This window comes from Geotrypetes seraphini, chromosome 8 (assembly GCF_902459505.1).
Source record: "Geotrypetes seraphini chromosome 8, aGeoSer1.1, whole genome shotgun sequence".
NCBI lineage: Eukaryota > Metazoa > Chordata > Amphibia > Gymnophiona > Dermophiidae > Geotrypetes > Geotrypetes seraphini.
In genome coordinates, this window is record NC_047091.1 from 33758270 (window position 1) to 33830358 (window position 72089).

Sequence of the window (72089 nt, forward strand, 5' to 3'; positions counted from 1 at the left end):
TTAAAATTGGAGACTGAAGTTTTAGGGATAGTCAGATAAGAGCATAAAAGTTGCCATACTGGGACAGACCAAACGTCCATTAAATCCAGTATCCTGTTTCCAACAGTGGCCAGCCCAGGTCACAAATACTTGCCAAGATCCCAAAAGAGTCAAAACAGATTTTATGCTACTTCTCCTAGAGATAAGCAGTGGATTTCCCCATCCTTCTTAATAATGGCTTATGGACTTTTCCTTTAGGAAATTATCCAAACCTTTTTTTAAATCTTACTAAGCTAACCACTTTCACCATATTTTCCAGCAATGAATTTCAGAGTTTAACACTGAGTGAAGAAATATTGTCTCTGGTTTGTTTTAAATCTACTACATCAAATGCTCCCTAGTCCTAATATTTTTGGAAAGAGTAAACAAGCGATTCACATCTATCCATTCCACTCCACTCAGTATTTTAAAGACCTCTATCATATCTCCCCTGAGCCATCTCTTCTCCACGCTGAAGAGACTGCGCTGCTTTAGCCTTTCCTCATAGGGATGTCATCCCATCTCTTTTGCCATTATCATCATCCTTCTCTGTACCTTTTCTAATTCCGTTATATCTTTTTTCCAGATACAGCAACCACAATTGTACACAGAACTCAAGGTGCGGCCGCACCATGGAGAGACATTCCTTTCCTGAAAACTCCTAACATCATATTTGTTTTCTTAATCGTTGCTGCACACCAAAATGAGGGTTTTAGGGTTTAAATGTATCCTCAATGATGATACCTAGATCTTTTTCCTGGGCAGTGACTCCTAACGTGGAGCCCTGCATCACTTAGCTATACAGTAGTTCAGGTTCCTTTCCCACATGCATCACTTTGCACTTACTCATATTAAACATCATCTGCTATTTTAATGCCAAGTCTCCTAGTCTCACAAGGTCCTCTTGAGATTTTTCACAATTCTCTTGATTTAATAACTTAAGATACCTTTGTGTCATTAGCAAAAGTAATTATCTCACTAGTTATTCCCATTCTAGATCATTGATAAATGTTAAAAAAGCAAAAGACCCATCACAGACACAGGGGAACCTCAAGATCTAGAGCCAAATGTATTAAAGGATTCTTTTTTCCCTATGGTAAAAATGCTAAGTACATATTCCTCTTAATATATAACAGATTAAACCACAAAAATGCTTTATGACCTGGTTAATCAGACCTACCGAAACCTGGGAACAAGCCCAAGCATGCTCCAGGCACAAGGAACACACATTCTCTTATGCATCTTAAAACAAGTCAGCTGACTCCAAATATAGGGGTATCCACGTCAGCACCTAATACTAATCTAACCACATGCCAATGTTTTAAGATAATATTTCTTATGTCCCAAGCCAGGGGAGAAAATTGCTGGACACAATATATAATATAATCAGGAATCTAGGGATAACAATGCATTGGTTTGTGTCCAGCAATTTTCTCCCCTGGCTTGGGACATAAGAAATATTATTTTGAAACATTGGCATGTGGTTAGATTAGTATTAGGTGCTGACGTGGGTACCCCTATATTTGCATATAAGCGAGCAAAAAACAGGGGAACTCATAAAACCTGGTAGGAATTTTACGGAGTGTACCCAAAAAGGCCATTTTAGTTGTGATCAATGTCAATGGTGTGAGTTTGCTTTAACTGGGAAAAGTTGGGTTCATCCCGTCTGGTAAAACTTTTCTCGCTAAAACGAGAACTGATTGCAAATCATCCCACGTCATATACATGATTCAGTGCCCATGCCCTAAATTATACATTGGCCGTACAATGAGGTCTATGAATATAAGATTAAACGAACATAAATCCCGTGTCAACACAGGGTTAGAATCAGCTCCTTTAGTTCGTCATTGGGCCCTTTTTAAACATAAGATCTCTGATTTGAAATGGCGTATTATTGATATAGTACAAGTCGGGTGGGAAGGTGGCAATATTGAACACATTTTAAACATTAAGGAACTTTGTTGGATGTTCGAGTTAAATACCATGATTCCTCATGGATTAAACTTGACTAGTGACTGGATGACTGTGGCTTTATGATTGGTATTGGATGATCTGTCTCCGGTGGGCTGTGCGCTGTGAGTGGGTGTTTTTCATTGGTGCGTGTCGGTCTATGACATAGGGGGTTCTTGTATTTAGTACCGCCCATAACGCCGCGGCCATGTTACTGCCTCAGTTTGATTAGAATGGATTTAGTATTCCTAAATTTCTATGAACTGTTCTAGTAAGCTGATTATTTATATCTTGCTCCTTGCTTAGACTTTGTGAAAGATCTAACGGTGATTATTATTGTTTGTTTCTAGTATTATTTGTCCCCGACCCTGAGGAAGATGTTTGAAACACGTTGGTGGCATGTTTTAAGATTTTCACTAATTTAAGAAGATATATTTATTATTCAGCACTGGCACTTTAAAATTCATGAAGTAAATGAATAAATACTATACCGTATAAGTCTTAAAAAGAAAAATATGAAAAAAACCATCACCATTTATATGTTCCTATGAGGATGGCTACCACACTGAAAACCTAATCTACTCAATTGGTTTAGTGTGGCTCTCTGAGGAGCATGGTGTTGTTGTTCATTGGATTATACGTAGGTGGTGGAACTAGAGAATGACACGGTGACAAAATTCATCACCATTCCGTCTCTGCGGATAACCGCGGGAAATAATCCCATGTCATTTTCTAGTGTCTATTTCAATCTCAATCCTTCTACACCAGCATTCTTCAAAGCAAAGCTTGTGGGTCAGTGTTTGTGGCCATTCATACTCTGATTCTTATGTGAGCCAAGGATAATGAAGCCATTGTGACATCTTCAAAGCAAAGCTTGCGGGTCAGTGGCTGTGCTTATGTGAGCCAAGGATAATGAAGCCATTGTGACATCACTGATGTGATTGGCTCTTAGGCACTGGTGGAATGAGGCATTATGACATCACAATATCTGCTCTGGATACCAGAGACTGTCATTCTGTAGTGTCTGTTTCAACCTCGGTCCTTCTACATCAGCATTCTTCAAAGCAAAGCTTGTGGGTCAGTGTTTGTGGCCATTCATACTCTGATTCTTCCCTCTCTCTTTAAAGAATGACATGAAGATGGTTTCCCGCGGTTATCCGCGGGGACGGGAACGGTGATGAATTTTGTCACCGTGTTATTCTCTAGGTGGAAACAGAGTTATATAAAATCCAGGTGACTTCAAATTCAACTCTTGCATTGTATTAAGTCAGTGCATTCACAAATTAAGATACAGGATGTGCAACCGGATTGTATATAACTCTGTTCGTCTTTATCAAATTGTAAAGGAGCAGCTTCCCAATAGTACAAGCGCTTGAATCTTAATATGTGCACACAGATTTGTCCCCGTGTCATTCTCAGATAGTTTTTAAACTGAGAACAATTTCAATTCTGAAAAATGTCCAAATGTATCACCTGTCCTAACTTCTGGACATTCATGTAAAATTCTGCTGATTTCTGAACAGTGAAAACAGCTGGCAATCCTAACCTCCTGGATCCTGAACACATCTGATACAAAATACAGGCATAGTTTGCCAATGGCTCATGGTGCACACTAAGCCACAACCCCCCTAGCAGTGTTTCCCAAACTGAATGCAGCGCCACAAGCTCCCAGTCCAGCACCCCATCTCCCTTCTCCCAGCAAGGAACCTCTCTCCCTTCGCCATGCTGCAGCTTACAATCTTCAGGCTGCCAGCAGCTTAAATTAGCTGCCTTTGATGACCCAGAAGCTCTTCATCTGCTGAAGCATCCTGCCTCTGTGGGGACAGGAAGTTGAAGCAGAGGGGAGTTTCCGGGGCCACTGACAGCAGTGTGTTTAAGCTGCTGGTAGAAAAAGAGGTACCGGATCCTGTAGAGAAATGCCACACCTGATTAGAAGGGTGGGGGAAAACTGCCAAATCAGTGCGGGAGAGGGGAGGGAGGAGACACATGCCAGACCAGATAAGGGAAGGTAGAGGAGAAGAGAGGAAACCAGATTGGGGAGGAAAAGAAGGGAAGGAGATGCCAGACCATGGGGGAAGGGAACTCTTAGGTATTTCTTTTGACTTAGGGGCACTGTGAAAAAATTACTGACATAATAAGGGTACCTTGAACCGAAAAGGTGTGGGAACCACTGCCCTAGCAAATAGACTATAAATGATGAATTATGTATCTTACTATAACATACTTCTGACAAAAGAATCCAAATCTATGAGCAAAATGCACACTTAGAAATGCATACATACATCTAACTGCAAAAATGCTGCTCAAGAGTTTGAGTGTGTTGGTAATACAGAATGTATTTATTTAATTTACTCTTCACTCTATCTAAAATTGTAGACAGACTATAAAATATACATACGCAATTATTTCAACATCAGTAAAATTTAACAGAAACAAAATAGGTTATCAGATACCAAATCTAATTTAAAATACCAGGTCATATTACCAGGTGTGTTTAAAATAATAAGTGTCCCAAGAAGAGTGCAAGATTTCATTTTTTAATAAAAGGCATAATTTATTCAAAAAGTGCAGATATTTTTATTTTAGTATAAAGTACGCAATATTTATTGCAATTGTGGAACACAATATCTGACAAATGCCCCCCCACGACTCTGCTGGGGGCATTTTGAATGAAATTTTCCATTACATTTTCAAATAACTGCGGCTCAGTTCTCACAATGACACGTCAAATCTCCTTCACGGTGCATGTGCTGGCTTTTCAAGAATCACTCGAGGATTGTTTTTACACGTACCCATTAAGGTAAAAGTGCACCTCATCGCTAAAGATAATTTTCTCCTAAGAATTGCCGTCCACTTCTTGGTTTTCCAACATCCAATTGACAAATGCATGGCGCTGCGGGTGGTCCACTGGCTGCAGTTTTTTGCGTCAGTTGAGCTCTTTTGTGAGAATTTGCTGTTTGGAGATTCTTGAAATGTCCAATTGCTGTGAACGATGGCAAATCAAGATTCCTGGACTCTCGGTAACACTTTCACTCACTGCGGCAATGTTTTTATAGACCGGTCAGTGTGAGGGAACCTTGCTGTTTTCATCTCCACAACCAAACTAGTTTGCTCAAATTTGTTGATCAATCTTTTAACTGTAGACTAATTTCGTGCATTCTGTTAACCAAAAATTGAACACAATTTGCAAACTGTTCCAGTAAAACTTTCCCCATATTTGTAATACATTTTCACAGAGAGGGAAATTCAAAGCACCCGATTAGATTTTTGGCCATTACTTAAGTCAATTTAATTATTTTGTAAACCGCTTCAAATCCTTTGGGAGATTTAGCAGTATATAAGACACCACATTAAATTAAATAATAACACCTTGTCCATTCATGTAGCAATCCATGACTACTAATCACAATGTGTCTACATGACAGCTGTGAAATTTGCAGCCCTGTTTAAACAAAACAGCAATGGTGCCCAATTCAAATCTTGCACTCTTACTGGACAGGCCTATATAAATTGAGCCTAGATATTAACAAATACTTTTTTAAAAAATGTGCTTTTCAGTTGTTTCCAGAAAGTTAGAATATAATCCAATTGACGTTATTTGGAAGTGGATGCCATAGTTAAGAAAGAGTTCTTTTCAAATTATGGGACCACAGCTTGAGTAAGTTATCTTTAGGAGAGATGCAGGCATATTTGCTGGTAATATCTTCTGGATGCATCCTGTGTGGGTACCCTCCGCCAGCTAAGTAAACCATTTAACTTACAAGGCATGTGGGGGAGGGGGTTCTACACTAGGTGCAGTTCCCCCCATCTGTCCAGTTTTTTCTTCTCCCATTCTTGTACAGTTGTGAGTCTCTCGGATTTCCACGCCCCTCACACACAAAAACAAACAAACAGCATTAGTTTTCTCCAGCAACAGATCTAGCTCTTATATATGATGACATATTCAATAGATTTTTGTACATTGAGCGTAAGATTCTAAAGCAGCAATTCTTAACCACTGTGAACATCTAGGAGCTCTGTCACAGTGCTGGCATATAGAACACTTTTTAAAGGTTGCAACATGTCTCTCTCATCCCTTCCCTCCCACTGTAGATTCAGCACCTCTCCACTGTCCTACCAGCTATCCCACCCACCCCGGTTGTCAAACCTTCATTTCTTTATGGGCAGCAGCCTGACCTAGAGCGTTTCCATTGCCATATCCCACTCTTGCATAAACAGAATGTTATATCAGAGGGATGAGATGTGGCAAGAAAAGGCTCTGGGTTGGTCCGGACCATGTGTTCTGGCTGCCACTGCCCACAAAAAAAATTAAGTTTCAATTGGAGAAGGAAAGCCAATACAAAACAACAGGTGCTGAACTTGCAGAGAAGGGGCTGAAGGAAAAAGAGAGGTGCTAGACTTGTAGGGAGGGGGCTGAAGGAGGAAGGCCTCGAGGAGGGGCAAGGAGAAGAAGTTTCAAAGTTTTATTATATTTTATTTCAAATTTTTTATACCACCAAAACTGCACAAACATAAATAAGCGGTTTACAGTCTAAAAATAAAAGTGAGGAAAGAAATTCTATTACAGAAAGGAAAGATACATACTAGAGAATGACATGGGGAGCGATCCCCGCAGGGAGCCGCGGCGTGGCTGCGGTTTGGCTGCGGGTTATGGTGACTCCAAAGCCAAATCGCCACAGACACGGGGACAAAAGTTTTCACCGCCCGCAAAAACGATGAAAAGATTTGTCCCCGCAGGCCAATGTACCCCCTTCTAGGAACCGCTATTTACCTGTGTTTCACCGTGTTCGTGACCGGGTGTTTGATGTCTCCGCCATGTTGTCTGTCTCCTCCAACTCTCGATCCAACTTGCACGTTGCCGCATTGACTCCGCCCCCCAATATACTGGCTCCTCATTTGTCAGATCAAAGTAGGGGACCAATCGCTACTGCCGCACATGATATTTAATGGCTTGTAGTGCAGCAGTAGCGATTGTGATTTCGGAGCCGAGCAGAGGATTTGGATTTCGCAGCTTCTTGAAAACCTGAAAACTTCATAGGTTACAAGCTGAGGTAAGGAAAGGAATGTTTGTGTAAAAAAAAAAAAACCAGCTCCGTGCTGAGGTCTGGCTGAGCTACTCTTTCCAATAGCATACACATTCTCATGCTGAAATTTTCATTTGCTCTGATGCAGGTGAGATTATTTGCTTTTAGGGTCTCTATTACTAAGCCACATTAGAGGTTTCTAGTAGGACCAGCTCCGTGCTGAAGTCTGGCTGGGCTACTCTTATTTAACTAAGTTTTAAACTTTTAAAGTTTTAAAGAATGTTTCCTTTATACGTAAATAAAGAAAAGTATATAAAATCGTACCCGTTTGAGGCTTTTATGTATGCAGCGGTGACGGGGCGGTGAATGGGGTTGCAGTGGCAGTGACGGGGCGGTGAATGGGGTGGCAGTGGCGGTGACGGGGCGGTGAAGGGAATGGCGGTGACGGGGCGGTGCAGAGGATGGTGAGACGGGGACGGGGCGGTGACCAATTTTTTCACCGTGTCATTCTCTAATACATACTGCGTGCATTTAACACAGAACAGAAATAAGTAAAAGGACAGAGGTCTCCACAGGAGTCACCCAAACTGCTCTATGAAATTCTGCAAAGAGCAATCTAGAAGATGTGCACAAAAAGCCAAGTCTTTATAGCCACCTTGAAATCTTTAATCAACGTGCTGCTGCATATTGAGATTAGCAAGTTATTCCAAAAACAAAGGAGCCATGAAGTAAAATGTTCTGCGAGTGGAATTACCTTACCATCAACAGAATCTTCTGGTTGGGTATGACTTGGTTAATAAGGAATAAATGTTAAAATAATGGAAAACCCATATTATATATTAAAATTAAATTTTTAAGTGGAAGTCTATCTGATACTGGAAGCTAATGTTCTTGTTTAAATAGAAATGTAGTACTGTCTCATCGTTTTGCAACAGATCTATTTTACCACAGTATTTTGTACAACTTGTAATCTACTATCAACTAGATCAGTAGTCTTCGTTAAATTTTTAAGCTATGGCCGCTTTGGTTTCTAATGAGCTGAAGGAGAGCTGCCAAATGTGTGTCAATGACATTATCCTCACTGGCCTACTTTCAAATTTCACTGGGAGATAACTTCTGTCTATTGAGAAATGCCTTTTCGTTCAAGCACGTGGCTCATCCCCTCCCCCCCTCTTTCTGTCCAGAAACTGGGTAGAGACAATGGGAGTCACCTTAGAGATCTGCCATTGGCTCCTTGGCCATGAAGGACACTGAACTAGAAGGCTGCCTTGAAAAGGGGCACTGCAATAATCCAAATGTGCAAGCACGAATGAATAAGAAAACAAAATGATTAAAAAAAAAATCAAAGTAAAACTTAACTGAACTTGAAAAAGAGGTGCTAGACCAGAGGTGGGCAACTTCAGTCCTCAAGGGCCAGAATCCAGTCGGGTTATCAGGATTTCCTCAATGAATATGCATTGAAAGCAGTGCATGCAAATAGATCTCATGCATATTCCGGGGAAGATGGCCAAATCATTGATCAAGGAAAGTATCAATTAGCATTTAGAAAAAAATAATCCGATGAGAACAAGCCAGCATGGTTTCTGTAAAGGAAGATCATGCCAAACGAACTTACTTCATTTCTTTGAGGGGATAAGCGAACAATTAGACAAGGGTGACCCCATAGACATCGTATACCTGGATTTCCAAAAAGCCTTCGATAAGATACCTCATGATCGCCTATTAAGAAAACTGTGGAGTCACGGGGTGGTAGGGGACATGCACAGATGGATCAGGAATTGGCTGGCGGACAGGAAACAAGAGGGTAGGAATAAAGGGACACTACTCTGACTGGAAAGGGGTCACAAGTGGTGTCCCACAGGGGTCAATGTTGGGACCGCTTCTGTTCAATATATTCATAAATGACCTGGAAACAGGGACGAAGTGCGAAGTTATAAAATTCGCAGACGACACAAAACTCTTCAGTAGGGTCAGAACTGTTGAGGAAAGCAAAGATCTACAAAGAGACCTGAACAAACTGAGCGAGTGGGCAGAAAGATGGCAGATGAGCTTCAATGTAGATAAATGTAAAGTCTTGCATATAGGGAAAGGGAACCCGATGTACAGCGATACGATGGGAGGGAGGGTACTGGGGGAAGGCAACCTAGAAAAAGACTTGGGGGTACTGGTGGATAAAAAAATGAAGCCGGCGGCGCAATGTGCAGCGGCCTCAAAGAAAGCGAACAGAATGTTGGGCATTATCAAAAAGGGTATCACTACCAGAACGAAGGAAGTTATCCTACCACTGTATCGAGCGATGGTGCGCCCGCATCTGGAGTACTGTGTCCAATACTGGTCGCCGTACCTTAAGAAGGATATGGTGATACTCGAGAGGGTCCAGAGAAGAGCGACTAGGATGATAAAGGGCATGGAAAACCTTTCGTATGCTGAAAGGCTGGAGAAGCTGGGGCTCTTTATCCTGGAAAAGCGGAGACTTAGAGGGGACATGATAGAGACTTATAAAATCATGAAAGACATAGAGAAGATGGAGGAACAGATTCTTCAGACTAGCGGGGACAACAAAAACAAGAGGGCATTCAGAAAAATTGAAAGGAGACAGATTTAAAACGAATGCTAGGAAGTTCTTCTTCATTCAGAGGGTGGTGGACACCTGGAATGCGCTCCCAGAAGAGGTGATAGGACAGAGTACAATATTGGGTTTCAAAAAGGGATTGGATGACTTCCTGAAGGTGAAGGGGATTGAAGGATACAGATAGAGGGTAACTATACAGGACACTAAATGAATAGGGAGTACACAATTTAGGTAAAGGATCACTTACAGGTCATGGACCTGAGAAAAATGTAACCCCATGCTGGACTGGGAGAGAAAAGGGGGCGGGATTTCCAAGGACGACTCCCACGCCCCGCCCCCATGCCATCCAAACTCAACGCAAAGACGTCCACGAGCTCGAAACCGCCTTCAACGTCGCCAAGGCGGAAAGAAGCAGACGCTCCCCCCTCCCCGTGTCTCCCTCAAATGTAAAGCTCCCCTCCCCATTCCCATTCTAACCTCCTTCTCCACCGCCATCCTCCCGCGCGCTCCAGCCTGCCGGAAATAGGAAGTCGCGTCAGAGGGAGGAGCGGGGCGCCGGCAGGACGTTGCGTCAAAATCGGCGGGACGCCAGAACACAGGAACGCCGCGGGGCGGGTCACGGGCGACCCGAGAGAAAAGTCGGAAGGTAAGAGATGGGGGCGGGGAGAGTGGAAGGGAGCGCGCGGGGGGGGGGAGGAGGGAGGAGGGAGGGAGAGAGAGAGAGAGGGGGGGGGTCGTCCATTCCCCTCAAAGGCGCGCGACGCGGCGTCTCTGGCCAGGGGCTCATTTGTTTTCTGCCTCAGCCCCAAAGACAGATTGTAAGCCCTTCGGGGACAGGGGAACCCCTCCTCCCCCCCCCACACACACACACACTCTCTCCATCGGAACAGAGCGGCCAATTTACCCAGTTCCAGGCTGCACATTTTGGGGCCGGGCCGGGTTTTGTCCCAGAGCACTGTGGGATTTGTAGTTTTTGCCTTGCTCCTGGAACTCGGACATCCCGGACTGTCCCAGAAGCTCTAGCCTGGAGTTGGGTAACTTGGCACCTCTGCCAAATCCCAAATCTTTACTCCCTGTGGCTTATTGGTCGTTGCCTGCTTTAAAAATCCAACACTTTGGGTTTAAGTAATATTGTTTCTATTTCTGGTTTATAGTAGAGAATTTAAAATTATTAGAAGTACAGATTAGACAATACCGGTACTTCTGTATTAATGATTATTGTAGTTTACCAGCTTTTTTTTATTTTGATTCAACAAAATGTAGAGAAAAATCACTAACAAGCACATTTGCATAATTGCACATATTTATTTATTTATTTCACATTGGCAAAGAAAAAACATAAAAACAAGACTGCGGAGCCATAGTTCTGTTCATCTGAACTGATCAAGATAAATGCCATTTTTTATTGTATTTATTTATCTCTTTCATCGAGTAATGTAGGCATAAAGAGAGAGAAAATATGAGCACAGGTTGGATGACTGAATGACTTTAAGATCAATTATAAACTATAAAGAGGACCCATAAGTGCAATAATGGTCCTGGAATAACCTCGCTGTGGCTCCAATGCAGGAAAGACAAGACTGACCACTTATTAATAACTAATAGGAATATTAAAATTTGGATTTTTATAGTAAATAGTTTGGATAACAAAATAATAACATTTTGTTGAATCAAAAGAAATAAAAAAGCTGGTAAGCTACAATAATCAGTTTTCTAGGTTCTCAGCATATTGGATTACTGTAATATCATTTACCTGAGCTCCACGAAGAAAACCACCAGAAGACTAAAACTGATTCAAAACACAGCCGTCCGCCTCATTTTCAGCCTGAACAAATGGGAACACATCACCCCTTTCTACCGCCAACTACATTGGCTACCTTTCAAATCCAGAGTCCTTTTCAAGTTCGCCTGCATCTGCTACAAAATACCTCTCTTCCCACTTCACTATGTATTGCACCAATAAGAAATCCCGCAGAATTCAGCTGTTCGCCTTCCCCTCCATAAAACTATGCCAGCTCAAAAGATTCCTCGACAAAACCTTTGCCTTCCAGGCGGCCAAGTTGAACCCTTGGCTAGCCCAAATGATGCTCGAGGCCCCGACCTACCTCGACTTCAGAAAACTTCTCCAAACATCCGCGAACAGGACCCTTGACCCTCCTTCCCCCCGCAATAAACCAACACCCCTGCAATATACCAACACCCTCCCCAGCCCCCCTTTCTCTCCCCCTCCCCGCCTTTGGTTCTCTTCTCCCTCTCCCTTTTCCTCCCAATCCAACTTTGATAAATTCCTGCTATAACTCAAACATTTCCTTCCTCGTTGCTTCTAATCCCAATAGAATGTTGTAAATCCGTGTTCAGATCGGATCCTAATTTAATTGATATGAACCGCCTAGAACTCTTTGGGTATGGCGGTATACAAGAACATAATAATAATAATAATAATAGTAGAGAATGACAAGGGGGGAGGCAAATTTTTCCCCATCCCCGCGAGTTTTGTCCCTGCCCCATTCCTGTAAGCTCTGCCTTAACCGCACAAGCCTCGAACACACATGATTTTAAAGTGTTTGAGACTTGTGCAGATAAGGACAGAGATTGCAGGAATGGGGCAGGGACAAAACTCGTGGGGACGGGGAAATTAAGTTCCTGCGGGGACGGGGAAAAATTTGTCCTTGTGTCATTCTTTAGTTTATAGTCCAGCAGATAAGCAGGATGCTTCTACTGTCAACATTTAGGGCCTTAGGCCAAAAAGGGGACTTCAATGTATTTTTTAATATGCCCCTCTATGGCTCTAACTACCCTAATAAAGGTATGCTTAATTAAAAATAAGGTTACATCAAAACTAATCCACACCAAAAAACTATATAAATACCAGCTTGTAAATTGCACAAGTTGTATCTACTTGCATCTTCTTAAAACAGCTCAGAGTGGCAAATGAAAAAAATGGCACTTTTCATATTAAGCAACACAAGCAGATCAACTTCTAAGTTATCCAACCCACAAATAAGTATCAACAATCAAAGAAAAGGGGGTATATTGGATAATTTATACAGTATTTGCTTTGACAATTTTTTTGCACATCGGTGTGCAAAAAAATTTTCAAAGCAAGGACTGTATAAATCAGGGCTGCCCAAGTCCGGTCCTCAAGATCTACTGGCAGATCAGGTTTTCAGGATATCCACAATGAATATGCATGAGAGAGATTTGCATACCAAGAAGGCAGTGCAGGAAAATCTCATTCATTGTGGATATCCTGAAAACCTGGCCTGCCAGTAGATCTCGAGGACCGGACTTGGGCAGCCCTGGTATAAATTATCCATTATACCCCCTTTTCTTTGATTGTCAACTTTTCATATTAAGAGCATCTGTGATATGATGACATCATCGTCAATAAACTTGGTTCAACAAAATCCAATGTAAAAGTCTGTCTTTCTTTTTGAAGCAATAAGGCATTTTCTCTGTTGGATTTTTGGACTTTTTCCCAAAAATGTCCAAAATAAGACTTAGACATCATATTGAAAATGCCCCTTACTTACCCCCTCTTCTATTAAACTGCACTAACAGATTTTAGCGCGGTGAGCTGTGCTGAATGGCCCTCGCTGCTCCCGATGCTCATAGAGCTCCTATGAGCATCGGGAGCAATGCGGGCCATTCAGTGCGGCTCTCTGCGCTAAAATCTGCTAGCGCAGTTTCGTAGAAGAGGAGGTTCATGTAGTAAATGCTTCTTGGAGAATACTGTTATTAACAATAAAATATTTCAGCATTTTACAGGCCAGTTACAGAACGATCAATACATAAGCAGAATTCAAACGTTCTGTCTGCTTCATTAAGACCATCCTGACAAGGTTGAAACCTGGCAGTGCAGAATCGCTTGGGCTTAAAATAATTATAATCCCCAGCTACTTTTAATGGGTTATTCTTGTTTGCATGGCTTCAGCTGCAGGTTTTGTTGATTATGTATCAGCCAGTCTCCATTTTCAATTAATATTTATTCTGGTGTAAAATGAACACAGATTGAAGATAAGAACTGCCATACTGAGACAGACCGAAGGTCCATCAAGCCCAGAATGCTGTCCAACAGTGGCCAACTCAGGTCCCAAGCACCTAGCTAGATCCCAAGTAGTAAAACAGATTTTATACTGCTTATCCTAGGAATAAGTGGATTTCCCCAAACCACTTCAATAATGGCCTATGGACCTCTCTTTTAGGAAATTAACCAAACCTTTTTTAAAACCTGCTAAGCTAACTTATTCCACCCCATTATCTGGCAATGCATTCCAGAGTTTAATTACGCATTGTGTGAAGAAATATTTCCTCCAGTTTGTTTTAAATCTACTACTTAGTAGCTTCATTGCATGCCCTCTAGTCTTAGTATTTTTGGAAAGTGAACAAGCGATTCACATCTACCCTTTCAACTCCACACAGTATTTTATAGAACGAAGCAGCAGAAAAATAAAACTATCAGAACAAGAGAAGGGTGTGATTGAGGATCCTTCAGTCAATAAAGACTGCTTTCTCCTTCAAATCTTCATTCTTTCCTCTACGACAAATTTCTTGAACCCCCCCCCCCCCCAATCACCAAATAATCAAATACTTCCATCCTGTAATTGATACTGGTTGTTTTCTTGACATTCACCACCCTGCATTGGTTTTGTACACTGCTTTGTTCTTTATAAGCCTCTCGCACTGCCTCTCCACTATATAAATATCTCTGCTGTATATGTACAGTCTCCTGCATGGTAAATCTACATTGTTCTTCACTGTATAAACACCTTTACTGAATATGTACAGTCCTCATTGTATCTTCGCTGTAAATGTACAGTCTCTTACACTGTAAACCGCTCTGAACTGTTTGTGGTACTGCGGTATATAAAATAAAGTTATTATTATTATTTAATTACCACTACTACTAATCACTTATATAGTGCTGAAAGGAGTATGTGGCGCTGTACATTTTGACATTTATAGACGGTCCCTGCTTGGAAGAGCTTATAATCTAACTTGGACAGACAGACATGACATATGGGGTTAGGGATGCAGAACCCAAGGTGAGAGAAGTTAGGAGTCAAAAGCACTCAAAGAGGTGGGCTGACATTTATAGATGGTCACTGCTCAGAAGAGATTACAATTAACTTGGACATGGCATATAGGGTTGGGAATGCAGAACCCAAGGTGAGAGGAGTTAGAAGTCCAAAGCACTCTTGAAGAGGTGGGCATTAACTGGGCCTTGAACACTGCCAGAGACAGAGCCTGCCATAGAGATTCAGGTAGCTTGTACCAAGCATACAGCACAGCATGGCCGAAAGGATGGAGTCTGGAGTTGGCAGGTGACAAGAAGGGCACAGCTGATCAGAGCTCATGGGAGGGGGGGTGGAGATCATAGGGGGAGATAAGTGAAGAGAGATAGTGAGGGGTAGCTGAGTGAGTGCATTTGTAAGAGGAGTTTGAATTGTATTTGGAAATGGATGGGAAGTCAGTGAAGTAACTCTCCCGGAATATGAGTTGTGCAGCTGAATTCTGGAGAGATTGGAGGGGAGTGAGACCTTTTCCTCCAACCCCCTCTAGTCCTTTGATTGGTTCTTCAAGTTATCACACATTGATGCATTGAAAACAAATATGGTATACAGATACTATGAAAAGCCACATTACAATTTAAAAGCCTTATAACTTTCTGAATCTGGCCGTACTTGAAATGTGGTTCTTCCCCTGCAAATTAAGCAATGACAGGAAAGTGGGAATATGATAAATACGTTGAGAAATATATATCCTTTTTATTTTTAAGCTATCGTCATTTCCTGTGTGAAAATTTGGAAGAGAGAGAGGACACCGCAGCTTTGGGCAGACAATGCTAAGAGAAAATATGAAGTCTTGGAGTGACAGCCAGTCAGATTTCTACAACAGTGACCAGGAGGATGAGGAAGAGGAGATGATATTTGGTGAAAATGATGACATTCTGGAAGAGATGATGGATTTAAGCGATCTTCCCACTTCCTTGTTTGCTTGCAGTGTGCATGAGTCTGTATTTGAGGTAGAAGAGCAAAGGGTAAGTGTGTGGAAATGTGTATTTTGCCCCTGGCATAATTGCATTGTCCTCTTTGATTTTCCAGATATTCAGAATGCTAAACAATATCCAAAAACTCTGATTTACAGTTCATTACTTACATGTGTAGGGGTACCATATTTGCTAAGTCAAAAGAACAGGACACTTAACCCACCCACAGTGCCCTGCCTCCTGCTAGTCTCACCCCTAAACTGCCCCAGCCCCCCAACACAGCCTCTCTGTCTTTAGCCCCCCATCCCGGAGTCGGGTATGGTGCTGCAATTTAAAAAGTTTGGGCAGCTTCTAGTGAATCCATTTTGCCTCAGGTCCTTTAATCTACTGGATTCCAGAATCATCACTATTCTTTGTTTTAAAGGTGTTACTTACCACGGAAGTCAGACTTACCGGCCTGTAGTTCCCTACTTCTTCCTTACTTCCACTTTTGTGGAAAGGGACCACATCCGCCCTTCTCCAGTCCTCTGTTACCACTCCCGATTCTAGAGAAGCATTGAAAAGGTCAGCCAGCAGAGCCGCCAGAACTTATGCCAGCTGGAGCCTGATATAAATGCCGGTGTCCAATTCATGGCATTTTGGCACAGATTTTGTGCTAATACTGGAATCAAAGATTGTGGTTTTTAGAGCCACCAGGCTAATTGAACCCAGTTCCCCAGGCTTGCAGGCCACTTCAGTAACTGCTAGTTAATAATTGAATGTTAAGGCCAATTAATTCATAGTTAATGGCTCATTAAGTAATTTAGTAATGCATGTCTCTTAGATCGGCATCAAAATTTTGGCACACATATAGAAGTGGGGGGTGAGGTGTTGCTAATGTGTTGAAACATTAAAGCCAATGAAATGTTGAATCCAAAAGGTGGCAGCATTGGTATTTCCTCGTGTGCAGGAAGAGAAGTGACTTGTCATGGAGCAGAGGGAGTGTAGATGGGGTGGGAGCAGAGCGTGGTGCAGTGGTTAAAGCTACAACTTCAGAACCATGAGGTTGTGGGTTCAAACCCACACTGCTCCTTGTGACCCTGGGCAAGTCACCCAATCCCACTATTGCCCCAGGTACATTAGATAGATTGTGAGCCCACCGGGACAAACAGGGAAAATGCTTGAATACCTGAATAAATTCATGTAAACTGTTCTGAGCTCCCCTAGGAGAACAGTATAGAAAAATAAATAAATAGTGTGAAGAGTTTCCGCCTGTGATAACCAGAGCTGGTATTGTGACATCATAATGCCTCATTCCACCAATAAGAGCCAGCCTCATCAGTGATGTCATAATGACTTGATTGTCCTATACTTGGCTCACTTTTGATACATTAGGATTTCTAGAGTGGTGCAGTGGTTAAAGCTAAAGCCTCAATACCCTGGGGTTGTGGGTTCAAACTCGTACTACTCCTTGTGACCTTGGACATGTCACCCAATCCCCCCATTGCCCCAGGTACATTAGATTATGAGCCTGCCAGGACAGACGGAAAAATGCTTGAGTACCTGAATAAAGTCATGTAAACCATTCTGAGCTCCCTTGGAAGAGTAGTATAGAAAATTAAATAAAAACAGATTCCCTGACCAAAAACAGGTGAGGTCTCAGTTGACTGACATACAATAAATTTTCCCATGTTCTCGTATTCAACAGTGAAACATGCCACGTTTTATTACAGGGAGAATTTTCACATGGGAGTTTTCCTTGTTGGTAAAAATAAGGGTTTCACCTTCTGAATCAATCCCTTTCATTTTTAAAAAAAAATAATATATGCCCTTATTTACGGACATTTGCTCTCGGATTCTATAAATGGCGTGCAACTAACTTGGCTAATGAACCAATTAGCGCCAGTAGTTGGGCAGAATTATCGGCATTAGTTGGCAACCATTTGGATTTTTCGTGTGCATTTTGCTAAGCGATATTCTATAAAGATCTGTACACAAACCTTATAGTGCGCAACTGAAAGGGCCCTGGGAGGTGCACAGGCAGGCTGGGGTCGTTCACCAAAGAAGCATGTAATATTATTGAATACCGGGAATCCACGTCTACCTTGCGCGTCAGGATTTATGGGCTCCTTTTACAAAGGTGCATTAGGGCCTTAACGCACGGAATAGCGCACACTAAAATGCCACGCGCGCTAACCGCTACCGCCTCCTTTTAAGCAGGCGGTAATTTTTCGGCTAGCGCTTGCTAATCTAGTGCGTGCGCTAAAAACGCTAGCGCACCTTAGTAAAAGGAGCCCTATGTTTATGTTTATTAAAATCGTTATATACCGCAAATACAGCCAAAAAGAATTAAAGCGGTTTACAATATAATTCAATCAAAATGATGAAAAGAACTCCATTTAAATAGAAAAGAAATAAAATTTCTAATACATACCCCCTCTTTTACAAAGGTGCGCTATGCTTTTTAGCACGCGATAAATATTATCACGCGCTAAACACTAACACATTCATGTTGTCCTAGGGACGCATTAGCGGTTAGCGCACACGTTGATTTAGCGCACGCTAAACACACGCTAAAACGCTTAGCGCACCTTTGTAAAAATGGGCCATTATAGCCTATAACATCCAAATTAATAAAATAAAATTTAAAATTAGTTAATTACCGTAATACAAATTAAAAATGATAAAAAATGTATAAATGCAGACCGCAGTCGCAAGTTCAGTTGAAAAAAATATGCCTTTAAATGTCTTTTGAAATTTTGATTTCTCAATTCTGCTGGCAAGCTGTTCCATAATATTGGGACTAAATTTTAAAAAAATGCACAATTTCTAGTCGAGGCAAGATGAGCCTTTGAAATATGGGGTACAACTACTCTGATATCGATCAGAGATCTTAATAAACATCTAGGCGCACAGAATAACACCAGGTTAGAAAGATACAACGGTTGTAACTCAAACAGTGCTCTTTGAACATCAAAAACAGCAGGTTTCAGTTGGTGTAAGTGAAATTTGGTACCCAACGCTAGTCTATGAAGAGTGATTCTTCTGGAGCTCCCTTTATTGAATAGGACTAGGCAACATTTACATTATATTAGGACTAGTCTTTAAGCCCGTTAGATGTGTCTGTCTGTCTTTCTTTCTGTGTCTCTCCTTGGCCGCTGTCTGTCTGTCTGTCTGTCATTTTTTCTTTGACTCTCTCTCTTTGGCCACTGGCTGTCTGTCTGTCTTTCTGTCTGTCTCTCTGGCCCCTTGTCTGTTTGTCATTCTTTCTGTCTGTGTCTCTCCCTGGCTCCTTGTCTGTCTGTCTTTCTTTCTGTCTGTCTCTCTCCCTGGCCCCCTGCCTATCTCTCTCTGGCCCCCTGAGCAAACCAAGATTGCTGCCTGCCCCCAACACACCCCTCCCCCCAAAGCAGCCCCTTTTCCCTCTCCCCCTCCACTTTTTACTGTCTGTCTCTCTCCCTGGCCCCCTGCCTATCTCTCTCTGGCCCCCTGAGCAAACCAAGATTGCTGCCTGTCCCCAACACACCCCTCCCCCCAAAGCAGCCCCCTTTCCCTCTCCCCCTCCACTTTTTACTGTCTGTCTCTCTCCCTGGCCCCCTGCCTATCTCTCTCTGGCCCCCTGAGCAAACCAAGATTGCTGCCTGCCCCCCAGCACACCCCTCCCCCCAAAGCAGCCACTTTTCCATCTCCCCTCCACTTCCCTGTGCAGCAGTAGCAGCCGGACACCTCGCAACACCTCGAAGGACACTCTCCTGCCGTTGCTCTTACCGCCGCAAGCCGCAAATGAAACACGGCACAGAAGCACAAATCACACCATTTCAACTGTGCATGCACGGGTAAGGGTTTTATTATAGAGGATTTGTGGATTGCTAATATGCCCCAGATGGAGTTAGATGTGATATACAATTTAGAAGAGCCTGGCCATGTCCAGGATTTACATTATTTGATTAGGGTCCATGACATAGATATCTTGGGTTTGTGTTCGTGTAGGTGCTTGATTATGGTATCTGGTTTGGAGAGAAGATTGCCTTCAACTCTTTTTCATGTGCTTCTACTCCCGCACGTTGGACTACTGCTCTTCGTTGTGGAATTGGGATTTTACATCTTTCTGGTTTAACTCCACTATTCATCATTTGAATTAGCATCTCAGCACCCCTGATGCAGGTGCACCTTTGTGCGCCGAAACACAGATTTGGACATTAATAAACCATATTTACAGTATTTTATTCTGCTGGTTCTGCTTGTTCCTTGGAGAGTCCATTTTCCCATTCTACTCCTTCTTCTGTTCCTTGGTCTTATCTCCATGGGCTGGTTCTTTGTTGGACTGTGTGTGGCATTTGGAGAGAAGATTGGCCATATCTTGTGTTGCCGCTTTCCTGGTTTGTGGGGTGATAGGTACGTAGAGAGTTTGGTCATCTATCGAGATGGGAGAGGTGTCTTGTTTGGTTTCTGTTGGTCGTAGAATGTTGTTTGTTTGGGGGGGAGGAAGATATTTTCCCAATAGATAGGTTTTTAGGCCTTTATGAAAGTTTTGGTAGGCAAAGGTGTTCCTTAATTGTACTGGTAAAGGATTCCACCATTTTGCTGCTGGGTATGGGAAGGTTGTAGAGTGAATAGTTTTGTATTTGATTCCTCTAGGATTTGGGAATCTTATTCTTATATGGTTGCTGAATGTAGCCCTTAGCATGTGGTAACAGTGTTATTTATTGTATGTTACCTGCCATGAATCTCATCGTCTAAGTAAACTGTCCATGTAGTTCTGGCAGAATAAAGAGAGAACCAAAATGCAAGCCATAAAGGAAAGAAAAAAGCGCAAAGGCCTTCAAGTCTGAGCAAACACTTAGGGCTCCTTTACAAAGCCGTGTTAGGCTTTTTTATCGCTGGCCGCAGTGGTATTAGCTTCAGCGCTTGTAGGAATTCCTATGAGCGTCGGAGCTAAATCCTACACGACTGGCGATAAAAAAAGCCTAATGCGGTTTCATAAAAGGGGGCAGGGGGTTTAATTTATTGAGACCTGACACGGGCCGTGTTTTGGGGAATCCGCCCGCTGAAAAAGCAGATGCAAATTGAGCCAGATCCACCGTGAGTCCTCAGTAAAACCTGCAATAATCTTTACACTAACCAGCTTCTTGATCGCGCCAAAACTCAGCGGGATTTCAGCATGTCTCAATAAATTAAGTTTGTTTGCCTGGACTTGATGGTCCTTTGTGCTTTTTTTCTTTTCCATGGAGGGACACTATGAAGTTACAGGGAAATACTTTTAAAACCAATAGGAGGAAATATTTTTTCACTCAGAGAATAGTTAAGCTCTGGAACGTATTACCAGAGGTTGTAGTAAGAGCGGATAGCGTAGCTGGTTTTAAGAAAGGTTTGGACAAGTTCCTGGAGGAAAAGTCTATAGTTTGTTATTGAGAGACACGGGGGAAGCCACTGGATTGTTGCTACTCTTTGGGTTTTGGCCAGATACTAGGGACATGGATTGGCCACCGTGAGAGTGGGCTACTAGGCTTGATGGACCATTGGTCTGACCCAGTAAGGCTATTCTTATGGTTCTACTTGTCTTGTTATTTCAATATTTTTACTGCTGTAATTTTCTGTTGCCTATATTTGGCTTATTCTTGCTGTACACTGTCTTGAGTGAATTCCTTCAAAAAGTGGAAAATAAATTCTACTTAATTAATGGGAGAAACTGACAGAACATGCCAATAGTTCTACCTGAATGCAGATCTTTTAAGTCCCATCGTGGAAATGTTTATAGTACAGTATTTTGCTGCATGCATCATTTCTCCATATGTTTAGAAGGGTACCATCCTTGTATTTAATTGCCCAAAACATTGCATAACACTAATTAAATGTTTTTGCATACATGGTTGTGAATTAGAGGATGTACTCTTATTATTTTTTAATCTCTTGAGGAAGTAATGGGAAATACTGATGGTAATGGCTGGGAGTGTTAAGTGAACAACCCACATTTTAATTGCGTCAAAGTAATCGTCCTGGTCTGCTTCTTTGTAGGTTTCTTCGAAGGCAGAACTGGTTTTGCATCCCTCTGGACAAGCCACTTTCTTGGCCAGCAAGAAAGTACATAATAGTAGACAGCAAGGGCCTTTCTTGCCATCAAATACTAAGGCACGCTAATTGATTTAGCACGCACTAAAGATTAGCAAATGCTAAGGCGCCCATTATATTTTATGGTCCATTATATTCTACGGACCTGAGCCCTGTGTATTGATGCACCGTCTTGTCTAGTTTGTCTGTCTTGACTAGACTGTAGGCTCTTTTGAGAAGGGACTGTCTCTTCTGGGTTATGATGTACACTTCTCCCTCCTTATTCGCTGTGATAGGAGATTAACAGAACCGCAAATACAGAAAAACCGCGAATAACTTTTTCATAAGTTATTTGCTGTTTTCTTTTAAAAGCCATCGTGGATATGGTGAAACCGCGAATAACATGGCGGGAGACCTGGCCTGTTCCTGAAGGAGAGGCAAAACACGGTGAAGAAAGTGCTGGGAATCGACGATTTCTCTATGCAAGCTGTCGTCATTTTTTGGGGGGGAGCCAGCAAGCTAAAAACCGTGAATAATCAAAACCGCAATTGCTGAAACCGCGAATACGGAGAGAGAAGTGTACAGTGCTGCATATGTGATTAGTAGTAGTATCTTTAGAAACAGTTCAGTGTAAGGAAGAGAGATCGTTTTCAAAGGAAATCAAATGTTAACAGCTTTTGCTTTTCATCACCTGGAGGTGCAAAAAGAATGAAACTGTTTTCAGTTTCCTATATGGTGTTTTGTAGAAATATGAGGGTCATTTCATAAATAACGCACACTATTTTTTTTTTTTAATTTACATGTTTTTTTTTTTTCAAGTATTTCTTTACAATCCTTCAATATAGTCTCCCTGCTTTGCAATGACCGAGTCCCAATGTCCGGGAAGCTTGTTTTAACTTTGGAAAAAGGTCAAAGTCTGGTGGACTCATGTCTGGACTGTAGGGAACATGAGGTAACACCTCCCAGCCGTATTCGCATAGTTTTTCAATGACAACATTCCCTATGTGCAGGCGAGCGTTGTCGTGAAGAATGATTGGCCCAGCCAAGAGCAACTGAGGTCGGGTTTTGTGCATTTTTCTGTGCATTTTTTGCAAAAAATCACGATAATACACTGTTGTGACACTTCTTCCACATGGAACTTTGTCTGTGATGATGATGCCTTCATGATCATAAGCAAAAATCATCATTTGTTTGACTTTTGATTGAGCTCGTTGAAATTTTTTTGGTCGTGGGGAAAATGGGAGCTCTCCACTCGTCATTGAAAAACTGCACGAATACAGCTGGGAGGTGTTACCTCATGTTCCCTACAGTCCAGACATGAATCCACCAGACTTTGACCTTTTTCCAAAGTTGAAACAACCTATGTGTGGACATCATTTTGCATCTCTGGAAGAGCTTTCTTCCGCTGGTACCCAAGCCATTCGGCAACTGAACAAAAACAGTGTCTTGGATGGTGTCCCAGACGTTGGGACTCGGTCATTGCAAAGCAGGGAAACTATATTGAAGGATTGTAAAGAAATCCTTGAAAAAAAATAAAACATGTAAATTTAAAAAATTAGTGTGCACTATTTATGAAATGACTCTCGTATTACAACCTATGTTTTTAAAGATGCCCTATAAGATTGTATTTCCACGAACTATTAGCCACCAAAGCATCGAAACTAGATCGCCACCTCTCCAATCTGCTGACTATAACGCCCAACTACAAAACATTCAAGAAAGAACTTAAAACTTTTCTATTCAAGAAATTTGTCAAATTATCTAACTAAACCTGATCAACCCTCTGTAGACCCCGACGCATACTACATCTGTTAACCATGTATCCTCCCTGGAAATGCCCAGGCCAACTCTTGTTGCAAACCGCCTAGAACTGAAAGGTATTGGCGGGATAGAAGACATTAATGTCATGTAACGTATTGTGAGTCGCTCTGAACTGTAAAGGTAGGAGTGGATTCCAGTTATCATTGTTCATGCCAGTGAGGGAGAACAAAAGAGGCAGCAGATTGTTCAAACTTTTGTTCCTGTGAGCAGGGCTGGATTTAGATGAAAAGAGGCCCTAGGCTATTCCACTTATGAGGCCCTTTCACCTCCCATTTTTAAGTTTGTAAATTACATGAGAGATAATAAAATACATCATTACTGTGATATATATCAATATGTTAAATGAAACATGTTGTTATTGGTACTAACCTTTATAAAAAATGTGACACGGATAATAAATTAAAAAAAGTCGAGAACACTTATTTGAACATTTATTCTCAGCACCATATATAGTACTTGTAACAATAACTAATCAAACATAACACACAACATTGCCCCTTCCTATGTCCATAGTGCCCCCAGTGCGTCCTTCCTCACCTCACCCCTCACCTCACCCCTCCTCCGATGCCCGCCTGCCTCCCATCCCCCTTCCATTGAACACCCCCACCATGCCATCCTGCCTGCCTGCCTTCCATTAAACCCCCCCACCCCCCACTCCGATGCCAGCCTGCCTGCCTCCCATCTCCCTTCCACTGAAACCCCCACCCCACCCCACCCCCCGATGCCAGTCTGGGCCGCCCTGTCCTGACGGATACACGTTTTGCCTCTCTCCCCGCGGGGCTGGGCTTTGCCCAGCTGTTTCCGGACTGACGTCTTTCCCTCCCCGATCCTCCTCCCAGGACGAGAAAAAGAAAGGGAGAAGCCGAGTCGGCGCCCTGTTGCAGCCAGAGCCGGTTCTGATCCCGAAGCGTAGAATTTCTCCTTATTTTCGGTTCAGTGTTTTAGTGTTCACTGTTTTTCGAATAGTGTAATTTTAATTTTGCTAACAATTTGAATGTAGGCCCCTCTTGATCTTGAGGCCCTAGGCTGAAGCCTAGTTAGCCTATAGGAAAATCCGGCCCTGACTGTGAGGTCTTATTTCTGTTTTCTAGGAAAGGTTTGAAGCCCTCTTCAGTATTTATGATGAACAAGTCACATTTCAGTTATTTAAAAGCTTTAGAAGAGTCCGGATAAACTTCAGCAACCCCGAAGCAGCAGCAAGAGCTCGGATAGAACTTCATGAGTCTGATTTCAATGGCAAAAAACTGAAGCTGTATTTTGCACAGGTAACGCGTTCAGTACTTAAATTTCTTAACCGTTCCGTGTACACCCGCACGCGCTTTAAGATCATTTCAGGAGTTGTACCATCTGTTAAAAGAACCAAATGGGACATAACACGAGCTAAGGCTTTCTTCTATTTAGCGCCCTCATTGTGGAATCCGCTACCAAATTATATTTGTCTGGAACCTAAGTTCATAGTCTTCAAAACACTATTTAAAACCCACTTTTTCAAACTACTTTTTGGAGAAGGAATATCGCAGAGCGATCATATATGTTGATCGTTATAAGTGAAGATAGTAGGAGGATTTCCTAACTGACACATGTTATTTGATTGACTGTTTTTGGATAATTCTTCTGGGTGAGGTTAGGTCTGTCCTATTTTATTTTGGAGTTCTGTTTTATTTTATACTTACTGAGCCTTTGTTTATAGCAGTGTATCGCAAACCGTGTGCCGAGATTCCAGATGTGGCACGAGACACCGGGGAGGAGGAAAGGTGCCGGCTGACTGCCTACGGGATATGCCTCTCACAGCGAGAGGCAGTCAGCTGACGCCAGCGCTTCTCCTTCTTTCTGTGCCTCTTCCCTTCCAGCACCCCCTATGGGCAGCTCAGGGCTTCATCTTGAGGGCTTTTGCACATGACATCATCACGTCGAAGTCCACGTACTTCCGGATGCCCTTGAGCCACGGCCACCAGTTTAGTGTGCTGTGGCTTCGCAAAGTTTGCAAGACACTGGCCTATGGGTATAAAGGTGGTGAGGAACCAACAGGAGATGAGAATACCAGGAAGAACATTATAAATACAGGTGGCAAACAGACTGAAAATGTACCTCGATGATAAAACTTTGTCTCATATAGGTGCAGGTTTCTGGTGAGGAAGGAGATAAGTCTTTCTTGCTGCCTCCTCAGCCTACCAAACAGTTCCTGATTTCCCCTCCATCATCTCCACCTGTTGGCTGGAAGCAGGGCGAGGATGCCATGCCAGTAATCAACTATGACTTACTGTGTGCCGTCTCCAAACTGGGTCCAGGTAATTTGCCATTTTCCTGTCTAGCAGCAAGGCTTAATGTCTTAGAAGGTTGTGGCTATGTTGCCAGCTACTCGTAGAATATATGTGAAGAAATGACTTCTATAAGGCCTTCTCTGGTCATCAGAGCGTGGGAACGTGTCATTCTGAACCAAAGTTTATCGTAGCTAAGATTATTGTAGCATATTTTAGGATGTAACCCAAGAATTTTAGGCACACGGAGGAGTCGTGAGGATAAGATGGCAATATTTCAGCCACGGGTATACAGTTCAAAGTACACTTTATTGGTAGTAGCACTGCAGAGACTTGAAGATTCGACACCAACAGCGTTCTGAACAGCAGGAAGGCAGGAAAAGCAGAGAGAGGAGCCCGATCCTGCAGGGGAGCGTGAGGCAGTCCGCCCCTCCCCCGAAACCAGCGGGGTCTCCTTGATTTTAGAGCCCCACACCGGCGATCTGCCTTGCCTGCATTCTGAACAGCAGGAAGGCAGGAAAAGCAGAGAGAGGAGCCCGATCCTGCAGGGGAGCGTGAGGCAGTCCGCCCCTCCCCCGAAACCAGCGGGGTCTCCTTGATTTTAGAGCCCCACACCGGCGATCTGCCTTGCCTGCATTCTGAACAGCAGGAAGGCAGGAAAAGCAGAGAGAGGAGCCCGATCCTGCAGGGGAGCGTGAGGCAGTCCGCCCCTCCCCCGAAACCAGCGGGGTCTCCTTGATTTTAGAGCCCCACACTGGCGATCTGCCTTGCCTGCATTCTGAACAGCAGGAAGGCAGGAAAAGCAGAGAGAGGAGCCCGATCCTGCAGGGGAGCGTGAGGCAGTCCGCCCCTCCCCCGAAACCAGCGGGGTCTCCTTGATTTTAGAGCCCCACACCGGCGATCTGCCTTGCTTGCAGTATCCCTTGTTATTCTTAACAGTTATTCAGTACACCTTGCCGGCAATATACCGTGCTATTCTTATTAGTTGGTATACCTTGTTATAGGCCACTCAAGCCCTGATCCGCCTCCTCCCCATTGCCAGACGGGAGAGGAGACTTTTTTCAGTTATTTTATAGTTTTTTTTTGTTTTGTTTTTTTACTTTCTTGATTTTGCTTCGGGAACTCCAGCAGCGGGAGCCAGCCCACGCCGCCAGAGAAGGAGAGCATCGGACCTGCAAACAGGCCACTCAAGCCCCAATCCGCCTCCTCCCCATTGCCAGACGAGAGAGGAGACTTTTTTCAGTTATTTTATAGTTATTTTTTTTTACTTTCTTGATTTTGCTTCGGGAACTCCAGCAGCGGGAGCCAGCCCACGCCGCCGAGAAGGAGAGCATCGGACCTGCAAACAGGCCACTCAAGCCCCGATCCGCCTCCTCCCCATTGCCAGACGGGAGAGGAGACTTTTTTCAGTTATTTTACAGTTATTTTTCTTACTTTCTTGATTTGCTTCGGGAACTCCAGCAGCGGGAGCTTTTGCCGACAGAGCCAACCCAGCCCGCAGCAGTGAGGCGAACCTGCGAGCCCCGCTCCGCCCCTCCCCCGAGTCAGGGATCCACTTTCTTTAAAGAATCGCCCCTTCGGGAGCCATAACTAGAGATTAAACACAAAAGCGACTACCGAATAATAATAAAAAAAAAAATATATATATATATATATATTCTCGAAATCACCAACACCATTACCACAGCCCAAACCAGAGACATACCAGAACCAAAGAATCTTCCACTCCACAAACAAAATGGAAAATTACATATACAAAACCACACTTGCCATCCTAATACTTTCACTACTCATTTCCAACTGGCAAACCACAGGATATCACCTATCACCCATCCCAATTCTGACAACAACCTACAGACAACCACAACCACCCAGAAAAATCCACACCACGAGAACCCTAACATCCTGCCCACTGACCAGCCAAGACCACATTCACACCACCTGGGGAAAAAGACCTCCACCAAAGCACAAGACTACTACTCAAAAACAACTCACACCACCAAAAAATATCCTCTACCTTAATTGCAATCCTAATTCCAACACAAAATATACCTCGTTAACCTGTGCCTACATGAATATAAGATCAATTAGCCCAAAAGCAAACCTAATTAAAGACTGGCTGACTGAAGAACAACTAAGCTGTCTCTTCCTAGCCGAAACCTGGCTAACATCCAATTCGGACCCATGCATAACCGAATTCTGCCCCAAAGGGTACAAATTAGAGCTGGTTTGTCGAGAAAACAAACGAGGGGGAGGACTAGCTATTCTAGTACAAAACAACCTCAACCTAAAAGTTCTACACAAACACTCAACCCCTCACTTAGACCTTCTTGCATGCCAACTCTCCGACAATACACTCACAGACACCTTGAACTGTCTATTATGCTACATCACTCCAGGAAAATGGAACACTTCAAAACTTGAACTCGAAGAATTCATATTCCAGAACTCTCTAACCTCCACATACAATTTGCTCCTAGGAGACATCAATCTCCACCTCGAGGACCACACATCCAAACAAGTAGACGATATACTCTCATACCTCGACGCCCTATCCTACCAGATCCTCAATCCTGAACCCACGCACGAAAAAGGCCACCAACTTGATATAGCAGCATTCACGTCTCATAACCTCCACACCCCAAAAATTCATATCACCAATGGTACCTGGCATCCCTCTCTTTGGTCAGACCACCACAAATACACTTTCACCATCAAATGGCCTCAAAATAACACAAAACCCAAGCCACAAAAAACAACCTTCAAATCTAGACAGAAAATTGAGCCTGCCACATTCTGGGATAAAGTTGACCCTATAATCGCCCCCATCGACCCAACTGACTTCGTAAATCACTGGCGCATCCTAAGTGAAACAACCTTGAACGAGCTAGCCCCTGAAAAAACCAAACATAGAACCTGCAGATCCTCAGACAAGTGGTTCGACTCCGAACTCCTCCTACAAAAAAGGCATTGCAGACAACTTGAAAGATCTTGGAGAAAAAAGAAAAACGATCAAACCAAATCCGCTTGGAGAACCCAAATCAAACTATACAACATCAAACTTAAAGAAAAGCGCAAAACATACTACTCTAAACTAATTGGCACAAACACCTCTGACACAAAAACACTCTTCAACTTAGTAAAAAAACTTACGGACACAAACCCATTCCTTGCCACTCAAGGCAATAAACCACCAACAGCTTCTCAACTAGCAGACCACTTCAAACACAAGATCACTACAATCAGAAATACCTTCAACAACTCAACCACCAAACTCTACGAGATAATAACCCCCACAACGGAAGAAGCCATATCTGCAGACAGAACATGGACCACATTCCCAACCCTACAATGGTCTGATTTGAACCGACTATACAAAAAATACAGCCACACCTCATGCGACTTGAACTACTGCCCATCGTATCTGCTTACAAATGCCTCCCTTAAATTCAAAACCAACCTCATGCAATGGATTCAAAGCACTCTCATAGAAGGTCAATTCCCACAAGATCTTGGAGAGATCATAATCACACCCCTACTGAAAGATCAAAAAGGCCCTATAGACGCTCCTACCAACTACAGACCTATCGCTTCGATCCCATTATATGTCAAACTGATTGAAGGACTTGTGGCTCAATACCTCACCAACTACCTATTTGACCATAATATACTTCACTCCTCTCAATCAGGATTTAGATCTCACCACAGCACGGAAACACTACTAGCAACACTACTAGACATAGCCCGACAACACCTCAGTAAAGGACACAGGATCCTAATTATCCAACTAGATCTTTCCGCCGCCTTCGATCTAGTCGATCACACCATATTACTCCAGATACTTGATGCAATCGGGATCTCAGGGGTGGTTTACATTTGGTTCCAAGGATTCCTTAAAACAAGAACGTACAGAGTTAAGACAAACAACACGAAATCTAACCCATGGTCAAATCCATGCGGAGTCCCGCAGTGGTCACCACTATCGCCCATTCTATTCAATCTCTTCATCTCCTCCCTCGGCACCACTTTAGACAACCTAAATGTAACATCATTCAGCTACGCAGATGACATAACTATTCTCCTCCCCTTTGAAATCCAAGACCACACCTCAACAGGACACCTGGAAATAATTCTGGATGAAGTAGAAAAATGGATGACAAACCACAAACTGAAACTAAACTCGGACAAAACCAAATTCCTAATGCTTGAAACGGACAAAAACCCATCCATAACAGACCTAGAAATTAAAGCAACCAAATACCCAATCCAGACCTCACTCAGAATCTTGGGAGTGCTGATAGACAGATGCTGCACTATGCAGACCCAAATCAACAAAACTACCCAAAAAGCATTCTTCACAATGCGCAACTTAAGAAAAATAAGGAAATTCTTTGACAAAAAACACTACAGGATAATTGTACAATCCCTGGTACTAGGTCTCGTGGACTACTGCAATATCCTTTATCTACCATGCCCCACAAACATGATCAAAAAACTTCAAACTGTTCAGAACACAGCCCTTAGACTAATTTACTCACTCGGAAAATTTGACCACATCACCAATGCCTACCTAGACTCACACTGGCTACCGATTCGAGCCAGAATTCAATTCAAACTATACTGTCTACTCTTCAAAGTAATTAACGGTACTGCACCCACCTACCTAAATGACCGCCTAAACCGTAACCTTCCAACCAGAACAAGAAGAACACTGACATCATTCACATACCCACCACTCAAGGGTACTCACCGCAAAAAGCTTTATGATAGCCTCCTGGCAACACATGCTGCAAAACTCGAACCTTCCATCACCAGATTGTTAACCACAACATCAGACCTCAAGACATTCCATAAAGAAATCAAAACACTGCTGTTCAAAAAGCATATACAATCTACCTAACCTCCCTCACCCCATCCCCCAAGAAACCAAAACACTGCCGTCCAAAACATCTTCCGATGTTATTAAGTCTTTACTATCATTCTGTTATTAAGTCTCTATCCTCAAACTGTATTCTCTATTGTCATGTACCATCCTGGAAATGTCCAGTTCTCTTCTTATGTAATCCGCTTTGAACCGCAAGGTACAAGCGGAATAAAAATCACTAATGTAATGTAATGTAATGTAATGTTTCGGAATCAATACCTTTGTCAAGAGTCTTGAAGGATGATTTCTCTATCGCGTGAATAGTGCATTAACCCCCTCTTTCGCGGGTTTTAACGCCGGCAGCGGCGGTAACTTCTCAGACGCTCATAGGAATTCTAGGAGCGCCGGAGCAGTTACCGCCGCTGCCGGCAAAAAAAACCTGCGCTACGGCGTTAGTAAAAGAGGGGCTAAGGCACAGGGAAATGTTTGAAAAGAGCTGAGCCAAAACCAGGTGTCCAAAGCAATGCTAATGGTCACGAGTAAGGAAGAGAACTCATCCTTCGAGATTCTTGATAAAGGTATTGATTCCGAAACACTGTCGGTGTCGAGTCTTCCAGTCTTCGCAGTGCTACTGCCAATAAAGTGTTCTTTGAACTGTATTCCCGTGGCTGAATTATTGACATCTTACTGAAGATGACTGTGAATCCAAGGTTGGTCAACACTGGCAAAAGACCTTTTGTTGTGCAGGAGTTAAGATTTGGAACTCCCTGGTAGGGCAGATACGGAACGTTTAGAAAGTTGCTTAAAACACAGTTATTTGTTGATGCTTTCTTTTAGACATATCTTTTTTTGGTAAACCTGATAAACTGTTTAGGATCTACAGATACGCTATTAATCTGTATCTATGATATGCTATTAATTTTTACCAATGTCTCTTAAGCTTTGTTTTTATGTCAAGTTATGTTAGTATTTTTTAGCTATGAATTTTAAGGCTTGCTTATATGTTTATTTTATTATGTTTTTAAAACTATGTATGAAGAGATCCCACATGCCAATCCCATTTTTTCTTAAAATTTGGCACGCTGCTTGCCTCTACCTGTTGTGGAAGATTATTCCAGCGATCAACCACCCTTTCGGTGAAGAAATATTTTCTGGTGTCGCCATGAAATTTCCCACCCCTGATTTTCAACGGATCAGGGGTGGGAAATTTCATGGCGACACCAGAAAATATTTCTTCAACGATAGGGTGGTTGATCGCTGGAATAATCTTCCACAACAGGTAATTGAGGCAAGCAGCGTGCCAGATTTTAAGAAAAGATGGAATTGGCATGTGGGATCTCTTCATGGAGGTAGTTAGGGGGTGGGCCATTAGTGTGGGCAGACTAGATGGGCCGTGGCCCTTTTCTGCCGTCATGTTCTATGTTTCTATGTATGTACATTCTGTTAACCGTTTAGCTGTAAACGGTCTAGAAATGTTTAAAATAAATCAATCTTATTCTCACAACTCCTCCGTTGTGGCCTTTTTGGGCTTTCTCTTCAGTCACGCAACAATTTGAGTACATTTTTTATACACTGGCTGGAGTCCCTTTTGGTGTAAAGTAAAATTCTTGTGCCATCCCGCTCTATTCCTGGACAAGTGGGTTATGCATCCCATGTTGTGAGACTGCTTATATAATTTTTCTGACCCTCCCCTCTTACCTCAGGATTGCCAGTTGCTTTCCTACAAGCGAGACGGTAGGGGCGAGTCTTTTCTGCTTGTGTTTAATTTCAGGTTTATACTGCTTAATAGCCCGTTTATAATTGTTAAGACTGTCTGCTTTTACACGAACTGGTGACCAGAGGGCAGTCCTGAGGTTGGAGGGGAGGGTCAGAAAAAATTATGTAAATGAGGCTTCCTACAAGCAGTCTCATGACATGGGATGCATAACCCACTTGTCCAAGAATAGAGCGTGGATTTACAAGAAAGATTAGCAAAGGTAAGAACACCAAAGTTGCCCTCTTGTTTCCTTTGCGATTTCCTGCAGGTGAGAAGTACGAGCTGCATGCAGGAACCGAGTCCACCCCCAGTGTGGTCGTCCACGTCTGCGAGAGTGAAAACGAGGACGATGAAGAAGAAATGAGACGGCCAAAGCAGAAAATAGTCCAAACAAAGCGCCCTGATTCGACATCTGTGGTGTTGCAATAATCCCAAAGCCACCCTCTCCGCTGTCCGACTCAGAGGCGCAGCACTTTGGTATCCAAGCTGCAAGACTATAAACAGGATCAGTAATGACACTGATATAGTGGAACCTTCCGTAGTGAGCTGTGAATTTCCTAATTTAGCATAACAGCGGACAGGACAACTGCTATAACAGGAATCCTTGCCTGGAATTTTAGCCCTATTAACGCTCGGAGTCTCACTCTGAAATCCGGGGATCCAGGTTCTAGGCCCACACCCAATTTTTTTTTTGTGACCCTACTACAAGTTATCGTTTCTATAGCGCTGAAAGGCATATGCAGCGCTGTACATTTAACATAAAATAGACGGTCCCTGCCCAGAAGAGCTTACAATCTAATTTGGACAGACAGGACATCTCAGGGTTGGGTAGATTCTGGTAGAGGAAATGATACGATGGGTATAGGTATAGGTATCTGACAGCAGTTAGAAGAAATCATATCCCTTCCCTGTACCCAGGCCCTGAGTTTTCAGGGACAAGCGTGAATAACTGTGCAAATTAGTATACCTTGTTTACTGATGGCGAGCACCGCACTCTCTGTGCTTGTGTCACCATACATCTAGTGCTTTATATTGTATTTGGTGCTGGATACCTTAGCAGCATTACACAAAGAAAAATATTTGATAAAATCCAGTATTGGTCATAGATCCGTAAGAACAAATGTTACATGATTCCAGAGCAGCAAAGATGCTTTTGATATCTTGAATTGTCTGTCTGATTTTTTTTTTTTTTGTGACCTTTTTCTCATTTTTTTCCCCTAATTTATGCGGAAAACATATTGCTGGAATATAAGAAATAGTACTTTAATCCACATATGTAGACATTAAAATACAAACCTAGATAAGCTCTTTAATCCTAAGAGTTCCTGATGTCATTTTTGAGCATTTCAGACCTCTGCGAAGACTTCTTTCTTCCGGAGTAGTGAATTCTTTACAGCAGATGTTCCCTCCGGGGGTTCCACTATATTATGGCACGTCTGCTGACACTCTTGTGTGGCCCTGCATATCTAGCTAAGTCATTTGAGCAAACGACATAGACGAATGTGTATGTTTGCTGGCTCTTCCGTATCATGAGTGTGATTTCATAGCGTACTGTACTTCCGGTAATTCACTCTCTTATTCCATGTTTTACAGTCTAGAGGCCAGTGGTTCAAGCAGCGCTTTCATTGTAAGATTTGATCCCAGAATGTAGCAGCGGGGTCGGCCATATTTAAAACCTGTAGCAAATTAGAGATGCTTCTTGTGTAGCTGAAGTTGGATGCAACTGGTCAGGTTAAGCTCGGAAACCAGATCTAGTAAGTCATTTGTGAATGAAGTAGAGGGTTTTTTTGTTTGTTTTGTTTGTTTTATGCTTGTCCCAACAGAATCATTGAAAGCGTGTCCCTTCTAGTAGGGAAAAGTAATACTTACAATTAAGGTTGTTTGATTGTGTTGCCTGAAATGTCTAATGTTTTGGGGGTTTTTTTTGTCACAAATGGTAGAAAGCAGATGCAAAGTTCAGGATCTGCTCTTTCCTGAGGGATCTTGTTGAGAAGAAGGTATCTGATCGGGATGGTGTGGAAAGTATTACAAGGGGGGGTGGGGTACTTTTCTTGAAAAGGCCGTTAGGCAAAACATGTCGCACTGACAGGTCCCTTCCCGGTATGGAAGCAACACAGTAAAAAAAAGATAAGTTTTTAAGTTATACATATTTAATGAGCACGGAGCCCAAAGTAAAATACAAAAAAATATGAACCAAAAATATTAAATAGTTTAAAATAAAGCAGGTCTGATGACGAGGCCAGTGCCAGCAATGTTTGTTTAGCCATAAAAAAACACTTGGCTGACGATTGGTACTTCTGAAGACTTTGCAAAATGTCCCTAAAATAAGTTTTGTCTTGCGAAAGATGAATGATACTGTTATTTCATGTGGGGGTGTATGAGTAGGCGACAGTATTTCTGAAATACTGGCTACATAAAATTACTTTCCTGAGGGGTGGCATGTTCAGGAGAATGGCCGTAGCTTAATAATTATCTGAGACTCGTTCAGAAAGAAAGGAAGCCCAAGTGGCAGGTTTGCTTTTCATTATTACAGCAGTTATTGGCAACGTAAGTCCATAGTACCAGATGTTATACTTTGCCGTACTGCATACTAAAGGCAGAATATTAAATGACTAATAAACCATAAATATAGGCATTATAGCCAAACAAGGCAGCATCCCAGAAGAGATGGTGGAGACAGAGACTGTCTGAATTCAAAAGGGCCTAGAAAAGGCAAGTGGGATCTCTCAGAGAGAGAAAGAGATAATGGTTACTTCGGATGGGCAGACTAGATGGGCCATTTGATCTTTATCTGCCATCATATTTCTATAACTATAAAGTTCTATGACATCACAATGCAGGTGTTAAGAGCCTTAGCCTATAGGAAGAGGAGATGCATATGTTAAGAACCTTAGCCAACAGGGAGAGGAGGAGATAGTGGATGCTGCAGATGGGCAGACTGGATGGGCCATTTGGCCTTTATCTGCCATCATGTTTCTTGGGAGGGGGGGCCTTTATGGATCCTCTTCAGACAGTGTTAACATTCCAGTCCTCTGCTGACGAAAGACACAGAGGCCAGGATGCAAATGATGGGAGCTGCAAAGCAGATGATCATATGGCTGTGCATTGATCACTGAGCATAGCGATAGGATTGTACGGATTACTGCTGCTTATGGCCAGATGACTTTTTTTTTTTTTTTTTTTTTTTTTTTTGTAAATTGTTTATTAGTAATTTTTCAAATATACAAAACAAAAACACAGAGGTTAAACAAACAGACATCTACAATGTCACATTTTCTCCAACCTCTTCCCCCCCAAATAGTAAAAAGATAAAGTTGTACTTAATTCTTCAGCACAATGCAAACAAAAATCATATAAATCAAAATAAACCCCCCCCCCCCAACCCACCCCAAAATCAGCTTTCACATAGGGTTACACAAATGTAGCTAAACACTCAGATCATGAAGGACATTCACACCACCGAATATAAGGGTTCCACACCTTAAAAAAGGGTGTAAGACGAGATTTTGTCAATGCCGTCAATTTAGACATACGAAAAATAAAATCTACTTTTCGTAGTAAGTGTAGTCGACCTGGGGGAAAGGCCTGTTTCCAATATGCCGCTAACAAAAGACGAGCAGCAGTAAAAATATAACAAGCCAGTTTATGTGTATTAGAAGACAATGGAACCAAAGGTAGATGTAAAAGAGCACTACCCATAGCTCGAGAAATCGTGGTATGTAAAATATCAGATAACAATTCAAATACCATATCCCAATATGGGACTACCTTCGGACAATCCCACCAGATATGAAGAAAGGTACCCAAACAACCACAGCGCCTCCAACATAAATTAGATACTTGAGGATACATAAGATGAAGACGCTGGGGTGTTAGGTACCATTGATAAAGCATCTTATATCCATTTTCCACCAAAGAGCTAGCTATAGAAACTCGAAGCAGGCGACTAAACACCCGCTCCCAATTAATAATCGGTGGCACCGGTCGTAAAAGTCCCTCCCAAAGAGATAGATATTTTACCGGGGAAGCTTGTTGTTGAATAAGAGCTTTATAGAATCTAGTAATACACCCCTTACCACTACTACCCATAATTGCCCATTCTAGGGTGGTTTCTTCCAAACAAATATCATCAAGAGCCCTGCGCCTAATAAAATCTATTGCTTGAAGATAGCGAAAATAATCAGTCGGCAACAAATCATAAGCTTCCCTCAATTCCAAAAATGATAATAATCGCCCCTCTTCCACAAAATCTCCCAAATCCATAAGACCCATTTGAGCCCAAACCCGAAAACGACAATCAGATCTTCCTGGTGCAAAACCCCACGCAACCCACAACGGGGTACTACGAAAATACAATCTAGAGGGGAAAAACCTATTACGCAACCTAATCCACATCACAAATGTATGTTGCAAAAAAGGGTTAGCCCCCTTAAACAATTGTCGAGCCTCTTCCACTTTTAACCAAGGGATCACCCGACAAAGCTCTTCCGATCCCAAAATTTTTTCCCCTCGAACCCAGCTTTTTGATCTATCCTTACACCAACTCAAAAAAGATTTCAGTTGAGCAGCCTCATAATAACGCCTCAAACAGGGTACAGCCATACCCCCCTGAGAGCGGAATTGATACAACACATTCCTAGGCACCCGTGGGGGTCGACTCTTCCAAATGTATTTAAAAATTTTTCTAGCCACCCCACGAAAGAAAGCAGCAGACAAAGGAATTGGTAAAGCCTGAAAAAGATAAAGTAGCTTCGGCAATACCATCATCTTTACACTTTGTATGCGACCAAACCATGATAAGGAGACATTCTCCCATCTATCCAAATCAACCCAAAGAGATTGTAAAATCGCTGGATAATTAACTTCAAACAAAGTGCAAAGCCGCGCTGGCACATTAATTCCTAAATAACGTATAAATTTAGATGCCCATTTAAAAGAATAAGTAGCTTTCAAAAAAGCACAATCCCTTGGATGTACTGACAAATTCAATATCTCAGACTTGTCCATGTTGGTCCGAAATCCAGATACATCGCCATAGGCAGACAATTCACCTATAATACCAGGAAGAGTAACACAGGGATCAGTTACAGTAAAAATAACATCATCAGCAAACATCAATAACTTTGTGGAAAGTCCATTACAAACCATGCCATGAATATTCTGCTGGGCTCGAACATGAGAAGCAAACGGCTCCATTACCAACGCAAAAAGTAGTGGCGAAAGCGCACAACCTTGTCTTGTTCCTCTGGCTAACTGAAATGAATCTGTATACCCCCCATTAATCCGGATAGCTGCTAAAGGCTTAGTATATAGAATCTGAATCCACATAAAAAACTGTCCTCTAATTCCCATAGCTGATAAAGTGCTCAACAAAAATGGCCACGACACCCTATCAAAGGCCTTTTCCGCGTCAGCACTCAACAGCAGCGCTGGCATCTTTGCATGTTGTACAAACCAAATCAAATGAAGCAATCTACGAATATTATCATATGTTTGCCTCCCCGCAATAAAACCCGCTTGGTCATCCTGTACTAGATAAGTCATATAACATTGCAACCTACGAGCCAATATTTTTGTGAAAATTTTGTAATCAGTGTCTAACAATGAAATTGGACGATATGATCCACAAAGCATAGAATTTTTTCCCGGTTTCAAAATAAGTGTTATACCCGCCAATCTCCACGAATGAGGCAACTCCTTACCCATTTCCAGACTATTAAAGGCTCGAGTAAGAGGGCCTACAAGCAAATGTCTAAAGCATTTATAAAATCTATTCGTAAAGCCATCTAATCCAGGTGCTTTCCCATAAGCCAAAGAAGAAATTGCCCATTGAGTTTCAGCTTCCGAAATAGGGGCTGACAGACACTCTGCTTCTTCAGTTGTCAATGTAGGAAGCTGTGTCTGTGCCAAATAATTATCAATTTGAACTTGAGATACATCTTGTTCAGGAGTATATAAATGTTGATAAAATGAAAGGAAAGCACCTGCAATAGATTCCGGCGTATAACAGGCTGAACCATCAGTGGCTGTCACCTTAGTAATCACATTCCTCAATTTTCGAGCTTTCAACTTATAAGCCAACTGACGGCTCGCCCGATTACCATATTCAAAATGTTTTTGTTGGACCGATTGTAATTGGTCTGATAATTCGTCCAATTGCATCATCTGAAGTTCTTTCCGCACCTTATCTAGACGCGTCAGCAAAGCAGAAGAAAGTTCCCGCTTATGCTTTTCTTCTAGATAATGCAATTGTTGGCGCAAAGCTTCCTGTTTTCGCCCGCGTTCTCGCCGTCGATGTACTCCAATAGAAATAATATGACCACGTAAAACTGCCTTCATACCTTCCCAAAATATCAAAGGAGAAATCTCATCACTAGTATTAAACTGAATATAATCCTTCAAATTCTGTTCTATTCGAGACACTATTATAGGATCCGTCAATAGGCTATCACAAAATCGCCAGAACCGCCGCCCAAAGGAAGCCATATGAGGATGTAAAATAAAATATACCGCAGCATGATCTGACCACACACGCTGAGCAATTCCCACATCGGACACCTGGGAAAGTAAAGCCTTATCAATACCCCAAAAATCAATACGAGAATATGAATCATGTACTGTTGAAAAATAAGTATAATCTTTGGTAGTTGGATATAGATGTCTCCAAGGATCAATCAAATCCCAGGTCATAAAGAAAGAGTGCAATTGCTTTCTATCAGACTTTCCATAATGAATCGACTGTGACGAATTATCCAATCCCACATCGTAAGTCAAATTAAAATCCCCCCCTACTAATAAAGAACCCTCAACAACCCCTCGCAACACCTGGTCTAAAGTTACCAAAAAATCTTTTTGCTCAGAATTAGGAGCATAAATATTACAAAAAGTATATAGCACCTGCTGCAATTCAACTTTCAAAATCAAATAACGACCCATCGGGTCTCGAACCACCTGTTTAATCTGAGGATCAAGGTGCTTTGCAAAAAGAATCCCTACTCCATGTTTTTTAGACCCCTCCTCATTTGAAGCAAAATATATATGGGGATAACGAGGATGTTTCACTAGCGATTCATATTGAGGCTTAAGATGGGACTCCTGAAAGAAACCCACCCCAGCCTTCAACCTATCAGCCTCTTTAAAAAGCAATTGCCTCTTTCGAGGTACATTCAGACCCCGTACATTTAACGTAAAGAAACTAATACCTTCAGGAGCCATTCATTCAAACATACCCACACGCAACCATACTCCCGCAAACAACCCTTCACAACCCAGAATAACAAACCTCATTGTAGAAACCAGCAGCAAGAAAGAAAAAACCCCTTCTCCATTCCCCCCCCCCACTTCCCTCCCCTCCCATCTCCAAACTAACCATAGGCCCTCCTCATGGTGGGCTAAAGGAGAAAGTGACATCCCAACATACCCCAAATCACACCAAACATATGAAAAATACTACGAGAAGAGATCATATATGCCAATATTAAACAAGAACTAGCAAGAATCGCATATCTGTCAACCAAGAACCAAACAAAGCAGCTTAAAAATTCAAGTAGGTCCAGAGGCCGAGTTCTGCTCCAGGCCAGATCTCCGCTGCAGGCGCTTGCTACTAGTAGGGACCCGTTTCCAGCGCTGCGATGAAGCACCAGTTCCAGACGATGTAGTCGGCTCTTCCAAGGATGCATAAAGTTGAGCATCACGTAATATAGCTGCAGCTTCCTCCACTAAAGTAACCTTATGCTGTTGAGAAGCCACTTGAAAGGAAAGTCCAAAAGGAAAAAGCCATCGATAACTGATAGCATGGGATTGTAAGCAGTGAGTAATCTCCCGAAAATCTCGACGCTTTCGTAAAGTAATTGCGGACAAATCTGCAAATAATTCCACTTTAGAATTTTCCCAGGTGATATGTCCCACTTTTCGAGCAGCTTGAAGAACTTGATTTTTAACTGGATAGCGTGTAAAACAGGCTACCACATCTCGGGGCCTATCACCTACCCGGGGACCCAGAGCCCGATGCACTCTTTCAAACTCGATCACAGGTATTGGAGCCTCTGGGTCAGCTGCCTGAAGAAAGCGCTTGCAGATTTCCAACAAATGAGCCTGTAACTCCGATGCAGCCAAAGTTTCAGGAACCCCTCTAGCACGCACATTACTCCGTCGGCTGCGATTCTCACCATCTTCTAGGCGAAGTTGAAAATCTTCCTGTCTGCGTTCCAAATGAGCGCACCGCGCTTGCAGGGCCACTAGATCCGTATCATGGTCAATAACGCGTTCTTCGAACTCCTGCAGCCGAGCCCCCATATCATGCACTGACTGCCCAATCTTAGCCACCTCCGATTGTAAAGTGCTTTGGATAGAAAGCATTGTTGATTTTAAATCTGCCATCCATGCACGCATTTCCCCACATGTGGCCGATCGAGCATCAGACTCGGTATTCAGCTGGACAACGCCCTTACCGCGTTGTGGTTCATCAGTCTCACAGGCCTCAGAAGTATCCGATGGCTGGTAAGCATATGATTTCAAATCCGCTCGCCCTTTTTTCGAAGCCATCTGCTACCCGCTAGTTTTCCACACTCGATTATGCAAAAAGTGCAAAATACTAGCCTCGTTCCGCTAGCTGAAAGCTAAAAGTTTAGCGCGATTCGGAGGAGCTTCGATTTTAAGCCACCATCGCTCCCGATGACGTCACTTCCTCCTCGCCAGATGACTTTTGATGGAAAGTTTTACATGACACCGTCGCAATATACTGTGTAAGTGGCCTACATACTTGTGATGGTGTGTGCAGAGTATTATTAATGGGAGTCGCTGTCTTATGTGTTAACTCCACTACGGTAAGAAAAAAACACTAAGGGGGCGATTCTGTAAAGGGAGTTCAAAATTAGGCACCCAAAATCCTGTGTGTTAAGATAGTATTAGATAACGGCATCTGGGCACTGATTCCATTATAGAATAGACTCGTAAGTTCGAGTTTATTAAAAATGTGATTTGATCACTTATCCGATTTCTAAGCGATGTACAATGCCTTAAAATTGGGGATAATACATACAGCATATTTGAACACGACTTGGACAAACACTCAGATCAAGGTAAGGAGGGGAAAGAACAACAATAGTTGACAGGACAGGAAAACAGGTTGGGATTTCCTTATAGGGGGCAAGAAAAGAATCTCGATTTAAGATCGGTTGAGAGATTGGGAAAAGATAAGATGCCAAGAGATCCTATAAAGGGCCTTATACTTTGAAAGCGTCTTTAAATAAGAAACTTTTTAGGCTTCCTTTAAATCTATCTAAGGATGTTTCCTCTCTCAGGTAAGATGGTAGGGAGTTCCAGAGTTGTGGGGCTGTAACGGAGAAGATAGAGCACCGCGTGTTAATAACTCTCAACGAAGGAACGGACAGTAGGTATTGCTCAGTTGATCTTAGCCTTCACAAAGGGGCATAAGGTATGAGAAGTCTAAAAATATAGGTGCTTTAGAGAATCGCATTTTGAAGGTTAGTACAGCTATCTTGTACATAATCCTATGTGATGCAGGAAGCTAGTGTGCGTTCTTCAAGAGGGGAGTGACATGGTCAAATTTGGCATTTAGGCCCAGATTCTCTAACCAGCGCCGTTGTCAGCTGCCTTAAAAGTACCCGGCAATCGTGTGTCAATCGTGCGACAGCACCATTTAGAGAATTATGCCTCCGGCAAAGGTAGGCACCGAAAATGTAGGCCAGGGTATTTCCAGTGCCTGCCTTTGAAGTGAATCGTGCCTCCATAGGTGCTTTACGGTACCTAACACCACTTCCGGTTTTAGGTGCCATAAAATGCACTGTTTTTTTTAGGCGCTGGTAGGCACCTTGAAAATCAGTTTAAAATGTCATTTCAATGGCGTTTATCACTGAGCGCTGTTTAGGGAATCCAAGCCTTAGGCACCAGCACTTACATACTGTAAGGAAGGTGTAAATGTTAGCACCTTAATATATATACTTTACAGTATTCTATAAATTTGACACTTAAGTGTGTGCATTGCTCATGTTTAAGTTTCAAGTTTATTAGGTTTTTATATACCACCTATCAAGATTATCTAAGCGGTTTTACAATCGGGTACTCAAGTATGTTTCATGCAAGCTTCCTTTGCATTTTCACACTAAAGCACTTAAGTACTAATTTATACAGTGGTGCCTAACTGCTGCTTACCCCCGCTTGGGCGCCAAACTGTTTGAGTGCCTAAAGTTAAGTGCCTGATTGACACCTAATTTATGGCACACTGTAAGAGGGTAATTTTAAAAAATGTTTTGCCCACAGAAAAGAGCTTTAGTAAAATTCCTGTGCAGTATATGCATGTAAAAACAGATGCAAAGACAAGAAGGCATATACTGTTATGCTACCCTTGTCTATAAATGTTCAAATGTAGAGTGCAGGCATATTGGAAAATGGGGCATATCACTTGCATAGATTTACATGGATTTTTGAGGCTGTTTTATAAAAGCACAGAGGCATCTGTTTGCATTTCTACATGGGTGACCTGTTATAAAACTGCCTTCCACCTGCGTTGTCTCAAGAACTACTCAGTTGTATGATTTTGGCTATAACACTGAAGCGGGAGAAAAAGCTTCCAGGCGCAGCTCGTGCACATAGTCCATGTAAACCGCGGTGTAATAAAAATGAGACGAGTGGGTTTGGAGCAGTTTGTAAAGCTGGGTTAAACTAGCAAGCTTTTTAAGACTCCTCTCTTTCATTAATGAGGTTTTTCTGGCACCGAGTCCATTTGTGATCTGATGGCAGTGTGGTGTTATAATTGCAACGCAAGATACCACACGAGAAAGCTTGGCACAGTTCTTCCACCGCTTCCTGTGAGTGCTTGAGAAAGGCCCTTTCTACTCTCTCTGCTCAAACTCGGATCTCATGTACGCTTTGTGGCCCAGGATATTTAAACCATGTAATTTGCATGCTGTAATTCTGAGGAATTCCTTGTACCTCTGCGCACTTCAAGATGCCCATCTGTAAGCATCAGAACATTGTTCCTTCTGCTTTCCAGCTTCATAGGCTTGTCCTGGGAAAAAGAGCCGGGTTGTGTGCATCTGGGGACTGCTACATATGCATTTCTGATGTATAATTGTAAAGTACCTTCGCATTTAGTTTGCATAAAAAGCACTATGCAATTAAATTATTATAACTGAAAAGGCTTGTATACAGTTAGGGCCTGATTCTGGAAACGGCACCTACGTTGGCTGTCGCCTGCAAAAATGGCACCAGCCGCATGTTTAATCACAGCTAGGCACTGTCACCAGAATTGTGGCTTCTGTCAAACTTCGGTGCCATTAAAGTAGACCAGGCTTTCACGCCTAATGGTGCCTAAGATCATATCCGGCCATAACCATGCCTACTTTGACCCTTGGCGCCGTGACGTAGCCGCAGTTCTGACGCCTATCAAGTCGCCCGCTTGGTTTTTTTTTTAATTGGTTTTTAAATGGCACAGTCAATTACTGTGCCAGTTACACCAATTAAAGCAATTACCGCCGCCTAACTGCGGCGCCATTTTTAGAATCCAGGCCTTATTGCACCAAGTAGTCTGCAAACATCGTACACACCATTTGTAAAGCGTTTTAGACATAAGGTGCAATATAAGAATCATTGTTATTTGTGCTGTGTTCTGTTTGTACTTGTCCCTAAGTCTTTCATGCTAGCTCCATTTTTAGTTTCTTTTCCCCGGGGTTTATATTTGCTTTCTCTGGTTAAATTCATGCCAGCTGCTGGAGAACCAGCATGCAGTTGCATGAACGCTTTGGCTTCATGCCAACTCTTAGAGATATGTGTTAATTCAGGTGATATAGCACAAGCATGTAAGGTCCTTAATCTTTGGAAATGAAGGTGAAAGACGGAGACCAAACAGGGCCTGTGGTATGCAATAGGCAGAAGGGAACTTGAGATTCCTGTATGCCACAGTTCTTGTTCTTAAACTGATTTAGAAGCTAAATATGATGGAGGAGAGAGAGAAGGACGTGTCCTTGTGAGAAAACCGACGTGTATAGTAGCACCTGGCACTGGTGTGAGAAGTATAGAGAAAAGCAAATTAAGTGACCTGCCGAAAGGCATTTCCTGACTTCCCAAATGGGAGACTGAAGAATCGGCCTCTTCTGAGCAGTTCTACACTTATCCCTCTGTATTCGCGGTTCCGTTGTCCGCAGTTTCATTTTTTTGTGGTTTTTCATGCACAGGCTCCACCCCCAAATTTACATCAAAGGAAGCTCCCAGCGATGCACAGAGAAAAATCAATCCTCTCAGCGTTGTACAAAGGAAATCGCAGCACTTTGTTGACAGGAACTGGTAATTTTATTCGCGTTTGTATGTCTTTTTTTCGGGGATTTTACAGAAAACAGCAAACACCATACAAAAAGTTATTTGCGGTTTTTCTGTGTTCGCGGCCATGCTGATCCCCTATCTCCGCGAATATGGAGGGAGAAGTGTAGATCTCACTGTCTGTCCTTCACACGCTGAAGCCTTATCCAGACAGGATGACTGTTCTTAGTCGCATTTTACTTGCCTCACTGCTGGAGGCAATAGCTCGCATGTTCTCTAGATTTAAGGACCCCTGTGGAAGTCACTGTAGTTTAGATAAACAGCAGCGCTGAGGCATACAAGATCAATACCTTCTTTTCACTTCGCTACATATCTTGTGGGCCTGGCACTAGTAAATAGAATTGACCACGTCCAGCCCAATTTGGAAGCAGTTCAACTACCTATATTAATAACGAGTGTCCCGGTACTCCGGAGTTGTTTCGTGCATATTCTTGTAACAAGAACTGGAAACCATGCAGTATTGAAAGCGTGAGGAGACGTGAGCACATTCTTACCTCGGTAAGAGTGTCATCACAAGGGGTATTAAAGCATTCTAGATCCTTATAGTTGTGCACTGTCTGACCATTTCCTACCATGCAGGGCCCTGTCGCTGGGGATCTTAGGGGCTCTGATACTTCAGTCAGCCACAGTGACGGCACACGAAGGTAACAGTTTGACCAAAGCACTTTACTCTTTTGGCATTTGACTGCAGTTCTGCATTCCAAAGTTTTGCAGTGTGTAAACTTCTGTTTTGACATTTTTGTGTGGTAAATATTTGTTGCACTGTGTACGTCTTACAATAAAGTTTAACTTTTGGCTGAATTGTTTGTCACCACTGAGTAATTGCTAAAGTGTATTGTCAATCTTCTTCCCGTTTTCTCTGTTAGCAGGTTCACTTAAGGTTACCACATGGCTCCAGAAAAAGAGGACAGATTGAGATATCTGGGTTTTAATGAAAGCAATGGAAGAAAAACCCAGATGTCTCTATCCACCCTCCTTACGTTCAATGTTTTCGGTGGAAGTAAAATCCGGACATCTCAACCTGTCCTCTCTTTTTCAGATCTTAGTTAAATAAAATAAACATACTATAAAAAAAAATCTTTTAAAATCTGAGTGCTCAGTGTATTATCTTATTCAAAACCAGCGGGTTTGTAGAATGAAGATATACTGATTCCACATCATTGCACTCCCCTGCCTGCCAACCTATTTATTACTTGTTGAATATAAATATATAAATCTGGACTATAATAACCAAACTACAAAAGTAAAAAACAAAATTGCAGATGGTACTTAGCTGAGTTAGATGATATCAACATTCAAACAAAGGATGTGAAGTCCAGGATCCAAAACTGTATCATCTAACTCAGCTAAGTACCATCTGCAATTTTGTTTTTTACTTTTGTAGTTTGGTTATTATAGTCCAGATTTATATATTTATTTTCAACAAGTAATAAATAGGTTGGCAGGCAGGGGAGTTCAATGATGTGGAATCATTATATCTTCATTCTACAAACCCGCTGGTTTTGAATAAGATAATACACTGAGCACTCAGATTTTAAAAGATTTTTTTATAGTATGTTTATTTTCTTTAACTAAGTAATATATTAGTGAATTCACTTTTTCAGATATTAAATATTATTGGTGAATTCATCATTCAAATTATTTGTTTCTCCTGCATATTTATTTATTTTGACTCTCTTTTTCAGAGCCATATGGTAAACCTAGGATTACGTAACAGATCACTCTACGACAGTGAGGAGATTATTTCAGAAGCATCTATCAATTTCACACTCATTTCCAAATAAAATCTGCTTTTTTTCATATGGAGCTGCCCAGCACATAGATTTCATTGTCAGTTGGTTTTGTCAGGCCAGAAATCCACAAGTGTATTCTCCATTTTGCAATGGGGAATACACATATATGGGAAAATGTCTCATCAGATTTTGCAACAGCTTAGAAACAGCCAGAAAACAAAAAGGAACGGCAGAGTCAATGTGCCTGATGTAGGTGCTTTATTCAGTAGAATAGAATGTCATTAAAAACAATAACAGTTCAAATCCACATATGTTTTAAATAGTTATAGTTGACATGTATTGTGAAAAATTCAGATCTGTAGTTTTGCATCACGTCGCTGGAGGCCGGAGGAGCAGGAGGGACTGAGCACCCCTTCTGCTCCTAATGTACAGGTGCGGGGGGGGGGGGGGGGGTGGCGATGATGGTGGGGGTCCTGACGGCAGGAGAGAGTTGGCATCCCTCCTGCCATATCTAATGGGGAGGCCGATGGCCAGGAGGGAGTGGGCATCCCTCCTGCCATATTTTTAAGCACAGGTGTTCAGCAGCTTTGTGTGTGGGGGGGTTCGGCCGGCTGCAGGTGGGTGGGGGAGGGTGCCGATGGCAGGAGGGGACCGGGCATCCCTCTTGCCATAAGTTCAGCTGGCGGGTGACAGAAGCCCTGACAGCAGTGACAGGAGGCTGCTTCTCCTGTCACGACTGTCAGGGCATGCAAAAAAGATAATCAATCGCTGTTTCAAAATCGGCAAACAGCGATTGAATCGCTATTTTTAGTGAATCTAGGCCTAGGTTAGGATGGGATGAACTTTCCATTACAGATGTTCTGCTTGCGTAAAATACTTCCATAAGGACCTTATCAAGCTCCGCCCCTCCCCCCACAGTGATGAGTAAGTGCTGCCCAATTTATCAGGATTTCAAGAGTGCTGGAGATAGTATATAACCTATGTTGTCTGTCCTGGATAGTACAGAGTTCAAATAAGTATTCTTGTTAATGATTTACATTGGCTTAGAAGTCAATCAGTTGGAAGAGCAACTTTATGATTCACACGAAGAGACCAAGAGCAAGGTCGGGAAAGGCGATAGCCTCCTTCCACCATCTTCTCTTCGCCTTGGATTAATGCAGGAGCAATACATTCTAGTTAAGTTTGTAAACTTTGAGGAAATTAATTCTGTGTATAAGAAGAGTTACATCATATTATCTACAGTGTTTAGCTGAGCATTTTTCGAAATAACCCAAAAACAAATTTACTGTTATAAAAAAAAATTCTTAATATTATTGACAGGAGTTACTGCAGGACGCTGTAAAAACTGGATGATCCTTGTATACAGGAAGTGACCATTAAGATCCGTTTTAGTAAAATGGCGGTGCCAGTGGCATCAAAGACTTCATAAATGTGTCACAGTGAAGGAGGACACTTTGAACACAAATTATGAAGTAGCAAAGAAAAGAAACCACTATCCTAGTATATTTTCATACGAAGGGCTCCTTTTACTAAGCTGCGATAGCGGTTTGCCGCGCACGCTAGAAGCTAGCGCCAGCATTGAGCTTGCATTAGTTCTAGCCACGTAGCACAGGTTTAGCGTGCGCTAAAAACGCTATGGCAGCTTAGTAAAAGGAGCCCTAAATGTTTAAACAATTACAAAGTATTTTGAATCTGCAAAGAGATCCTGTTTTTTTCCAGACACCTAGTAGATTCATTCCTGAGATTCTCAGAGATTGCCCTACCGTAGGAAAATGTTGAGACTTCTCATGCTTTTAATTCCTCTTGTTCGGGCTTTTTTGTTGTTGTTCTCGTGATTTGATTCAGGAAAAGAGGCACAGAGTAGAGAATGACACGGTGACAAAATTCATCACCGTTCCCGTCCCCACGGATTACCACGGGAAATAATCCCTTATCATTTTCTAGTGTCTATTTCAACCTCAGTCCTTCTACACCAGCATTCTTCAAAGCAAAGCTTGCAGGTCAGTGGTTGTGGCCATTCATATCTTATGTGAGCCAAGGATAATGAAGCCCTTGTGACATCACTGATGTGATTGGCTCTTAGGCACTGGTGGAATGAGGCATTATGACATCACAATATCTGCTCTGGATACCAGAGACTGTCATTCTGTAGTGTCTGTTTCAACCTCAGTCCTTCTACACCAGCATTCTTCAAAGCAAAGCTTGCGGGTCAGTGGTTGTGGCCATTCATACTCCGATTCTTATGTGAGCCAAGGATAATGAAGCCATTGTGACATCACTGATGTGATTGGCTCTTAGGCACTGGTGGAATGAGGCATTATGACATCACAATATCTGCTCTGGATATCAGAGACTGTCATTCTGTAGTGTCTGTTTCAACCTCAGTCCTTCTACACCAGCATTCTTCAAAGCAAAGCTTGAGGGTCAGTGGCTGTGCTTATTGAGCCAAGGATAATGAAGCCATTGTGACATCACTGATGTGATTGGCTCTTAGGCCCTGGTGGAATGAGGCATTATGACATCACAATATCTGCTCTGGATACCAGAGACTGTCATTCTGTAGTGTCTGTTTCAACCTCAGTCCTTCTACACCAGCATTCTTCAAAGCAAAGCTTGCGGGTCAGTGGCTGTGCTTATGTGAGCCAAGGATAATGAAGCCATTGTGACATCACTGATGTGATTGGCTCTTAGGCACTGGTGGAATGAGGCATTATGACATCACAATATCTGCTCTGGATACCAGAGACTGTCATTCTGTAGTGTCTGTTTCAACCTCAGTCCTTCTACACCAGCATTCTTCAAAGCAAAGCTTGAGGGTCAGTGGTTGTGGCCATTCATACTCTGATTCTTCCCTCTCTCCTTAAAGAATGACATGAAGATGGTTTTCCGCGGTTATCTGCGGGGATGGGAATGGTGATGAATTTTGTCACTGTGTCATTCTCTAGCACAGAGCAAAGAAGGAGAGCTTATGCCTGTACTGCAAATGGAAAGGATACTTGGCCTTGTTCTTAGAGCAGCACGCTGAGAACCAGGGAAGGCAGGGCTCAAATCTACTGATGTCTCTTGTGGTAGGGTTACCAGATGTCCGGGAAAACCCGGACCTGTCCTCTTTGTAGAGGACTGTCCAAGCGCACAGAGGGATTTCCAAAAACCTGGCAGTTTGTCCAGGTTTTGGAAGTCCTGAGCTCAGAGGCTGCATCTGGCAGCCTATGCACATGCACGGCCAACACCATGATGATGTCATACACACGCGGGCGCATGTGTGTGACATCATTGCATCAATGTATACGCAAAGGCTTCCAAATGCGGCCTTCGAGCTCGGGGAGGTTCATGTAGGGGCGGGGCCGGAAGAGGCACAGGGCAGGACTGGGGGGCAGAAAGGGGCGGGGCCAGGCATCCTCTTTTTTTTCTAAAGAGGAAATCTGGCAACCTACCCTTGCAGGGGCTGTGAAAATATTCCTGAAAAAAAATCCCACAGAGTGGACTGACGATCCTATTTTCAAGGAACTTTGGAATTGGGCTCAACTTTATCTACATGTTCATTCACTCATAAGAACATAAGAAGCGCCATCTCCGGAACAGACCCTAGGTCCATCAAGTCCGGCGATCCGCACAAGCGGAGGCCCCGCCAGGTGTACCCTGGCATAGTTTTGGTCCCCATATCGCTCCTTCAAAGAAATGCAGTAGATTGATGAGACAAAATTTCCCTTCACTAAATCCATGTTGGATTTTTCTCATCATGCTTACGTATATATATGTTCAGGTCATTTTGTTCTTTATAATAGTCTCTACCATTTTGCCTGGCATCGACTTCAGACTCATCGGTCTACAATTTCCCGGATCACTCCTGGAACCCTTTTTAAAAATCGGCATCACATTGGACACTCTCCAGTCTTCTGGTACTATGCTGGATTTCAAAGGAAAATTACAAACAATATCTCTGCAAATTCATTCTTCAATTCTATCAGCTCTCTGGGATGTAGACCATCCAATCCAGGCGATTTGCTACTGTTCAGTTTGTCAAATTATTTTAGTTCAATCTTTATTAAATTTTATCATCTTACGGAATACAATTCACCAATAAATCATATCATGTATACTTACAATGAGAAATTCTTAACAAGAAACCAACAATATCTTAATCACCCATCGCTCCCTTACCCAAACCCCCATCCTCCCACCCTACCTCCCTTCCATTTGTCTGTCAGGTCATTCATACTGCTTAACAAAACCCTCTAAAGGACTCCATACATCTTTAAATGAGGCCGTATTCCCAGATCTTTCAGCTAAGTTAGCTTCATAGCAATAGAAGAGACAGCATCCGTGGATTCGATTTTTGATATATATATTTTTTTTAATCCATTTTCATTTTTCAGGCTATTATTAAGCCCTCTTAGACCCCCCCCCCCCCTTAAGCCTTACCTGGTTGGGTTTTCGGGGCAGAAGCAATCTTCCTACACTCCTGCCCCATGCAGATCACTCATAAGAAATGGCTGCCGTGAGCTCCCGTGGTCTCTCGAGACTATGACGGGAGCTCACGGCAGTCATTTCTTATGAGTGATCTGCACGGGGCAGGAGCGTAGGAAGATCGCTCCTGTCCCGAAAACCTTTTAGGGTTGCTTTGGCTATCGAACTTAGCCAACAAGCTGCTGAATACGTGCTGTGACCAACTGTCACAGAGACCGGAGTATTTGCGTGTGTTAGTCAACTATCTTCCGCTGGTTATATGCTACATCAGTGTCTCTCAAACTTTGTGCCATGGCACAGTGGTGTGCCCTGAAGAGATTCAGGGTGTGCCACGAGAGATTCCAGAATTTAACTTTATTTTAAAAAAACTTCCCTTCAGAAGTATTCACTAGAATAGATGACATATGCATCAAGTACACGAGAGTCTGTCAATGTTATGAGTGTCTGCGTGCTTAAGGATGCAACCACTCAGCCAAGCTTTCTTTGACGTGATTGGTCCTTGAAAACTAACAGCAAGTAATTTTAGTCTTATTTTTTTACGCAGTAGTTATCCTAACTTGAGCAACAAAGCAATCAAGGCTTTGTTACCATTTGGATCTTTTTAGCTATGCGAACTTGGATTTTCAGCTCTGACAGAAATTAAAATGAAAATAAAAAAAAGAGAACGACTGCAGATGGTGGATGATGAAATGCATGTTTGCTTGTCGACTATCGAGCCATGTTTTCAGTTAATTTGCACTCAAAAACAAGCACATCTATCGCATTAATTAGCAATTCTATCTACTTTACTTTCACCATTGCTACAATTACCCAAACATAGCTTAAAGAACTTTAAATAAATTACATTTTTTGTTGGTTTTGCAATTTTATAATTTCAGTTATAATATGCCTTGAAAAACATTTCTCTGTTTAGTGTGCCAGAGCTAAAAAAAAAGTTTTTAGAGACACTGTGCTATATAGACCAGTGGTTCCCAACCCTGTCCTGGAGGACCAGCAGGCCAATCGGGTTTTCTGGATAGCCCTAATGAATATGCATGGAGCAGATTTGCATGCCTGTCACTTCCATTATATGCAAATCTTTCTCATGCATATTCATTAGGGCTAGCCTGAAAACCCGATTGGCCTGGTGGTCCTCCAGGACAGGGCTGGGAACCACTGCTCTAGATCGAGGAATATCGCTGAAAGAAAGGGCGAAGAAAATGGTTTTCCTCAGGAGTAGTTAAATAATAATAAATGTCACTCGTAAGCCCAGGATCTAAAATTTACTGCTATCTCTTGCTGTAATACTTGAATGGTGCTAAAGAGAGCTTCCTTCTGAACTTTGTAAGATATAAGATATATGCAACTATGGTCATGGTTTATTCAAATTTGTTAAACTGCTTCAGTTCCATATACAAAATGAAGCGGTTTACAATTACAAATAAAACAACTTGAATATTTCTTGTGTCACAAAGAAAGATATGTTGTTTACATATTTTAGACAGGTACTTTCTGTGTGCCTGGGGCAAGGAAGCGTTAGGTGACTTGCCCAGAGTCACAAAGAGCTGCAGTGGGAGTTGAACTCACAATCTCAGGGTGTCGAGGTAGCTTCTTTAACCACTAAGCCACTCCTCTATTCCCAGTGGCCTGGGTTGCTAACTCCCCCCGAGCTGAGATTGTGATGTCCCAATGCCTCATTCCACCAATAAAAGTCAACCTCATCAATGATGTCACAATAGCTTGATATACTGCTTTTTTCCATGTAGTTACAATCAAAGCAATTTACATATTTAGAGAGGTACTTTTTTTTGTACCCAGGGCAATGAATTGTTAAGTGACTTGCCCAGAATCACAAGGAGCTGCAGTGGGAATTGAACTCGCAACCTCAGGGTGCTGAGGCAGCTGCTTTAACCTCTCTGGGCCACTCTTCCACTCCATCAACATATGGATAGAGATATGGTTCCAGCTAGGAGGGGCACAGCTGTACAGCCTGACTTGCCCTATCTGTTATCTCACCTGTCTGCCTGATCTATTATCAAGACTAGCCTTGGACAAATGCTGTGTCACTAGAGCAAGACTGCTGTTGATTGCACCAATTAATCCAAATCTGTCACTTTCAATGTTGCCGAATAATCTTCCTGTTTCTTTCAAGGTTCAGAGCTGAGATAGCATCAAAGCTCAGGTCCCTGTTAGACTTTTGGGTGACAGGCCAAATGTGCGCAAGACAACTGTGCAGACAAAAACGACAAGACAAATCAGCGTAAAGATAATAGCACGAGAGACAATTGAGTGCAAGGATAACTCAGCACAAGACAATTGCGCACAAGGATAACTCAGCGCAATGACAATTTAGCGTGCCTCAAAATGGCGCGTGGCGAAGGAAGGGTATGCACACGTTCAGCACATTAACACATGATCACATCACCACGTTATCAGTATGGTTCCTTTGCCTCTTTGCGTTTTGAATATAAGTCACATGAATGCATTTTCGTTACTATGGTTACGTTTCCTTTTTATATATGTGCTCAGAACAGCCCGCCTTCCTTTCGCTGCCTGACCATGTCCGTTATAGGTAAAGCTCTGGTTTTGCTAGAACTTGCTCTATAACAAATATTTGTCTTGCGTGGATTTTACTCGCCTCTGGTGAGAGCAACAGTACTTCCACATTTCAGATTTCTTCATTTCCAGGTATGTTTATATTTTCGGTTCACGCGCACACAGACCGTATATTTTTATGTCGCTACTTTTGATAACTATATAAGATGCGCGCTACACAATCGCAAGAAAACCGAGGGTATAATAATAAAACTCTGAGTGTTCAAATTAAAGTTTTGTTGGTTATCATGGAATACTTAGCGCGCATGCGCGGATCAAAGTTTCGTCATTCTTGCACCCGTCTTGCGCTCAGTTGTCCCGCATAATAAAAGCGCGAGAAGGGTCATTTATGATATTAATAATATGTATCATGAGATGTCTGATATTAATTGTATGTATAATTGGATGCGGTTATAGAATTGAAAAGTAATAAAGATGTAAAGAAACATGTTTGCATGAGGTAAAAACTCTTATGCCAGCAAGACTGGTATCTGAATATTTTGAATTTGAGTGTGCTTATGGTTTATAGTTTTATAAAGGCATTGGGTACCATTGTCTGTTGCAGGTATCGTTCATACGAGGATATTCACATTTACAGGTATATGCATAGCTTCATTTCTTTGTTTTGCTGAATCAGAACAGTAGGATAGGATCATTAGTCTGACGGTGGGGCTTATTGGTGTAAACTTTTTGCCTTGGGTGTGTAGTGAGGGTGATTGTCTACCATTGTAGTGGGTCCTTTTTTTGGGCCTCTCTGCCTTACTTCTGTCTGCTTAGGTATAATGACGTTAATCCATGATGATTGTCAAGCCATAATTCTACTATTGGAGGTATGATTTGAAAGGTAAGTAGAGACATATTGGGTCCTGTTTGTCATATCTATGTGCTAACTTTATAAATTGTGACCTGAAAACAAATTGGGAGTCCATGATCTACAGTGTTTCTCCCCTTGGGTATCTGAAAATGAGGCCTTTGGGAACCCTGCGTAGGCCTTTATTTGGCCTTGTTGCTCAGAAGCAACATGTGTTTCTATGGCTCTTACAGGAGACCTGCGTCTCCAAACGCCTGTCACTTGGCACTGTTGCTCTCGTTCAACGTCAAGTTACGTAAAGCAGAAGTTTTAACTATCTGCCAATTAAAGGGTTAACCTGAATGGGGTAAAAGTGAATCAATTTTTTACGATTTCAAAAAATACAAAGACTAGAGGACACTAAATGAAGTTACATGGAAATACCTTTAAAACAAATACTGAATGGATTGTCAGGCTCTGGAACGCGCTATCAGAGGAGGTGATAACAGTGGTTGGTATAGCAGTTCCTGGAGGAAAAGTCCTTAGCCTACTATTGAGACAGATATAGGAGAAGCCACTGCTTGTCCTGGGATTAGTAGCATAGAACATTTTGAGTTCTTGCCAGCTACTTGTGACCTAGATTGGCAACAGGTTACTGGACCAAATGGACCATTGGATATTCTTATGTTCTAACCTGCAGTGGCATAGCACCTCATATGACCTTACTATCAATTTTAAAGTTCAAAGATCCAGTGAGTCCTGATGCAATGTAGGTCTACCCCACCATTCGACTCTTTCTCTATGCAGTAAGAATGTAAGTAAATACAGTTAAATTGGAAGGATATCCAGTCACGGGTAAAGGCGGCATTCCGCAGTCACTCAAACAAGCTGCTACTATGGTGTGAAAAGGGATACCCAGGGCTGGAGTATCCAGGAAGGCAAGGATTACCTACCACACACATCTCCCCTCCCCCCCCTTAAGGTTTAGAAGAACATAAAGACCAACATTAAGCAATGTATAGTATTTTCTATAGAAGGTAATATTGAAACAAAAAAAATATCCTACATTATTTATTTATTCAATTTTCTATACCGTTCTCCCAAGGGTTTACATTAATTTATTCAGGTACTCAAGCATTTTTTCCCTATCTGTCCCGGCAGGCTCACAATCTATCTAATGTACCTGGGGCAATGGGGGGGATTAAGTGACTTGCCCAGGGTCACAAGGAGCAGTGTGGGTTTGAACCCCCAACCTCAGGGTGCTGAGGCTGTAGCTTTAACCACTGTGCCACACACTCCCCATTACTACTTAAGAAAACATTAGCTAGGAGACTATAAAAGACCCTGAATTTCAGGCCTCTCTGTCTGAGCAGTAGCTGTTAGTCCATACAAAAGTGACCAGTCTGAAAACACGGAGGCTGCCAGATCGATTTCCCCATGCTTGACAGGTAAACCAGGCAAGCTGGAACCCAGAACCTAGCCTGGCTCCCTACCCACTGCCAGGGGGAGAGCCAGGAAACTGGGCAAAAGGTCACTACAGCACTAGCTTTAGGACAGAACCGTGTCGCTAATGGCAGCTACCTTTCCTGAAGGCTGGACTGTCGGATCTGGCCGAGGGAATTATGTTACCCAGATATAACCTTCAAGAATTCTACCCAGAGTAAGTTGTATGGGTCACAGTCCTTGAAAATACTGGTCATGATCACATTTAGAGCTGTTGCTCAGAAGAAAAAAACTTGCTTTCTCCTCAGCCTTTCACTACAGCGCTTTCAACTGAGAATTCATACAACCACAATCTGTACTTACTGAAAGAGAACATTTCAGACCCATTGACTCTCTGAGTCAGCTCAGCTAAAGGGCCCCTTTCTTTTCTTTTTCCCTATCTGGAATCATAAGCCAGCTGTTTGCAGCCCTTCCCCCCACCCCCTGTAATAAAATCCTCTAAAAGACCCCACTGCCAAGTTGCATAGATCCCCCGTTCTTCTCAAAAGAGGAAATAGTGACTCTGGGTATTACCAAAGAGGAGAGGACGGAGAGCCAAAAGAAGCCGGGGTTCAAACTCACCGATGCATGGGCAAATCACGGGAGCCTTTTACTAAAGCTTTAGGGCTCCTTTTCTACAAAGCTATGACGGCGATGCTCCAGCAGCAAATGCACCAAAGCCCAGAGGAATATGAATGGCTTTAGGGCATCTGTCACTGGGGAATCAATACTGCAACTTTGTAAAGGAACCCTTTTAGTGTGCAAACAGAATGATCACAGCCTAGATTTTAAGAAGCCAGTACCACCCTCCGTGCCTCTGACAGTGCTATAAAAATAATAAATAGTAATCCTAAGCCCATAAGTAAAAGGGCTTCTTATACCTAAGGGCCTCTTAATATCTAGCATGTACCAATTCCATCATTCCTTAGTGTCAATCTCAGCCTCAATCCTTCTAACCCAGCATTCTTCAATGCAAGGCTTGAGGGTCAGTGGCTGGGCCCATTCAGACTCTGATTCTTCCCTCTCTCCTTAAAGAATGACAAGGATGGTTTCCCCATGTCATTCTCTATGGTAGTTCTTATGTGAGCCAAGTCTAGGACAATCAAGCCATTGTGACATCACTGCTGAGGTTGGCTCTTAGGCATTGGTGGAATGAGGCATTATGACATCACAATATGAGCTCTAGAATGTTGCTACTCTTTGAGTCTCTGCCAGGTACTTGTGACCTGAGTTGGCCACTGTTGGAAACAGGATGCTAGGCTTGATGGACCTTCGGAGAATGACACAGGGACAAAATTTGTCCCCGTCCCCACAGATAACTGTGGGAAACCATCCTGTGTCATTCATTAGTGTCTATCTGAGCCTCAGTTCTTCTACCCCAGCATTCTTCAATGCAAGGCTTGAGGGTCAGTGGCTGGGTCCATTCAGACTCTGGTTCTTCCCTCTCTCCTTAAAGAATGACAAGGATGGTTTCCCCATGTCATTCTCTATGGTAGTTCTAATGTGAGCCAAGTCTAGGACAATCAAGCCATTGTGACATCACTGCTGAGGTTGGCTCTTAGGCATTGGTGGAATGAGGCATTATGACATCACAATATGAGCTCTAGAATGTTGCTACTCTTTGAGTCTCTGCCAGGTACTTGTGACCTGAGTTGGCCACTGTTGGAAACAGGATGCTAGGCTTGATGGACCTTCGGAGAATGACACAGGGACAAAATTTGTCCCCGTCCCCACGGATAACTGTGGGAAACCATCCTGTGTCATTCATTAGTGTCTATCTCAGCCTCAGTCCTTCTACCCCAGCATTCTTCAATGCAAGGCTTGAGGGTCAGTGGCTGGGTCCATTCAGACTCTGGTTCTTCCCTCTCTCCTTAAAGAATGACAAGGATGGTTTCCCCATGTCATTCTCTATGGTAGTTCTTATGTGAGCCAAGTCTAGGACAATCAAGCCATTGTGACATCACTGCTGAGGTTGGCTCTTAGGCATTGGTGGAATGAGGCATTATGACATCACAATATGAGCTCTAGAATGTTGCTACTCTTTGAGTCTCTGCCAGGTACTTGTGACCTGACTTGGCCACTGTTGGAAACAGGATGCTAGGCTTGATGGACCTTCGGAGAATGACACGGGGACAAAGGTTATCCCCGTCCCCATGGATAACTGTGGGAAACCATCCTATGTCGTTCTTTAGGGTCAGTGGCTGGGCCCATTCAGACTCTGGTTCTTCCCTCCCTCCTTAAAGAATGACATAGGGATACATGTGCGTTGGAACGGGGGCGGCCACAGGGCCCGTAGCCTCCCAAAATTGGCAGTTGGAGGTCAGACAAGATGGCTTTCCTGCCTCCCCCCATCCACCTCCTCCCCAGCCGCTCTCATTTTAAATCTTCAGGCAGCGGTGAGTGAGCCTGCTGCCATTGGCGTGCCGAAGAAGTCTTCATTTTGCAGCTCACTCTTTGCCACTGATGGCTGCCCAAAGATTTAAAATGTATACAAGTTTCTTCCCCCAAGCAAACTCTTGTCCTTTTAGTACAGGGGTAGGCAATTCCGGTCCTCAAGAGCCGGAGCCAGGTCAGGTTTTCAGGATCTCCACCATGAATATGTAAGAGATAGATTTGCATACACTGCCTCCTTGAGATGCAAATCTATAAGAACATAAGAAGTTGCGTCCGCTGAGGCAGACGAGAGGTCCATCTTGCCCAGCGGTCCGCTCCTGCAGCGGCCTATGCCTCAACAGTGTCCCTGACTAATTTTGTGGATATCCTGAAAACCTGACCTGGCTCCGGCTCTCGAGGACCGGGATTGCCTACCCCTGCTTTAGTAGATCCTCACTTGAAAATATGAAAAAGCCTTGAAGAGCCAGCGGAGGATCAAGAGATTGCTGGGGGGAAGAAACTCTTGCATATGTTATATGTGAGTAAAATCTTCCCTGGAATAAGAGCTGAAAAGTGTACCTTCACTTACAAAGATTTAAAATGACAGTGGCCGAGGAGGAGGTCGATGGGGGAGCTCCCCCCCCCCAATAAAAAGTGTTCTGTTGCCTATGTGGGGGGGTTCCCACTGTTAACTATAAGGAACAGGGACCAATTCTGTTTCCTTGTCATTCTCTAATTATCACACACTAAACCAGGGCTGCCCAAGTCCGGTCCTCGAGATCTACTGGCAGGCCAGGTTTTCAGGATATCCACAACGAATATGCATGAGAGAGAGAGAGAGAGATTTGCATACAAAGAAGGCAGTGCAGGCAAATCTCTCTCATGCATATTCATTGTGGATATCCTGAAAACCTGGCCTGCCAGTAGATCTCCAGGACCGGACTTGGGCAGCCCTGTACTAAACTGTCCTAAAAGGGCCCTTCACTTTAATATGGGGGTGCAGCCTGTGTATTTTGTTTTGAGAATTTTTTTTCCCTGTCATTTAAGAAAAAGAAGACACTGGCCATTTTCCAAGTTCTCCAAACAAACGCACATCTTTATCACTTAACCCTCCATTCTTTCATTCAGGGCATAGGAGCCAACTTTTTCCAAAACCACTGGAAGTGCTAAACCAGGGATCTCAAAGTCACTCCTCGAGGGCTGCAATCCAGTCGGGTTTTCAGGATTTCCCCAATAAATATGCATTGAAAGCAGTGCATGCATATTCATTGGGGAAATCCTGAAAACCCGACTGGATTGGGCCCTCAAGGAGGGATTTTGAGATCCCTGCACTAATCCCAGTGGAAATGACCTCTCCTTGGACACAGTCAAGGAGGGTGACAGGTCAAAAGCGCGCAAGACAATCGCACGCAGACAAAATCGTGCAGACAAATCAGCGCAAAGACAATTCAGCGCAAGACAAGTAAGCGCAAAGACAATCCAGCGTAAGACATTTCAGCGCAAGACAATTGAGCGCAGCGACAACTCAGCGCAAGACAATTTTGCGCAAGATAACTCAGCGCAATGACAATTCAGCGCGCCACTAGAGGCTGCTTGCCCATCGAAGGACACGCGCACGTACAGCATGTGAACACGTCATCACATCAACGCCTGTTCAGTATGATTCCCTTGACTCGTGCACATTTCAGAAAATAAGTTGCGCTCAATTGTCTTGCGCTCAAATGTCTCACGCTCGGTTGTCTTTGCGCTCACTTATCTTAACGCTCAATTGTCTTCCGCTCGTTTGTCTTGGGCTCAGTTGTCTGCGCGATTTTGTCCACGCGCGATTGTCTTGTGCGCAATTGTCTATGAACCGTCAAGGAATGTGCTAAACATTTATCATATAGAGGCGGTGCGTGTGGAAACTTCAACCCTTATGTTTAGGGGTGCCGAAAATGTTCCACCCCTGACTCCCATTGATTTGCAGCAGCTTATTAAGGTCCAGATTTAAAATAAATTTCCACACAAAAAAAGAGCTTTGGGCCAACATTTGACCCACTGAAATAACTTAGCAAAAGCCTTCTTCAGTGGAAAATAGCAAAACGCCTGCAAGTTTAATGCATTCCCTTGCATTTCGCTCCGCTTTTAAGCAAAGCCCAGGCCCAATTATTCCGAAAGCATCTGAAAACCTGGCTTTTTTCAAAAATGTAAAGCTCACTACCTTCTTTATAACCACAAATTCATATTATGTTTTCCCCTCATTTATTAAAGTACCTGTAAGGGGTGTCAAAGTCCCTCCTCGAGGGCCGCAATCCAGTCAGGTTTTCAGGATTTACCCAATGAATATGCATGCGATCTATTTGCATGCACTGCTTTCATTGTATGCTAATAGAGCTCATGCATATTCATTGGGGAAATCCTGAAAACCCGACTGGATTGCGGCCCTCGAGGAGAGACTTTGAGACCCCTGCTTGAGTGTAAACCGTGCTGAGCTCTATCTTTATGGAGAGGATGCGGTATATAAACTTAAGCTTTAGTTTAGCTTAGTTTACAAAATCTTTTTTGCACTGAGTATACAGTAAGTCAGTGGTTCCCAACCCTGTCCTGGAGGACCATCAGGCCAATCGGGTTTTCAGGCTAGCCCTAATGAATATGCATGGAGCAGATTTGCATGCCTGTCACGTCCATTATATGCAAATCTCTCTCATGCATATTCATTAGGGCTAGCCTGAAAACCCGATTGGCCTGGTGGTCCTCCAGGACAGGGTTGGGAACCCTGTCCTGGAGTAAGTCGCCTGCCCTTGCAGAAATGCTTCTCAAACCTTTTGCAATTCTTTATTTCCTGGCCTCTATTTCGGAATATTGCCAGGCAGGCACTTTTTTTTTTTTTGGGGGGGGGGGGGGGGTGCTTCCTGCATTTCTGAAGGATCTAAGGCAGGGGTAGGGAACTCTGGTCCTGGAGAGCCCTATTCCAGTCGGGTTTTCAGGATTTCCCGAATGAATATGCATTGAAAGCAGTGCATGCAAATAGATCTCATGCATATTCATTGGGGAAATCCTGAAAACCTCTGGCTTAAAAGATGCTCTCTAATGGGGCAAGATGTAGGAATGCAGGAGCATGTTTTAGTGCGGGGGGTCGCAATCCAGTCGGGTTTTCAGGATTTCCCCCAATGAATATGCATTGAAAGCAGTGCATGCACATAGATCTCATGCATATTCATTGGGGAAATCCTGAAAACCCGACTGGAATAGGGCTCTCGAGGACCGGATCTAGGGGCTGGATTTTCTTTCTGTTAGCACAGTGACACGATTTCTCTCCTCCTCCCTTGCTGGCTGATAGGAGGGACCTGCACCCGAGAACCTCCCAGCCGAAAGTCAGATGAAAGCCAAATAATCCAGGCTCGGAGATCAGATTCGATCAGCTGCACAAGGTAAGGAGTGGCTGAGCCGGTAGAACAGGATTCCGCAACTCGCCTGCAACGCCAAGCGAGCGAGGGAAGCGAAGGTCCGGGCTGCGAAAGCCTTCGCGGGGACCCTCCTCCTGACAGCGCGCAATAATGAGCGCAAGGTCCAGGAGGAAGAAGCGCTGTTGAACGCGATCCCGAGGCGAAGCGCGGCCGGGCTCGAAGGCAGAGGCGGGATTCGGCGCTTCCTTTCTGGCCAGGTAAGGTTTGGGCAGGCTGTCGTGGCTGGGTGGGTGGTTTGGAACTCGGATCCCGCGGAAATGAAAGGGACTGTCCTGTGGTGTGATCATGCTGTTTCAGTTTTATCCACTTCCAACAAGGTAATAAATAGAAATAAAACAAATAAAAGACTGCTAAAATTTTTGCATGTTCATTAATGCGTCTAGGAATCAGGGGTCTCAAAGTCCCTCCTTCAGGGCCACAATCCAGTCGGGTTTTCAGGATTTCCCCAATGAATATGCATGAGATCTATGTGGATGCCACTGCTTTCAATGCATATTCATTAGGGAAATCCTGAAAACCCGACTGGATTGCGGCCCTCAAGGAGGGACTTTGAGATCCCTATAAGAAAGCGGTTTTGGTTTTTTTGGTTTTTTTTTTTTGGGGGGGGGGGGGGGTAGCAGCTGTAGGACTGGTTTAAGTGGTCTTGCCTAAATGTGCACGTTTTCTGCTACTTGCCATTTTTTCCCCTTTGTTGCCATACTAGGACAGACCATCAAGCCCAGTATCCTGTTTCTAACAGTGGCCAGTTCAGGTGACAAGTTCCCAAAGACTAAACCAGATTTTAGGCTACTTATTAAGTAATGGATTTCCCAAAATCCATCTTAATAATGAACTTGAAACCTTTTTTAAACCCTGACCAAAGCCAACTGCTTTCACCACCTTCTCCTACAACAAATTCCAGAGTTTAATTACATGTTGAGTGAAGAAATCTTTTCTCCAGTTTGTTTTAAAATGGGCTGCAGGAAGTCCTCGAGTTACAGACGCCCGACTTAAGTATGACTCGTACTTAAGAATGCGGTTACAGCTTCATTGAGCAGTATTTCCAGTGGCAAAGACTCCTATACTTCCCCTGCAGCAGATTCAGGAATGATGCCTGGCCACATTAAGAACAGTGTGTGGTTGTGCATGGCGTACCTTAGAGCAGTGTTCTTCAACCTTTTTACATCTATGGACTGGCAGAAATAAAATAATTATTTTGTGGACCGGCAAACTAATAAGACTGAAATTTTAAAAAACCCAATTGCCACCCCGTCCCCGTGAGCTCGGTCCTGTTAACCATCTGATCCCATCCGCACAAGCCTCAAATATTTATGAGTTTATATTGAACATATTTTATTAAAGTATAAAAAGAAACAATATTCTGTACAATTGTCATTTTATAAATATAAATAATACAGGGCAAGGATGTCTCCCCTCCCCTTCACATATATCCCCTCTACTATCAAGAAAACTGAATAAGCCAAATTATTACAGAATGCTACACAAATATCATGCTAACAGAATACCACAGTCACACATGGCAGGAATGGTGTTAGGGGGAGTGCAACTAGGGCAACTGCCTACTGGTCAGAGAGAGCCCTAAGCCAGCTGGAAGCTAAAGACGCACTGCCTAGGCTTTGCACTCCCCAGTTATGTCTAACATCAGCTCTAGCAAGATACATATTTTAAATCTGATATATTCACAAGATAGAAATAAAATTATTTTTTTCTACCTTTTGTCGTCTCTGGTTTCTGCTTTCATCGTCTTTTCACTCTCTTCCATCCAGCGTCTACCCTCTGTCTCTTCAATCCAGCATCTGCCTCTTCCATCCACTGTCTGCCCTCTACCCCTCTCCCTCCCATATGGTATCTGCATTCTTTCTATGCCCCTCTCTCCTACACCACTAGCATCTTTGTCCCTCTTTCCTTATTTTTCCTCTGACCTCCCTTCCCAGCATCAATCTCTCTCTACTTTGTCATTTATGTCTCTCCCCTTTCCCTCATCTGATCTCTCCATTACATCCTGACTCCTTCCCTCCTCTAATCTCCCTTGCCAGCTGTTTCCTTCCAATGTTCCTCCTCCCCTGTCCAGCAGTACCTTCTCCCTTTCCTCCTCCTATTATCCAACAGTAACTCTCGTCCCTTCTCTTTCCCTTCTCCCCTGTCAGCAGTAGCCCCTTCCCCTCTCTTGTCCAGGAGCACCCCTGCTCCCTTCCCTCTCCAGCAAATGTTTCCTCTATGTAGGCTAGTGACAGCTCTGCATGCTTTTAACTTTGACACACAGTTGCCCCTAAGCAGTATTTTAGCGCGGTTTCATGAGGCAGCCTCGGGGCCTTTGGTAGGCCGGCCTGCTTCGATGATGCGATGTGGGCCGGCCTACCAAAGGCCCCGAGGCTGCCTCATGAAACCGTGCTAAAATACTGCTTAGGGGCAGCTGTGTGCCGAAGTTAAAAGCACACAGAGCTGTCCCTGCTTGTCTGGGGGTGCGGAGACAAAGGCTGGAGCAGGAGACATACGCGGCAGGAGTTGGTGGTAGAAAGGCAGGAGTGCCGGCATAGCGATGGCAACAGGAAGTTGCACGTCAGCTGACACCGGCACCTTTTGCTGCGGCGGGGACCCGAATCCTTTGCGGACCGGCAAGATTTTTTTTGCGGAATGGCACCGGTCCGCAGACCGGCAGTTGAAGAACTGTGCCTTAGAGGGAACCCTGGTAGGGACAGTTGGCCCTTTTGTCAACTCGGAACAGAGGGAAGCAGCAAGAATCTTAAATCTACAAGTTCTGAGTTACGTACAAATCCGACTTAAGAACAGCTTTAAAAACTTAACTCGTCCTTAACCCAGGGTCTGCCTGTATAGGAATAATCCAGCCATTGTGACATCACTGATGAAGTTGGCTCTTAGGCATTGGTGGAATGAGGCATTATGACATCACAATCTCAGCTCTGGAATGTTGCTACTTAAGAACGTGGTCACGGCTTCATTTGATTCCACTGAGCAGTATTTCCAGTGGCAGAGACTCCTACACTTCTCCTGCAGCAGATTCAGGAATGACGCATGGCCACATTAAGAACAGTGTGTGGTTGTCCCTGCTGTACCTTAGAGGGAACCCTGGCTAGAGACAGTTGGCCCTTTTGTCAGCTGGGAGCAGAGGGAAGCAGCAGGAATCTTAAAATCTACAAGTTCTGAGTTATGTACAAATCCAACTTAACCCTCTTTCCACTCCATTCAGTATTATATAGACCTCTATCATATCCCCCCTGAGCCGTCTCTTCTCCAAGCGGAAGAGCCCTAGCCGTTTAAGCCTTTCCTTATAGGGAAGTCATCCCATCCCTTGTATCGTTTTTGTCGCCCTTCTCTATACCTTTTTTTGAGATACAGTAACCAGAATTGCACACAAACCATAGAGCGATAGAAAGGTATTATAGCATTTTCATCTTTGTTTTCCATTTCTTTCCTGATCATTCCTATCGTTCTATTTGCTTTCTTAGCCGCTGCCGCCCATTGACCCAAGGGTTTCAACGTCTCCTCAACGATGCCACCTGGATCTTTTTCCTGGGTGGTGACCCCTAACATGGAGCCCGGCTTCATGTAGCTATAGTTCGGGTTCCTCTTTCCCACATGCATCACTTTTGCTTGCCCAAATTCTGCCATTTTCATGCCAATTAAGACAATTATAGCCTATAATTGGTCATTAATGACAACAACTGACACTATTCAATAAACTGTGTGCACAAAATTGTGTGCTAAGCATAAGTATGGGTATATGGATACAAGTATATGGAATTAGGAGGTAGATATTCATATCTGCACATTAAAGGGATCTTGCAGCTACGCCTATTATCCATTTCACAAGCTGGAGCACTTCCCCTTTAACCCTGCATTTGGTCAAACGATCACCTCAGCTCCTCTTTTACCCCATAGTGTGGTTTTTAGCGCTGGCCACGGCAGTAACAGCTCCAGTGCTCATAGAATTCAAATGAGCGTCGGAGCTGTTACTGCCACAGCCGGCGCAAAAATCCGCCCTACGGTATTGTAAAAGAAGGGGGGGGGGGTATTTATTTATTTAGCCCGTCCTCTCAAAAAGCCCGGTAAAGGTTACCGAGATGCCTTCTTAATAAATCCATGGAATGTTGCTACTCTTTGGGATTCTGGGTGGAATGTTGCTATTCTTTAGGATTCTAGAATCTTGCTACTCTCTGGGATTCCAGAATCTTGCTCTTCTTTGGGATTCTGCATGGAATGTTGCTACTCTTTGGGATTCTGGGTGGAATGTTGCTATTCTTTAGGATTCTAGAATCTTGCTACTCTCTGGGATTCCAGAATCTTGCTCTTCTTTGGGATTCTGCATGGAATGTTGCTACTCTTTGGGATTCTGTGTGGAATGTTGCTATTCTTTAGGATTCTAGAATCTTGCTACTCTCTGGGATTCCAGAATCTTGCTCTTCTTTGGGATTCTGCATGGAATGTTGCTACTCTTTGGGATTCTGGGTGGAATGTTGCTATTCTTTAGGATTCTAGAATCTTGCTACTCTCTGGGATTCCAGAATCTTTCTCTTCTTTGGGATTCTGCATGGAATGTTGCTACTCTTTGGGATTCTGTGTGGAATGTTGCTATTCTTTAGGATTCTAGAATCTTGCTACTCTCTGGGATTCCAGATACTTGCTCTTCTTTGGGATTCTGCATGGAATGTTGCTACTCTTTGGGATTCTGGGTGGAATGTTGCTATTCTTTAGGATTCTAGAATCTTGCTACTCTCTGGGATTCCAGAATCTTGCTCTTCTTTGGGATTCTGCATGGAATGTTGCTACTCTTTGGGATTCTGGGTGGAATGTTGCTATTCTTTAGGATTCTAGAATCTTGCTACTCTCTGGGATTCCGGAATCTTGCTATTCTTTGAGATTCTGTATAGAATGTTGATACTCTTTGGATTTTGGCCAGGTACGAGGGACCTGGATTGGCCACTGTGAGGCTTCTTATATGTTCTTCTAATTAACACCTAATTAGCACTAATTAGAAGTTATGCACACAGCTTTGTGTGCATGTTCTATAAAGTGGTGCATTTATTTTCTAGTATGTGAATCGGTTCATAGTCAGTTGCGGGCGAGACACCAGCGTGCTGACAATCGAGCACTGACAATTTGGCGCAAGAAAGAAGTACGCTGTGGGAAAATTTAGTTTTAAAGAGCTCCAAAGCGAGGTGTAAGTTGGGACCCCCCCTCCCCCCCCCCACTTACTGTATAGTGTTCGCGCTGCTGTTGGGGAGGGGGTTTGGTGGGTTGGAAAATGGAACTTTTTCTGATTTTTTTAGGGAAAAGTTCCATTTTCTCTATAATATAGGGGGTTGCACCCCCACACCCACCCCAATGTCAGCACAAACACTATGCAGTAAAGTGGGGGGAGGAATCCCCACACCCCCCGTCGGAGCTCTTTAAAACTAAGTTTTCCTGCGGCTTCTTTCTAGCGCCGAATTGTCAGCGCTCGATTGTCGGCGTGCTGGTGTCTGGCGCGCAATTATCATGTCACCTGTGATTCTCAAAAGGGGGCTTGTTCAGGGGAGGTGCATGGATGGATCTTTATTTATTCCATTTTTTATACCGTTCTCCCAGGAGAGCTCAGAACGGTTTACATGAATTGATTCAGGTACTCAAGCATTTTCCCCTGTCCCAGTGGGCTAACAATCTATCTAATATACCTGGGGCAATGGGGGGGGATTAAGTGACTTGCCCAGGGTCACAAGGAGCAGCGTGGCTTTGAACCCACAACCCCAGGTAGCTATAACCACTGCGCCACACTCTCCCCATCATGGGGATCATGGGTGTTCCTAAAAGTTAGGCACGCTGCTTTAGAATAGGCCTAATCTGTGCACAGCTTGGGAACAGGTATTTAGGCCTGGTTTTTCTTGGCCTAAATAAGAGTCCCTAAATGTCATGCTGTGTACGGCCGCTAAATGCGACTCTTTGTATAGCAGGAGTCTTTTATAAAATTACGCTAAGTGCCGTTCTGATCTGCGCTAAATTTGTAGGTGCCATAAGTAGAATTCTGGGGTTACCTTATAGCAGGTGTAAGGTTTGATAGTCAGGCCCCCACAATATTAGGTGGTAGGGTTACGTTAGAGGCGCCCTTACACACGCCAGGTCCCGGGTTCGCTTCCCTCACAGAAGATTCACCAGGAAGTAGACTCAAATAAGAGGCACAGCCAGAATGATTTGCATAAAGAATATATTATAGAAATAGTCTTACAGAAAAGCAATATTCAGAAGCATTACAATTAAGGTTTCAAGGTTTCAAGGTTTATTTATTATTTGATTAATCGCCTATCATAATTACTAAGCGATTTACATTTACAGAAAATACAGGATAAAATGATTAACAATTATATAAAAATCATTTTAAAAAACTAGACAAATTTGAACAAGAAACATTGGGATAGAGGGGGAAGAATTACAATTTATAATAGGAAAGGAGGGACCGATAAGGGTAAAAACACAAAGGACAGGGAAAACAAAATAATTATTTGGAGATAGTATATATATATATATATATAGCTGACTAAAATGAAAGGGAGTTGTAAAAGAGCAATTGGCATTTCAATTAAATATTGAAAGCGTCTTTAAAAAGAAAACTCTTGAGTTGGCTTTTGAATTTATCAAGATTTTTCTCCTCCCTTAAATAAAGTGGGAGAGAATTCCATGTTTGTGGCGCTGTGACAGAGAAGATAAACTGTCTTCGGGTATTTATAATTTTGAGAGTGGGAATGACCAATAAAAGTTGTTGATTAGATCGTAAAGTTTTTTGAGAGGTGTATGGAATTAAAACTTTATAAATGAAAGATGGAGTTTTGGATAATAATGATTTAAAGGTGAGTAAAGATAACTTATATAATATTCGGTGTGCAACTGGGAGCCAATGAGCTTTTTGTAGTAAACGGGTTACATGATCAAACTTTTTGGCCCCCATAATTAATTGGATAGAGGTATTTTGTATGATCTGTAATTTTCTGATTTCTTTTTGGGCCATTCCTTTGAATAAAGCATTACAATAGTCGATTTTTGAAATGATCAATGAATGAATTAGTATGTTTAAAGATAAAGGAGAGAGCAAAGAAGTTTCCCTGCCTTACAAAGTTCAGAGGCAAAGAGACAGAGAAGCATGAAGTTCTAGGGAGAGGCAGAGAGAGAAAGGGGGATGGGGTGATGGTCTAAGTTGCGGGTTCCATAGATAAAGAGAAGGATAGACAGAGAGATAGACATAGAAAGAGAGAGTGATTTGTGTTGCAGAGAGGAGGCTTTTATAGCTTGGAAGCTTATTCTAAATATAGAATCTATTGAGCTTCAATAGAAGTTAAACTTCCCCCCTCCTTCGTAGACAGGAGAAAAATAGGCTGTAGTCATATATGTATTTCCAGTATGTCTCTGACAATAGTTTCTGATTAACTTTAGTTATCTGTGCACCTGGACCCATTGTTCTAAGCACCCTCTTAATCAGACATTAACATATTAACACCTTTTAGCTAATCATGATTTAATCAGGGCTACTTGAAACCGTCTTCCTGGATGCTTTCTGTGAATAAGCATTCAGGATCTATTTGCATCTACATTCCAGAGTGAGATTGATATAATTTCCCATAGGCCTTCGCTGACATTAGTTATGCCAACTGAAAATGCTGATTGCTAGCAATAGCTATGCTGACAGCAGGGATTTCAAAGTCCCTCCTTGAGGGTCGCAATCCAGTCGGGTTTTCAGGATTTCCCCAATGAATATGCATTGAAAGCAGTGCATGCACATAGATCTCATGCACATTCATTTTGCGGCCCTCAAGGAGGGACTTTGAGACCCCTGCCTTATAGGAAAGTTCCTTGCTAGCATGCACTAAGACAGACATGAGCAACTCCGGTTGTCAAGGGCCAGAATCCAATCGGGTTTTCAGGACTTCTTCAATGATTATGCATGAGATTTATTTGCATGCACTGCTTTCAATGCATGTTCATTGGGGAAATCCTGAAAACCTGATAGGATTCCAGCCCTCGAGGACCGGAGTTGCCCATGTCTGCACTAAGACCTTTTCTTAGCTAGTAAAGGACCCTGCAATTTCTGAATGGTAGAGATTGTATATACAGTTGAATACAAATCTGGGACACATTTCTGGCACTTTAGAGCAGTGATTCCCAACCCTATCCTGGAGGACCACCAGCCAGTCGGGTTTTCAAGATATCCCTAATGAATATGCATGAGAGAGATTTGCATATAATGGAAGTGACAGGTATGCAAATCTCTCTCTTGCATATTGATTAGGGATATCTTGAAAACCCGACTGGCTGGTGGTTCCCCAGGACAGGGTTAAGAACCACTGCTTTAGAGGACTGTTACTGTACATGAGAAAGCTTCACTGGCACCCAGTTCGTTTTAGGATACAGTTTAAGTGCATATGTGTCATCTTTAAGTTCCTTTATGGAATATTTGACCCGTCAATCCCTTTATGCTGGAATACTAGCAGATCCTGTTATTCGAGGAATATAACGATATAGAAATTATCGCTTCCCTCTTTTAGAGGACTCAAATCTGCTGGGAAGCTTAGTAAATCTATCGGCTCCTTTTATCAAGCCGCGCTAACGGGGTTAGTACGCGTGACTTTTATTCCCGTGCTAACCCCCGCGCTGGCCAAAAAACAACCGCCTGCTCAAGGCAGGCGTTGGCGGCTAGCGCGGCCGGCGATTTAACGCGCACTAGTCCGCACGTTAAACCGCTAGCGCGGCTTGATAAAAGGAGCCCTATGGCGTTTAAACTGGTAGAAATTTGGAATAGACTTCCTGACTCTCAGATTGAGAGGTCAGCTAGAACAATTCCAGAAAGATCTAAAAATAAAAGCTTACCTACTGAAGTGCCGCAGTAATAGTGTATTTTATTCTTTTAGTTTTTATTCAATTTTATACCTCAATCAGAATTATCAGTGCTTTTTCTGGAAATGATGTATTTTGTATTAATAGCAATTTCTTTTTATGTCACTCTGATCTTAATCAATTGTGAACCGAGTCGAGCTCCTTTGGGAGATGACCCGGTCTATAAACTGAAGATTAGATTATACTTCTCCCTTTGTATTCGCTGTGATAGGGGATTAACAGAACCACAAATACAGAAAAATCGCAAATAACTTTTTCATATGTTATTCGCTGTTTTCTATTAATATGGTGAAACCGCGAATAACATGGTGGGAGCCCTGGCCTGTTCCCGAAGGAGAGGCAAAACACAGTGAAGAAAGTTCTGGGAATCGGCAATTTTCTCTGTAAACGCTTGGAATCAGCGATTTCTCTATGCAAGCTGATGTAATTTGGGGGGAGGAGCCAGCAAGCTAAAAATCGTGAATAATCGAAACCGCGATAGCTGAAACTGCGAATACGGAGGGAGAAGTGTACACTTCTCCCTCCGTATTTGCTGGGATAGGGGATTAACAGAACCGCAAATAACTTTTTCATATGTTATTTGCTATTTTCTGTTAAAAACCATCATGAATATGGTGAAACCGCGAATAACATGGTGGGAGCCCTGGCCTGTTCCCGAAGGAGAGGCAAAACACGGTGAAGAAAGTGCTGGGAATCGGCGATTTTCTCTGTAAACGCTTGTAATCAGCGATTTCTCTATGCAAGCTGATGTAATTTTTTTGGGGGGAGCCAGCAAGCTAAAAACCGTGAATAATCGAAACCGCAATTGCTGAAACCGCGAATACGGAGGGAGAATTGTAGATTCCCTCTTTATGCAACTGGCTCTTTAAAATATTAAAGAAATATGATTCAGCCCCCAGAACAAGGTGCTTTTTTGTTGTTGTTGCCAAATTCTCAGATTCAGTCTCCCTTCCTTTCTTCTTCTTCATTTAAAAATCACTGAAGCTCTAAAATCTGAAACTAAACTGGTATGTGACCTTTTCTCTTGGGATGAAGCTTGGAAGGTAAACTTTTTTTTTTTTTTTTAATCTCTAACGACTTCCTATTCATTACAGAGGACAATGACGTTATATGGATCACATTCTGAGCACTGCTGTTTGTTTTTTACTTCTCGATTTGCATGTTTTGGGGAAGTGGGTAGGAATGAAAATATTTCCATTTCCACAGACTGTGAGAGAATGACATGGATATCGTTCGATCAGTGATCTGAAACAATGTCAAAATACAGAATTTCGTTTCTGCAAATTGACACTTAACAAAATAAGATAACACTCTTTTTGGCTACCCTGGCAAAATAACACTCAAAATTTAGGAAGTTGGTTGGCTGGACTGGGAAATATTCAGCACCCCCTTGCAATATTTCAGGTTTACATTGGTAGAAAGGATAGGATTGAAAAGGGAGTTTTAGAAAGCTGTGAATCGTGTGGGCTGTTTCTGATGGGGCGTTTTGGGGCAGTGTTCAGCTTAGAGCTCTGGAAACACTTGCTTACTCCCTCCAAAAATATTAGGACTAGGGGGCATGAAATGAAGTTTAAATAAAACTGTAATTAAGCTCTGGGATTCATTGCCAAAGCATGTGGTGAATGCAGTTAGCTTAGCAGGTTTAAAAAATTTTTTGGATAACTTCCTAAAAAAAAAGTCCAAGAGCATGATTTTTGGAATGCAAGATTGATTTTTAGAGGATCACAATATG

General features: G+C 42.9%; 1 protein-coding gene across 2 annotated transcripts; it reads left to right on the forward strand.

The window, feature by feature from the left end:
* Positions 1 to 10030: 10030 nt before the first annotated feature.
* On the forward strand, positions 10031 to 35054 carry RCAN3 (RCAN family member 3). 2 transcript variants are annotated; one of them, XM_033955575.1, is made up of 6 exons: positions 10031 to 10210; positions 15344 to 15604; positions 21548 to 21661; positions 24493 to 24666; positions 25518 to 25689; positions 32548 to 35054. In XM_033955575.1, exons 2-6 carry the CDS (start codon positions 15407 to 15409, stop codon positions 32706 to 32708), a joined length of 819 nt encoding a protein of 272 aa, XP_033811466.1. In that variant the 5' UTR covers positions 10031 to 10210; positions 15344 to 15406; the 3' UTR covers positions 32709 to 35054. The 2 variants fall into 2 exon arrangements, with proteins under 2 accessions (XP_033811466.1, XP_033811467.1); XM_033955576.1 differs by lacking the exon at positions 21548 to 21661.
* The last annotated feature ends 37035 nt before the right edge of the window (positions 35055 to 72089 follow it).

Coding starts and splice junctions, on each gene's coding strand:
- RCAN3 (XM_033955575.1), top strand. CDS start 15,407: ATGCTAAGAGAAAATATGAAGTCTTGGAGTGACAGCCAGTCAGATTTC. Junction 15,605..21,547: donor TTGAGGTAGAAGAGCAAAGG/GTAAGTGTGTGG, acceptor GCTTCTTTGTAG/GTTTCTTCGAAGGCAGAACT. Junction 25,690..32,547: donor CGTCTCCAAACTGGGTCCAG/GTAATTTGCCAT, acceptor GATTTCCTGCAG/GTGAGAAGTACGAGCTGCAT.